This window comes from Chrysemys picta, chromosome 7, assembly GCF_011386835.1.
Source record: "Chrysemys picta bellii isolate R12L10 chromosome 7, ASM1138683v2, whole genome shotgun sequence".
Lineage (NCBI taxonomy): Eukaryota > Metazoa > Chordata > Testudines > Emydidae > Chrysemys > Chrysemys picta.
This window is the reverse complement of record NC_088797.1, coordinates 37,895,782-37,967,521: the sequence shown is the minus strand read 5'-3', so window position 1 is coordinate 37,967,521 and position 71,740 is coordinate 37,895,782. Positions and strand designations below refer to the sequence as shown.

General features: G+C 42.4%; 2 protein-coding genes across 6 annotated transcripts; both read left to right on the top strand.

Annotated features, from left to right (window-relative positions):
* The first annotated feature begins 7,453 nt into the window (after positions 1-7,453).
* Positions 7,454-18,889, top strand: CNBP (CCHC-type zinc finger nucleic acid binding protein). 5 transcript variants are annotated; one of them, XM_005309083.5, is made up of 5 exons: positions 7,454-7,472; positions 16,282-16,421; positions 16,824-16,916; positions 17,094-17,295; positions 17,801-18,889. In XM_005309083.5, the coding sequence occupies exons 2-5, from the start codon at positions 16,298-16,300 to the stop codon at positions 17,916-17,918; spliced, it is 537 nt and encodes a 178-aa protein (XP_005309140.1). In that variant the 5' UTR covers positions 7,454-7,472; positions 16,282-16,297; the 3' UTR covers positions 17,919-18,889. The 5 variants fall into 5 exon arrangements, with proteins under 5 accessions (XP_005309140.1, XP_005309141.1, XP_005309139.1 ...); XM_005309084.5 differs by lacking the exon at positions 7,454-7,472 and adding an exon at positions 7,605-7,770 and having other exon boundaries at positions 17,097-17,295; XM_005309082.5 differs by lacking the exon at positions 7,454-7,472 and adding an exon at positions 7,605-7,770.
* Positions 18,890-47,924: 29,035 nt separating this feature from the next.
* On the top strand, positions 47,925-70,738 carry ISY1 (ISY1 splicing factor homolog). The gene is made up of 11 exons (XM_005309088.5): positions 47,925-48,316; positions 49,177-49,199; positions 50,866-50,917; positions 54,109-54,174; positions 54,719-54,761; positions 55,896-56,008; positions 58,606-58,723; positions 60,802-60,924; positions 65,300-65,409; positions 67,385-67,471; positions 69,841-70,738. Exons 1-11 carry the CDS (start codon positions 48,314-48,316, stop codon positions 69,946-69,948), a joined length of 846 nt encoding a protein of 281 aa, XP_005309145.1. The 5' UTR covers positions 47,925-48,313; the 3' UTR covers positions 69,949-70,738.
* The last annotated feature ends 1,002 nt before the right edge of the window (positions 70,739-71,740 follow it).

Below are 71,740 nucleotides of genomic sequence, written 5' to 3'. Positions count from 1 at the left end.
CTTGTTGATGCAGAGCGCACATATGGGGACCTGGTTATTCAAACAGAAGAAGCTCAGTCTTCCTATGTTTGCTTCACAGAACTCCCTGGCTCCTCCCAACCTCCTTTGCTACCTGGTGGAATATCTAGACCTAGGCCTTAATAATAGTCCTGATCACTGATACAAGGCCCATTGAAGTCAATGGAAATATTCCACTGATTTCAATGAGCTTTGGATCAGGCCCTCAGCAGCTAGTTGACTTTGTTTTTACACCTAGGAAATACAAACTCAGCACTGGAGAAGGCTCTTCCCTGTTCCTCCCAGGATCAAATGATGCCGGTTCTTCCTAAGTGAGCTATGTGCGTGTTGCTGAACCACAGGATAGGAGAATTTGGAACAATATGTGCTAGCCTGTAGACCATGATTTAAGATCAAGTGTGTTACAAAGACTCTGAGGAGCATAATGACAGCTAGATAATGTCACTAGTCAATATTTGGACACAAATCCTTTCTCCTTTATTATACTCTTTTTTTCTTTAAAATGGGGATTAAAGTTAGCAATATTTCAGTTACATAAAAGCAGTAGGGTTTTATAATTTTCTGAAGGTCAGCTATAATCCATATTGAATGTTTTTAGGTTCTGCTTGGTTTATTGTATTTGGCAAAAATGTAACTTGCAAGATGGAATAAGATTTATTTTACCATTAACAAAAACATGTTGTATTGAGAAGAAATGTTCTCTAATAGTTAGAGTGCAGGGACTGGGAGTCAAGTCTTCTGGGTTTTGAAAGGCAGTGTTGCCTAGTGGATAGACCACTGGACCCGAGTGTTATTCCTGGCTTGGATACTGGACTGCTAGGTGACTTTGGGCAAGTAACTTCATTGCTCTGTGATTCAGTTTCCTCACCTGTAAAATGGGGTTAATGATACTTTCCTTCTTTATAAAGCACTTTGAGATCACCTGATTAAAAGTACTGTATAAAATCCAGGTATTATTATTTTATTTATTGTTCACAGCTTTGCCACTCTACAAGTCAATGAATCTCTATGTAGCTCAGTCTACCTGTTGGAAAAAGGAGTATATAATTTAGAGGACCTAATTCCTAATGGTGTCATGAGATTATAATTACTGTTTGTAAAAGAATTTTAAGATCTTTGAATTAAAAGCTTTATACTATTATTACTTATTCAGATATCTACATTTTTGATTTCTTATGGCCTCTGCCCCTGAGAAATTGAAGTGTGAATAGTAGGGTGTGTGACAGAATGGGTATATGTCTATGTCAAATTATGAACTCCATTTTGTTTTGTGAATGCCAGATTTGGTTGTTGTATTGCAGTGTTGTAGTATCCATGTTGGTGCCAGGATGCTAGAGACTGGTGACCTGAAGAAGAGCTCTGTATAAGCACGAAAGCTTGTCTCTCTCACCAACAGAATTTGGTCCAGTAAAAGATATTATGTCACCCACCTTGTCTCTCTAAATTTGATGGTAACCTTCATTGTGACCGCCACTTTGTATTGTAACCTTTCAGGTTGGGGTGTGACCCTCATGTTGTATTGCATTCTCCATTGCAAATTAGAGTAACCATTTTGTGTTAGGGGCTTGACACCTGGTGAAATGACTACGTGCTGATCTACACTAGAAAGGTAGGTTGACCCAGCTCTCAGCTCACACCTCTGAGAGATGTAGTTAAGCCCACCTAAGCCCCAGTGTAGACAGTGCAAGGTCAATGGAAAAATACTTCCATTGATCTAACTGCCTCTTCTCAGAGAGGTGGATTTACTACAGTGATGGAAGAACCCTTTCTGTCACTGTAATAAGTGAAGCCCAACAGCAGTTTAGCTACAGTGGTGCAGCTGTGCCTCCGTACTGTTTCTAGTGAAGACATACCCTATGTCTGAGAAACTATGACAGAGCAATCTGCCATCAACTCTGATTGTCTGTCAATGACCAGCCAGCCAACCCCTGGAACAATGAACTCTCTGCACAGCAGCCTGCCTGGGGGGGAGGGGGAAGAGCACATGGCTGGGAGCTCTCCAGTTTCTCCTGTTGGGCATGTGACCAAACAGGTCAGGAACTGTTTTAAAAGGTGGGTGCTTCTCTAAGTGACCAAATCCAGGATTCACAAAAGGGGTAAGATCAGATTCAGGGGAAGTGCATTCAGGACCATTTGTTGTTTTCCAAAGATCTGTAACTCCCAAGTCCTTTTAACTAAGAGTAAAGTGCCTGTGATTAATAAATTCCTTTGCTAAGCCTTTATTCCTTGCTAGTCTACCACATTGTCCCTGACAAGGTTAATCGAGAAGTTCAGTGCCCAGAATAAGATGAGACTCTGAGGGAATGGGTATAAGCAACTGGGGGCTCAGGAAGGCACAGGCACTGGTTCTGGGATTTAAGGTGGCTGGGCCCCACATCCCAAGGAAGGGATGCAGACATAAGGTCTGCAGCTGGGAATGTGGCTTAGAGACCCAGAGCTAGGAATAGTGACATAGTTCTTCCAGGATCTCATTTGGCTTAAATTGAAGCCACTGGGATCCAATAGCTGGGTTCACTCACAACAGACTGGCATGCTTGCAGAGGGAGATTTGGCTAGGTTGTGACAGGGTGCATCTGCAGCAAGGGAGGAAACCACTGTAGGGACATTGATGGCATGAACTGTTTTGTTGAATTGCTTGTCCTTGAAATGGATTCATTCATCTGCACACCAATGCTTTTAGCCCTGTCTGCATTTGGAAACAGAGCTGCTACTATCCTGAGGACAAAACTACTTTCAGCACCATTGCATAAAGTGTTCTTGAGACTTGGTAGAGATGGAATTTTATTAGAACTGGAGCTGAAACAAAACACTGTGGTTTAGGGCCATATCTACTCCCTACTTATAATTAATGAAAATATTTCATACTTCTACTGTGCTTTCTATCTAAAGATTTAAAACCTCTTTACAGAAAAGAATTAAAGTTTGCAACACTCCTAAGCATTATTATGCCCATTTGCAAACCTTGAAATGTAGTCACAAAGAAATTAACTAATTCACTGCAAGGCACATAGGAAGCCACTAGCAGAGCCAGGAAGAGATGTCATGCTTTATGACTCCCAATTTTGTGCTTTAGCTGCAAGACCGTCCTTCCCTAAATGTCATAGAGGAACCAGTGAAACAGGAACTGCAAGCTCTGCTTAGCTGAGCCTGTAACAGGCCAAATTCATCCTTCCTGCACAACTCCAGTGTAGTCAACGGAGTCATGCATAATCTACAAGGGATTAATTTGGTATGTTATAAATATAATATATGGAGATATACCTATCTCATAGAGCTGGCAGGGACCCTGAAAGGTCATTGAGTTCAGCCCCCTGCCTTCACTAGCAGGACCAAGTACTGATTTTGCCCCAGATCCCTAAGTGGCCCCCCCCTCAAGGACTGACCTCACAATCCTGGGTTTAGTAGGCCAATGCTCAAACCACTGAGCTATCCCTCCCCCAAAGTAAGCAGAGCTTAAAATTCCTACATCCTAAATTTGGCCCATGGGTTCACAGGGGATGACCAACACCTTTTCCCACCAATAATGGAAACTTTCTGGGTGACCATATTTGTTTCTCTATTTCCAGTTAAACTAATTGAAAACCTTGTATGACTCCTTTAAACAACTTGAGATTCCCTTCAATAATGCAAACAGTGCTTTTGCACAGGTGATTCACACACGCTGTGAGGAAGGGTGTTGACTGCATCAGTCACAATGCTTCCAGTGCCAACTCATCCATGGAACAGCACCAGAATTAGTTTTGGGAATGTTAAGCACCTCCACCCTAGCCTAAGGAAAAGTATCACAAGTACAACTAAGAAGATAGGACAGAGAATTAGGGAAGAAAAATTGAAATGATTATAGGGGCCACCTTACACTCCCAGCTTGTAGTTAGAGATTTAAGACAGGAGTGGATCACTCCATAATTGCTCTGTTCTGTACACTCCCCCTAAAACTCTGGTATGGGGTACTTCAGAGGAAGGATACTGGGCAAGATGGACCATGGTCTGACCCAGTATCGCAGCTCTTTTGTTCTTGTACTGTGTAACCCCAAAGTTCTAGAGACCTATTATATAGACTCATATGGTCCTTCAGGTTTCAGAAGTCCCTCCAGTTCTCTAAGCATACCCTAACTGATCCCCCTAGAATGGACTATTATCCATTGCTGGTAGACTGCAATTATAATGATTCTAGGGCAGTCAAATACGTGTTCTAAAAGATTTGAAGACAAATGAATGTCTCTCTTCTATATTACTCCTCTGGTCTTTGAGGCATGGGACAGTTTTATTTTTTAATATGTATCTGTAGAGCAATCAGAACAGTGAAAGCCACAATCCTGATTGAAGCCTCTGAGTGCTTCTGTAAAATAAATAACAGTAATTAATTTTCTTGTCTTCTTTATTGCCCAAACTCAGCAGGAGATAAAACTAAAAGTACGAATATTGGTGAATGCTACCAATCATGGCACCTCTTACATGTTTTAATTTCGCAGTGTATCTGAGGCAGCCAAACCAAGGGCATGGAAAATTTTAAGTCTTAGCACAAAACTAAAGATAAAAGAGAAGTTTGTTATTGGGAGCGCAAAGACATAATAGTTTATACAAAGTCTGTTGTCACTGTTGACATTTTTTACATTGCTGGAACAATAGCTAGTGCTCCTAAGGCAATAATGTGACATTTTGAATATCTAGTGGAGCAGGAGTATGGAGTGAAAGATCCTTTCACTAGCAAAGTTTGATGCTCTGAGACTGAGTTCCAACCATTTTAATTTGGTAGGCGGTATGACGCATAGAATTATAAAAATATAAACGAAGGATAAGATTGACAACCAATTTGAAAGAGATCACAATTGTCAATATTAAGAATTGGTTTTTTTATGTTTATGTAAATCATATGTTCAAACAAACACACCATGCCATACTGATATAACACAAAGTAGATTTATATCTAGAGGAAAGGTAAATCAGAAGCTCAATCTCTTTTTAACAATGAGGGTAGAATCATAGAACTGGAAGGGACCTCAAGAGGTCATCTAGTCCAGTTCCCTGCACTCAAGGCATGACTAAGTATTATCTAGACCATCCAGTTCCAGTGGTAATTAACCACAGGAACAATTTATCAAGGGTTGTAGTGGATTTGCCATCACTGGACATTTTATATCAAGATTTGATGCTTTTCTAAAAGATATGCTGTAGTTCAAAGAGAAATTATCTCAGAAAAATCCCTTGTTCTGTGTTATACAAGGTCAGACTAAATAATCACAGTGATTTCTTCTGGCCTTATAAACTATTAATCTCCAAAATCAACTTTGCACTGTCATTTTATTGACTCATGTTTATAAATTTTAAAGACTTGTGGCAGCTTTCTCATTCATGCAACAAACCTATTGCTAGGGAATCACATTGCAATATAGGCTTGAGATGCTGGAATTTTCAGGGTGTTGGTGATGACCAAAGAAAAGGAATAGTTAGGGATGTTATGTGTTCTTTTACACTCCCTGCGGACATCTAAATCCAAAAAGCACTTGGGTATAATATTTAACCAGTGTTTCATTTGTGAAGTACCTAGAAGAAGGGGGATGAGAAGTCACATAAGAGGGTCTTTGCAGCTGAAGATTGAGGTAGATAGTATATTGTAATATATGTATGAGATTATGCAAAATACCAAAAAAATATATAAATAAGGAGACAAATATATTTGGGAATCTAATGACCCATAGCACTAAATAAATTAATCCCCCCCCACAATATTACCTGACCAGTTATTGATAATTCGGTTGATGATGGGGTGATAAGAACCACTGTTGCCAACTCTCATGAGTTGATGGTGACTCTAATGATATTTGGTGGAATTTATTAAGCTTCCCATTACTGGCATTAACTTAAGAATCTTCGCTTATTCACAATGCCCACCAATCACCTATTACTGCTAACAGCACTGAAGCCAGGTTGCCTGTAGTCAAGACGGCCACCATTTCCCGAGACTATTTGCATGTGGAGGTGAATCTGCCCCTAGTACAGTACAGAGGAAATATGGTCCTCAGGATAGAGCTAACCTGGGACTCGGGGTCAAGTCCCTGCTCCACCACATACTTCCTATATGACCTTGGATAAGTAACTTAGGCCTAGTTCTTCAAAGGTAGTTAAGCACTTAAATCCCATTGCAATCAGTTGTATCTCTGTGCCTCAGTTCCCCATTTGTAAAATGGGGATAATAGCACTTCCCTACCTCCCAGTAGTAGTTTAAGGATAAATTCATTAAAGATTGTGAGGTGCTCAGATACTGCACTGATGGGGGCTATACAAACACTTCAGATAAAGGTGACCACTAACTCCTGTTTCTAATGAGACTGGAGGCAGGATGCCTTCAAGGTTAAGAGGCTGGTCAGGAATCCACAAGGAGGCAGGGAAATGGGGAGCAGGAAGGTGTCTGAGGAAGGAAACAGAGGTGCTGTAGAAATGATGTGCAGGGAATATGATGCCCTGATGCAAAAACACAGGTCCTCCAGGATGATCTTGAGTCCATAAAACTGGACAGCTGGCAGTGTGTCCTGAGCACTTTTCCAGACTTTCTAGGATAGCTAGAAGCCTGGACAGGTGACGCCCCCGAGGTGAGGTGTTGGAGGAGACTGAGTCGTGTGCAGGGGAATCACTGCAGGAGGGATGCTGAGGGGGTTCAGTGGAGAGACTGAGGGGGGAGGGGAATGAGAGGTGGAGGGGCATCTGGGGAAAGTGCCCATTGAAGGGGATGAGCATGTGGGGAGCAGAAGGGAACTGGGGGAGGTGCAGTGAATGGAGGGGGACCGAGGGGTGGCAGAAGGAAAACATGAGGCGTAGGTGACTGTAAATGAGACAAACTGTGGGGCAAGGCGGGGAGAGGAGCCTGTAGGGAGCGGAGGGGGGAAAGGGAGGGAACGGGGTAAAAGGTGGAATGGCAGCTCCCCGCAGCCCAGGGCCTAGGCGCTGGGGGACGGGGTTCTGCTGACCATGAGCCATGTGTTTCGGGTCGAATCGCGGCTGCTGCACGTGGCGGGCAGGAAATAACCATCACAGGGGCCGCCAAGTGACTGGCTTTCCTCGCCCACCGTGCGAGTCTCAAGCCCCGTTCAGGATTTGGCGGGAGGCGGGCGCTGACTCCCCTGTTCTGCCGCATCACCTCACAAGGGCGGCCGAGCGTGCACCCCACCCCCACCCCGCGTGACGTGAGACCAACGGGGCCGGGCGGGGACCGAGCACTGCGTTTGGGCTGCCTCCGGGATGGGGGAGGGGAGCCGCAACTGCCTAGCTTGTGAGTCACAACAGAGGAGGGGCAGGGAGGTGCTGCGGAAACCCAGGGGAACCTCCGCGCACTGCAGCACCCTCGGAGTCGTCAATCTCCCCGTGACCTTCGAGCGGCGGTGGCCGCATCGCCTCCCTCCGCCCCTGCTCCCGCACAGTGCAGTAAGGCAAAAAAGAGTCGAGACAAGCCTGACCCGGTAGGCGGGCACCTCCCCCTTTTCGACGGCGCTGATTGGTCCTCCCGTTCCCAGCGCTGATTGGCCGTACGGAGGCAGCGGCGGGTGCCCATTGGTTGTGCGAACGGGATAATGAGCCGTGCGCAGAGTGATAGGGAAGGGCGGGGTGAGAGTGAGTAAGTGCGTGTGTGGGGCCGTGTGCAAACCGCGTGTGGCGCAGGCAGCGGGGCTCTAGTATCAAGCGGGGGAGATCGAAAAAGAACCGGGCCCATCGTCGCCCGGACGCGCTACCTATCGCAGGAGGGTCGGGAGCCTGCAGGTAACCGTCAAGGCGGCTCGCGGAGCAAGCGGGGGCGCGGCCTGGCCCCGGCCTACGTGGGGAAGCGGGGGGTGGTGGCCGTGGCGCACTCCGGCCTAGCGCGCGGGAAACCACCCGAGCCTTGGCCGCGCTTGCCTGCAGCCCTGGAGGGGGGGTGGCCGGCAGTTTGACTGGAGAGGGGCGCGAGTGAGGGGGCCCTTCGGGTGGGCTGGGCGCGCTGGCCGGGCTGAGTCACTGGGCGGCGGTGAGAGGAAGCCATCGCTGCTCGGGAGCCCGGCGGCGGAGAGGGCTGGGGACGGAGCGGCCTCGCCTTCCCCCCCCGGGTCCGAGGCGCGGGTGAACCGCTCGGGCGCCTCTTCCCGGTGCGTGGGGATGGAGGAGGCTGGTGGCTGGGCCGCAGCCTTTCCTGCGGGGCGGGCGGCATGAACACACTCGTCCGGCCGGGCTTAGGGCGAAGGGTCAGCCGCCTGCGTCGGGCCTATTGCTCCTGGGCGCAGGAGCGGGTCTGGGCTGTGCGATCCGGGTGGGGAGGGAGTTTGGGGCTGAACTCGTGCTCTGTGTTCAAGCTGCCGTCTGCTCTGCCGCTCTTCTCTCATTTGTTGCGACCTCGTGCGGGTCGGGAAGGCGGTAATGGCCAGGACGGCGGGTCGTGGTGTGACTGCACCATGTGGCCTCTCCATGTGCTCGGTTCAGGAGGGTTGGGGTGGTCAATCTATTTACATCTGACTGGAGATCTAGGAGGTGTCCCACTCTCTGTGAACCCTGCAACTTAATAGAGTAACTTCGCGATAAAGGTTGCACTTATGATTTGCAATAGTTTTATTTGAATGCCTGTTAAACTTAGTTTTTAAGTCATCCCAGTCTAATATCTTTGCTTGGGATAGTTCTAGTTAATTTTTTTTAGTTCAACTTATATAAAACAAGTCTATCCCAAATTATTTTTTAGGGTGTGTTAATGTAAGTAGTAACTCTTTCAACATAGACTCTTGAATTGTGGTTTGTTTTTTGGTGAGGAGGTGGGGGCTAGAGTGAAATTTACACGTTCTTACACTGGCGATCTTCACCTCCTGGCTGAACTCACTTTAGATGCACTTGGATCAGGAAGGCTAGATTTCCCATGTAGATGAGGTTTCATCCAAGCAAGTGATTTGTAGTCTCTTTCTGCAGAGTACCTTTTCTCATTGACTCCTTTTGTCTCAATCCCCCTACTTTCCCATGTTTCATGTGGTGGGCTATCAGAAGGCCTTATTTACTGGTGATCTGTGGATCACAATTTGAGAACTCCATTGTTAAGGCTAGGCTAGCAATAGCCAATAACTCACTGGCTCAAAGATCCTCTTCCAGTATCATACTTACTGGTCACATGATATACAGACCCATTAATTGGGGACCCATTAGGGTTCCAGTGACAGTCATTGTATCAGCCTGACTGGTATTAAAGAATTTAATTCTTATGGTGGAAGTAAATAGTCCTTTTTAGAAGGCACCTTTCCTCAAATAAGTGGCATATAGGCCATGTTCTAGAACAGGAGTAGTCTGTGGTTTTTTTTTTTTTTGTTTGTTTTTGTTTTTTTCCCTTCCCCTCCTTCTCCCAAGGTCCGAATTTCTTACTTAAGGTCTAGACTCCAGAGAAGAAGAAAATAATAAGCCCCTATAATGATAGTAATAAAAATGTCAGGGTCTGTTCAAAAGCATCTGGTGGTACAGACTGTGGGCTGAATCTGGATATTGACTACCCTGCTAGAACCATGTTAATTAATACTGGCATTTTTTTTTGCCAGTGATCATATTATCCCTACCCTCCTTTCTGGAAGCTCATGGGAGGTAACTGCAGAGATGGTTGGCTGGTATCTTACCACCTTTGTCCCTTGATTAGGTTGTGGCACATAGATGCTAGGCCATGAAGGTTGATATAACAATATAATGTGAAGTATTGTTACTGATTCTCAAGTTTTGCTGCTTTTGTTAGTGTTGACTTGTGTCTGGACCCTGCTTGAGTAGATTATTGTTTGGTGGATCACTTCTGATACTGAAGGTGGCTTTGGGAACAGTAATTTTGCCTGCTGGTTTGCCCTTGGAATTCCACTGCATTTTAAATCTATACTGTGTACTGCTTATGTTTGGGAAGAATAGACTTGGACTTTGTGATCAGTATTCTGGTCTACATCTTTCATTGTAGCTGGGTGTTGCTGTCTACTGGAGCAACCAGCAGAGTGCCTGGTTAGAAGCTGAACTTCTTCTAGTATAAGATGCTGGTAATACTAATAAGTTGAGGGAAATATTTAGTTAGTATGCTGAAGAGAAGTGCCCCCATTGTTGACAAAAGGAGGCTTGTACTTGCCAAAAAAGTTCACTGCCTTGGAAACCAGAAGTGCCCATAGTGCTAACATCTCTCTGCGGACCTCCCAACAGGTCTCGGTTATTATATGACCTGATCAGATATCTTGACACTACTATAGTACAGAATGTATGCCCAAATAAATCTGTTAGTCCTTAAGGTGCCACCAGACTCCTTGTTAACTTCATTCTGTACTAAAAACAACAATCTACTTAGTGAAGTTAGCCCCAGGGATCATTAATGCTTGTATTGCAGTACAATAGGAGGGAAAGAAGGATGGGGCATTGTGTTGGCTCTTGAATATAGCTAGCTTGTCCTTGTATTAAGGCTGGCTGACATTAGTCAGCATTTTAGGTGTAATGTATTTGTTGTTATAAAGCAACTGTGTGTGTGTGTGTGTGTGTGTGTGAGAAAGTCCCTATGAATTGAAGGAGGGGAGCAAGGGGTAAGTTGTGTGTTTTGTCCCTGTCTCTCTTCTCCTTCCCGTGGCCCCCCCCCCCCCCCAATGGAGTCTGTATTTTTCCCTCCCCCTAGACAGACCTGTGTCTTAACTCCTTGAAACTGCTGCTCTGCTCACAAGTAATTCAGCAAGGTAGCTTGTCCTCACTTATTATCTTTGCTCTTGGGGTGTGTGGGGTTTTTTATGTATCTGCTGTTGTAAATATCCAGTGAAGGCAATGGTGCAGGTCAAATTCCATAATTGAGGATTAGATTTATAACTCAGAATGAACTGAAGATACTAAAACATTAGTTGCTTTTTCAGTTATGTTCTAGAAAATAACTTCTAGCTCCATTTTACTCAAAAATAAAAACTTACAATAGACTGAAAAAGACATATCTACTCATTGTCTTCTTCCCCCCCCCCATGCTTAAGCTTTCCATTATGAGCTATCTGCGTTCCTTTTTTGATCTAACTCTGCTTATGACAGAAGTATTCATTTATCTATTACAAAGAATAGTAAAAGCTTGTTAGATCATGTTCTCGGTGTGAAAGGTGAGAGCAGGTGCATTCAGTTTTATGACCATAACAGTGGTTTACAAAACTTGACTTCTAACAAACAATAGTGATACACTGGACTAACAGTTCATAAGGATTTAAGCAGACTGACTGTAAAACCTGTCTAATGCATTAAAAAAAATTGAGCTTTATAGCTCTTCAAACCCATGGGGGGGGGGGGGGGAGAAGTAATTTAAATCTTGTTACTTATGCTTGCTTTTTAGTGGGTTATCAGTAGCTTCTTTCTGTAACTTAACAATTTGACTTCCAGATATTCTAAAGGAAAACCTTTTTGGCCGTAGTGCTACAAGGAAGACAACTTACTCTTATTATTCTGCACTTTAAAACTTAAGTTTGGAAAGTCTGTTTACAGAAGAGTCTAGAACTATGACAAACCAGTAGCTAACACAACACTGAAAGTAAACTTATTGCTAATTTGACCAACTCCTTGTTGCCCCTGGTTACTTCTTTCTATAAACTGTCTAACCTTTGATATGAACAACAAAGTTCTAGAGTTGGTTGTCTGATCTACAAAATTACAAGATGCAAGGTACTGCAGTACTATATTGTGATGTGCAAGCTTAAATATACCGACATTCAAAGATGGGGAAATGAAGATATTCAGATCTTTACAGTTGATAAATCTGTTGTAAAAATCACACTGACACTTGAACATTAAATAATAAAAAAAGCCTTAACTCTGATGCCTTGTAATAGTCCTTCCACTCTGGCTGTGGACTTCAAGTGTTCTGCGAGGTCCTCGCCTTCCTCCCACTGTCTTGTGCTGCAGAAACTTAAATACTGCGTACCCATATTTCCCTAGCTGACATTGTCCTTGAAGCTTTGGGTTCCATTGAGTATATGGCTCATAACATTTGTGCTGTGAAACCTTTGAGCTTTGTATGTTCAAGTCCTTGGCTGTCCTGGCTTCATCTCCCCACTTATTCCCCCACACCAATTGTGCTTTGTTCATATACTCATGGTGTAAAAATCCAGCTCCTCTGAATAGGATGTTAAAAATCAAACTTAAGTAATTGACTATTTAATTCATCCAAAATTCTAGTGCACACTGAAAGTAGTAACTTTTTAAGTTGAGTATAATGAAAATAACTTTTACAGTAAAGGTGTGACTGTAACCTTAAGGTGACTTCCAGAGGTATTGCTTTGAGTTAGTGTATTGTATATTTTTTTGGTCTGCTGCACTGTGAAGGCCTAAATACCTTTTCAGTTTTTCCTTTATTTTTTTTTTCCTTCTGTGCTTTGGCAAAGGGGCTCGTGTTGAGACGGTTATGTCAGATGTGTATAACAAACTGCCTTCTCTGAAGGAGAAAAGGATATCTATTATATTTGAAACATCCTAATGTCAATTTTGTTGGGGTAAATGTCAAAGGTTTAAAGAGCAACTAAAAATCCTTTTCCCCCTTGGGCTCAGCTTGCAGTTTCTTGAAGCTCTGACTTCTCTGGTAATTGAGTCCCTTAAGATTCAGGTCTGCCCTGGAATATTAAGGTTGGTTGGTTGATTTTTATTTTTATTTTTATTTTTTTGATCAGGCCATGATACATCATACAGAAAACACTGTTTTTCATTGCAGGTCACTTTTAACAGACTCTTTGGGTGGATCCAAACAAAAGTAATGCTAATGACTAACATGTAAATTGGTCAATTTTCCCTGATTCTGAAAGTCTGAAGCCTCTCTACAAAGAATTGATTGCTATAGATGAACAAACGCTTGTGCTGTCCAACCTGCGAACAGCCATGAAGGGAAACATGGTTATATATTGTAGCTTAAAATGAATAAAATCATTAACTCTACTGAATTACATTTGTTCAGATATGGTGCATACTTTTTCAAGGGACAGCAATAAGCCATATTTGGACTACTGACCCTAGATGGCTTGTTTGCACATATATATTATATTTTATATTTTTAGAACTCCTTGTTTCTAGCAGTGCAGTTCTCTGAATTCTGTAGCAGCTTCTCCTAAAAGGTGGACAAATTATTTTTATTATAACATTCTTATAATACACTTGTCATCTTCATCAAGTCTCCAGTTACAGGTTATAGATTGTTTTAAGTGTGTAAGCATCACAATGGAGGCCCTGAAACTGACTTAAACTTACATGTGGACATTAGAGTTTTGGTGCAGAGAAATACAGTAGTTTAATTAAAGTGATTTGTCAAGGTAGGTTAACATAAGCTGTAGATGCTGCAATCAGGTACCTTTGAACATACAGAACAGCATGCTCTAAATCAGCAGTGCTCAGACTTTTGCATTTGTGGGCCCCCCCCCCACCAGAAAGATACAGGGGAAAAAAGAGGTACTCAAAACTTAGCTACTGTGTAGTTGTTCTTATAGTTTTAATCCAGTTGCCACATAAAAGCAGGTGGCTTTTAAAAAAATTCATATCAAGTAGTTGATCAGTATTGATGCCATTCTAATACTTAACACAAGTGGCTCATAAGGATTTTGTCAGCTTTCCTTTTTAATTGTTACAGAAAGTTACAATACTGTAAGCCTAAGGGCTGGTCCACACTAACCCCCCAGTTCGAACTAAGATTCTTTGACTTCAGCTACGTTATTCACGTAGCTGAAGTTGCATATGTTAGTTCGAACTACAAGGTACTTACCGCGGGGCCACATGCGGCAGCCAGGCTCCCCCTTGACTCCACGTACTCCTCTCGCAGAGCGGGAGTACTGGTGTCAATGGTGAGCACTTCCAAGATCGATTTATTGCGTCTAGACAAGACGTGATAAATCAATCCCAGAAGATGGATTGCTTACTACCGAACCCAGAGGTAAGTATAGACATACCCTGAGACCCTTCTCGATCCTTTCCCCTCCCTTTCCTGCTTGTTTTGTTACACCAATTTTTGCATGTTAACTTTTGTTGTAAGCCCTTCTGCATTAGGGACTTGATTATATGTCTGCATAGTGATGAGTAAAATTGGGGGGGCTCTGGAGGTTTCAGTACAAAAGACTTCTGGTCAGCAGGTTGTGTAGTTTTTTAGTGTCTGTCTTGCATACAGTACTGTACGAGTTTAGATTAATATTCCCATGCAGCGTGATGCAGCTCAACAAAATGTCAAGAAAGAAACCTCGGTAACAGTGTTAGCAAGCACACAAATCCAGCTGTTTGCTACAATCATGCTAAGTAGTACACCTCTGCCCCGATACAACATGGTTGTGGGGAGTCAAAAATCCCTACCACGTTATAGGTGAAACGTCGTTCTACTGGGGTAGGGGCAGCAGGGCTCCAGCAGTGATTTAAAGGGCCCGGGGCTCCCTGCAGCAGCCAGAGCCCTGGACCCTTTAAAGCACTGCCGGAGCCCTGCTGCTACTGTGCTATATGCACACCTGTGTTATATCGGGTCATGTTACAGTGGGGTAGAGGTGTACATCAATGACTTTGTTAATAGCAAAGTTTCCTTTGTATCCATGTCTCTGTCCTTGGTCAGATCAGCAGTACAACTTCAGTTATGCAAAAATTAAGCTAATGCAAAGGTCATCTAAGTAGAAATGACAATTTTTAGTTAGAAAATCACAAATCTCTAGCTAGTTCTACAGCAAGTTTAATCTTCATAACTAAGTTTTAATTTTCATTTTTTTGTACTTGATTTCCTGTTAAGAGCAGTCTAGCATTATGGCTGAGTATTTGAAGAATTTAATACCTGAATAGTCTAATAATGAGTCTTCAGAAATAGTACATAATTTCGAAGCTAAAAATTTGAAACTGCATAGCTAATGTTATAAAATAGACTTGTGTAATGGCCAACATAAACAGGTGGATAACTGAGTTTTTTTTCCTGTGGGGTTTCTGTCCTGCTAATCAAGCAGACTTCATAAAAGCTGGAGTTACTTGTGCTCTGTATATTTAGTTTATCATAGTTTGAGCCTTTGTGTGGGATTAACTTTGTTATAAATTGCTGTCTGAAGCTTTATACTGGAAAATTTCCCTCAGTCACTGAAAGTAGCACCTGGACAATACTGAACTGCAAAGTACACCTCTACCCGATATAATGCTGTCCGTGGGAGCCAAAATATCTTACTAAGTTATAGGTGAAACCGCATTATATTGAACTTGCTTCGATCCTCTGGAGTGCACAGCCCTGCCCCCCGGGAGCACTGCTTTACTGTGTTATATCCGAATTCATGTTATATCAGGGTAGAAGGTAGCTGAAAATATGCTGTTGGTTTACACATGAATAACTTTTGCAGTAAAGTTATGAAACGTAGCTTATCAGCCCTAGATATTAATGTGCCACAGTTAAGGACACTTGAACAGGGTTCAACACTAACTTTTGGCCTAAGCAAGCTTCTAGAAATTTAAGGCTGTTTCTAGGAATTTTTAATTTCTGAATTAAAGATAATTCCCCTACTGTGTTTACAATCACATCATGCTAGCACTGTGTAGTGCATGAGATTTGAAAGTGAAACCATTCTGTTTTCTAAATTAAAATACAGAAAACTTTCGAAATCTTAAGATCTACATTTCTGTCAGAACTTAATTGATCTCCCTTTAAACACCTATTGTGTTCTGGAAGATTCTCTAATAGCTACTTTATGTAAACCTGGGTGGTTTGGTTTTAATTGGCTCATATTTGTACTTTAATTTTCTACAAGGTTGAAAAGGCTCATTCTTTGGTAGCTATTAAAACATTGATTTGTAATTAAACATTACCTATTGGCAAACAAGCACCATATTTAGTGTAATAAGGATACACTATACCTATACACACTTCAGATTCTTTTTTCTATCTTTTACAATGATAGAAAATGGCAAAATGTGTGGGGTGTGGTTTTTTACACTTGTAACTTTTTTTTACTTGTATCAAGCTCTGTTTGGATGGAAATTTAATTTAAATGCAAAAAAGCATTTTATTTTTTTAATTAGTTTGTTTAATAAAGGTCCTGATGTCATCAAAACATGTTTTGCATTTAAAATAGACTTATAGGAAATATTCTCTGTAGTTAGTGAATAGAACTGTTTCTGGCCACCATGTGCTTAAAGTTTTTTTGACAGCAAGCATGTACATAAATATTTATGTATTTAAATATATTAAGTTTAGACATTCACTGAAGCTGTCAGCTTCAAATTTAATTTTCAGTAGGCTTACTTTTTAAAAAAGCCCATAAGTTAAATATCTGTAAATTTTAAAATTTTCTTTTTACATAGGAAATAAACTGCAGTGATGAGCAGCAACGAGTGCTTCAAGTGTGGACGTACTGGTCATTGGGCTCGGGAATGCCCTACTGGAATTGGCCGTGGCCGTGGGATGCGAAGCCGTGGCAGAGGTGGATTTACCTCCGCAAGAGGTTTCTAACTTACCCGTATCTGAACGAACAGTAAAATCTCACTAATTGCAAATGTTACTAATGATATTTTTACAAGTATTGCTTTAGTGACTGAGCAAACACAGATCAACTTTAGTACACTAAATCTATTCTGGTAACCTTATTTTGTCAAGTGTAGTTCCAGTTTTAATTTGGTAATCTTTCGTACTTGCAGAGTACATTTGCTAAGTCTTAATGAGGGCTTACTGCAACCCTCTGCTACTAAATCTTTGAGAAGAACAGTGAGGTTGCTGTGGGAAGGATTGTAGATTGCAGAGTCTCTTTTTGCTAATGTCCTAACCCTGGTGTCTATACTGTCTAGTTGTTTGATGTATATTTTGATCCCTAAATAACAATGCTTTTCATGTTCCCTATATAAAATAGGCTTCCAGTTCATGTCTTCATCTCTCCCAGACATCTGTTACCGCTGTGGTGAGTCTGGCCATCTTGCCAAGGACTGTGATCTTCAGGAGGATGGTAAATATTACTAAATTTTCTATATTTTATTTACTCATAATGTGGTGGAAGGGCAAAAAAACTGAACACGTTTGTCAGATCATTAAATATAAACTGATCATTGATTTCTGTTAAATGTGTTATGTTGTAACTTTATCAAGGTTTTATAGTCTTGTTTGGCTTGTTTTCTTATTGTGGAAGCCTGCTATAACTGCGGCAGAGGTGGCCATATTGCTAAGGACTGCAAGGAGCCGAAGAGAGAGCGAGAGCAGTGCTGCTACAACTGTGGCAAACCTGGCCATCTGGCTCGTGACTGTGACCATGCAGATGAGCAGAAGTGCTATTCTTGTGGGGAATTTGGACACATTCAAAAAGACTGCACCAAAGTTAAGTGCTATAGGTAAGGCACTAAAGGTATAACAATTATCCTACAGCTATTTAAGGTATATCTTACCCTTAATCTAACTTGCAGTTTATACAAGTTAGCTTGTTTAATCTGTTTTGGGTATATGTCTATTTTCTTGTGATCTTTTTAAAGAAACTAACTTTGACTCACTGCCTGTAATGTTTAGACTGATGTCTGATGCAACTTCTTCCTGTTGCTTTTGACTTAAACAGGGTTCAGCATGTATAGTAGTGGTCAATTTCTAATATCCTGACTGACCTCACGAAATGTGCTGCACATTTCTCTGGTATAGAATTGAGCTTGCCTAATATCTAAGGGTGTATTTCCAAATGTATTAGAACAGTTATACAGCAAAAGCCTCAAATGCATTGTTCATTAGTGGTACATCAGATTGTACTGTGATGGCAGTGTTGAGTAGTTCCTGTTTAGCCTATTGAAGAGGCTAACAAATCCACTTTTAATTTATCAATAATAAAATATTAATATTTCTTTCCTTCAGGTGTGGTGAAACTGGGCATGTAGCCATCAACTGCAGCAAGACAAGTGAAGTCAACTGCTATCGCTGTGGCGAGTCAGGGCACCTTGCACGGGAATGCACAATTGAAGCTACAGCTTAATTATTTCCTTTATCGCCCCTCCTTTTTCTGATTGATGGTTGTATTATTTTTCTCTGAATCCTCTTCACTGGCCAAAGGTTGGCAGATAGAGGCTACTCCCAGGCCAGTGAGCTTTACTTGCCGTGTAAAAGGAGGAAAGGGGTGGAAAAATCGACTTTCTGCATTTAACTACAAAAATGTTTATGTTTAGTTTGGTAGAGGTGTTATGTATAATGCTTTGTTAAAGAACCCCCTTTCCGTGCCACTGGTGAATAGGGATTGAGTGGGAAGAGTTGAGTCAGACCAGCAAACGCTCTCCAGGTTCCATGGGAGTGATCCTTTGCAAGAGGAAGAATAAATCCTGGAAGTGTCCAGACTTCCACAAGTAACTAACATTAATTTTATTACGATGATGGCCTTGGATTGTCTGACCTCAGTAGCTGTTAATAACATCAAGTAATGTCTTTATCAGGCCCTACCTAGAGCATATAGCTGAGTGGGAGTAAACAAAACAAACAGATGTACGTGCCTGTTAGTGGCCATGAGAGCGAGAGAGAGAGGGAAATCAGGAATAATTAAAACAAAGTAACAATAATTCAGTCAATGAATGTTAATATCAGCAATACAGAAGGTAATGGGAAGCTTTTGAATAAGTATTTCAAACTAAATCTAAAACCCAGAACATCAGTTATAACATACACAATTTGGAGCTATTCAGGAGTTGCAAAGAAATGCATTTTCACAGAAATCAAGATGTTATTTTTGTATACTATATCACTTAGACCAACTGAGTTTCATTTGCTTGTAATCAGTTTTTAAAGTAAATGGTAAAAGCAATTGAAGTCCTAGAATATAGAAATGTAATTTTAAACTATCAATAAAGCTGGAGGAGGAAGGGGAGTTTGGCTAAAGTTCCTTTTGTTTAGCTTTTGTTCATGTACATAGTGCAAAACACCATATTAAAGAGGGGAATGTGGAGGTGTTGAAAAGCTTACGGTTTGGACTTTTCTTTTGTATGAAATCTTATCTGGTGTAAAGTTCAGTCCCATAACATTCAGAATCTCATAAAATCACAAAATACAGCACTACTTACAGGCCTTAATTTCTCTGCATACAGTGCCTCTGGCAAACCATTGGTTCCTACTTGCATTATGCTCTCCAACCTTTGCATTGGTTACCCATTAAAACATAAGTTCACATGTCTCTTACAAGCATTGTGATTGGGCAGAGTAAAAGGGCCATGAAGAGACTAGCTTTATGAATCATGCTGCAGTACTAACTCCTGCATGAAGTAGCCGACTCTTCAAAGGCAAGCATGTCCTTACTAAATGTTTTTTAAGAAGAATAGTATTTTGGCCTATCCAAGTGCCCTAGAATATATGGCAGTGCATTAAGATGTAGTTTTAAACTCTCATCTAAATGCCAACCTATTTGACAAAGATAGGAGAACTGTTAGGCCTTGTCTACACTGACTTTTGTCAACAAAAGTGGTGTTGACACTCGAAACACAATACAAATCAGAAGGTCATGTTCACACTTACTTCCCCTCTCAGCAGAGCACAGCCACAGTTGGGGCACTAGCATAGACAGTGTGAGCAATGTACTGTGGGTAGCTATCCCACAGTCCAGCTTGACACCTTTTGCCCTTAGGTGTTGTGGAAAGGCAGAGCAAATCAGTGCATCTTGGGACTGGGCTCAATGCATTGCTTTCTGTCCCAGCACACTATGGGCTTCCAGCTTTCTTTCGTGATGCTTTTCAATGGCTCCCTTGTGCTGTGCACCTCAGCATCTTTGAGAAGAGATGGATCCTGCACTGCTCTCCTGTGCTGCTTCACTGCCATCTGTGATGTCTTCATCACAGTTCAGTTAATCATGAAGTTTCTAACTGAAGACTTCCAGTTGCCTGACATACTGTGCAATATTGATACAAATAACTTTAAATTGCTTTTGGCATTCACAGAACAGCTGCATAGGGTAGACAGTCACTTTTGGGCTTGTGAAACAAGCACTGAATGGTGGGATTGTGTAGTCAGGTAGGTGTAGGATAAGTGGCTATGGAAAACTTGGATGCAGAAAGCCATCTTCCTGGAACTGTATGCAGAGCTTGTCCCAGCATTGCAGTGCAAGGACACCAGAATGAGAGCGGCTCTATTAGTAGAGAAGTGTGTGGCATTCTGTGTGTGGAAGCTGGTGACTCCAGACTGCTACTGGTCACTTGTGAATCAATTTGGAGTCAGGAAGTCAACAGTTGCAGCTGCATTAATGCAAATGTGCAGGGTAGTTAATTGCATCCTGCTACAAAGGACTGTGATTCTGGGAAACGTTTATGATCATGGATGGCTTTGTAGAAATGGATTTCCCTAACTGTGGAGGGGTGATAGATGGGGCACATATGCCAGTTTTGATACCAGACCACCTTGGGGCAGAGTACATCTATAAGAAGGGTTACTTCTCCATGATGTTGCTGGCACTAGCGAAACACCCATGGGTGTTTCACTGACATTGGCGGGTGGTCCAGGAAGATGCATGACACACATCTTCAGGAACACTGGCCTGTATAGAAAGCTACAAACAGGGACTTGAAGATTACAGTGGGGGATGTTGAAATGCCCATAGTGATCCTGGGAGACCCAGCATACCTCTTACAGCTCTGGTTCATGAAACCTTACACAGTAAACCTGGACAGCAGTAATGAGCAGTTCAACAGGCTCAGTAGGTGCTAGATGACAGTGGAATGTGCATTTGGCAGATTAAAGCTGTGCTGGTGATGCCTTTATGACAGGCTAGACCTTCATGAGAATTACCATGGTCATAGCCACATGTTGTACATCACATAATCTTTGTGAAGCTAAGGGTGAAAGGCTTGCTCATGGGTGGAGTGTTGAGGTAGACTACTTGGTGGCTGACTTTTGAGCAGCCAGCTGGGTTAGCAGGAGCCCAGGGGGGACAACTTGAATCAGGGAGACTTTGAGGCAACACTTTGAAAATGAGAACCAGTCATGTATATCTCTGGTGCTGCAATGTTATATTGCATGTAGTTTTCCTAGGAAGTAATGGTGACATTTTGGGGCCTTATATTCCAGCAAGCACATGAATAAACTGCCTGTGTATGTATTGGTAGTGCCTGCTATCTCAATTTGCAGAAAACAAAGATGAATTACAATTCAAAAAGGAATGGCACACACAGATGCTTGGCAGGAGAGGAGGTACCAGGGAAGGGCAGACTTTCAGAGCTATGTGTAGGTCCAGCTATCATGAAAGTAGTTTGGGGGGGAAGAATGAAGGGCAAACAAGTTGTGGACAGGGCATGGAAAAGAGTTCTGAATGTGCTGCAGGGGAGAGCAGGCACAGATCTGCTCCCTCTGCAGCATTATTAAGGACTTCAGCATCTGCTCCTCTATTACTTTAATCATATGCTCAGTATCTTTAAACTGATTTTCTTTTCTATCCTGCCCTTCGGCTTCCCAGCACTCATTGCATTCCCTTTTCTCTGCATTGGAGCAGTGCCCTACCTCCTGAAACATGTTTTTGCTCTGTCTCAGGTGCTTGTTTATCTGAGCAGTTTCACAGTGGTCCAAGCCAGGTGAGTGTTTGCTGTGGTAACCTGCCATGGTCACCTGGGAAGAAGAGATGAGACCTCTCCACCGCTAAGGGAGAGGGGCAAATAGTTGTTTAGCTGGCTCCAGGGCAGGGGAGTTCAAACTGCTGACCAGAGCTGTCACCCTGGGCATTGTGTTGGACCCCTGCAGGCCAATTAAGGCAACTTAAAATCAAGTGTCTACACTGGTGCTTTGAAAAAAAACTTAAAGGAAAAAGATTTACCTCTCATTAGGGTGATTGTATTTTGTCACCAAAATGGCATTTTTGCCAAAAAGTCACATTGCAGTTGTCATACAGTTACAGGTTAATGCCTCTTTTACCTGTAAAGGATTAAGAAGTTCACCTAGCCTAGCTGACACCTGACCAGAGGAACCAATGGGAGGACAAGATGGTTCAAAGGGAAGGAAAAAAGTTCCCTTTGTCTGAGTTTCACTTTGGACAGGAGTGGGAAAGCTCTAGAATTCAGCCTCTTAAGTAGTGAGTATTAGTGAAGGAAATGAATGGGTTTATGTTTATTTCTTTGTAACCTGTCTTGTGCAATTAGAGGAATAGTCAAATTGGGTATCTGGGTATTTTTTGTGTGTGTAACTAAGGGTTTGCCCAGGGGAACATCCTCTGTGTTTGGAATCTGTTGTCTGTGAGAGTAGCTGGTATGCTAATCTCTCCCAGAGGGTTTTCTTTTACCTTTCTTTTCTTTAATAAGCCTTTTTCTTAATACCTGATTTTCCCCCTTGTTTTTAGTTCTGAAGGGGTTGGATCTGGATCCACCAGGAGTTGGTGGGAGGAAGGAAGGGGGATGGTTATCTTCTCCTTGTTTTAAGATCCAAGGGGTTTGGATCTGTATTCACCAGGGAATTGGTGAAGTCTCCCAAGGCTACCCAGGGAAGGGGATTAGCACATTGGGAGTGGTGGCAGCCGACCAGATCTAAACTGGTATTAAGCTTAGAAGTTTTCATGCAGGCCCCTACATCTGTACCCTAAAGTTCAGAGTGGGGAAGGAGCCTTGACAGCAGTATGTAAGCATTCAATGTTTTGTCAAAACTTTTTAGTGTAGACAAGGCCTTGGTATCTGATGATTGCAATCAAAGTAACTCAAGTTTATTGACATCTAGTTTCTTAATTCTAATCTCACAGCAAATAAATACATTATAGCTTCTATTTTAAGGGAAGATAAACTTTATATAAGTGTGATCCTTTTTTCCATTAGATAAGGTTAGCCAAAATAACTCATGGAAAATCATAACCTCAGCTGAGATGCATAAAACAAACCATTCTTAAATTACAAACCTGACAGTTATTTCTTTAATGCCAGCCTTACTATGTTTATGTGGTGACTTACAGGTGACTGTGAAGCTTTCTACCTCACAGAAGCTGCCAGGGGGTGGTATTTAACATACTTATTTTCATGCTAAAATGTAATTGGAACAGTAAACGTGCCATCTCAGAAGAAACTAAAAGCTGCAAATTGGTGCATTTTTTTCACTTTGGCAAACACAGTCCCTTTGCATGGAGGGGAGCATTTTCAAAAATTCAGGGCTGGTTAGTCTAATACTAAAGACTGGAACTTAAATGGCCTGTGCTATTACCTAAATTTCCATGGTAGCTTTAATATGGTCATCACTAAATCAAGTCTGCAAAAAATCCTTTCTGCTCTTGGGTGTACTCATTTTTTCACTTCATGTTCCATTTTGGGGATGCAATCAAACAGCTTCAGTTGAAGCAGCAGCTGAAGCAGCAGCTGAGCTCCTAATTAGTTTATAGAAATCTGAATGTCTTTTAATTCATAGATGGCTCCTCTTGTCTGACTAGTTAACTGCTTTTTATGCATCTTAAAGGTGACATTACGTTCTTGGATGTTTATATAGCAGCAGCCAGACATGCCGGTCATAGTCTTGCTCCCTATGGTATAACTGTTCATACAGTGCCTTTGAGCACTCATCTTGATTGAACAGGGGAGGGTGTTGAATCTAAATGATTTTTAACCTGCTTTTTCTAAATAGACTAGAGCAACAGTTTATATCTAAAAATTCTTAACTCAGCCAAGCTCTCTCATGGGTCAGTATTGCCATTTCACTAGTTATCAAGTCTGTCTTAACAGACTGGAGCTTAATTTCTAATGTTGGAAAGCTTTTCAATGTGGTTTTTCACAGTTTGTAACTCAGTCTTGCACCCTATCTGGCTCCTTACTGGGACAGAAAAAACTAGTCTTAATGGCATCTAAGGTTTTGGGAGTGGAGCTGTTCTAGCTTGAGGCAAGGTCACATCTTTGTATTACCATAGCACATAGGAGCCCTTGTCACAAACTAAGACCCCATTAGATGGTCCTTACCACAAGATGTCAGTACATTTCACCCTGACTCACCAATAAACCGTAATACCTAAATCCTCTAGGACTAACTTTCTGGTTAGAATAGTTCTTTGAACTATCAACAGCGGGTCCCTTTTCCCCCCTAGCCAGGTCATTAAGCTCCTTAAAGCAACTGATTTAGGCTCTCTGTTCATGTTCGTGCTCCTTGCACAAATACAAGTGGGAGGATACCCTCTGCAGAGAAGCTTGGTCCTACTTGACAGCATTCTGACCATGTTGTCCTCAAGGGTATTTCCCATTTGGTCGCCCCCAAACTAATTCCCCTGAGGGGTGGGAGAAGGAAGCTTTCAACTCAGCTGTATAGAATTTCTTGAATAGTAGGTTGTTTCTCCTGTCCCCAACCTCAGATTCTCTGGTGTATTCTATATTATTCCCCATCTTGAACAAAATGGGGCAGGAGTGTCATTGCTGTGGAACTTAAAGGCTGCACTGTCTCATTAGTAGCTCAAAAGAGAGTGCTTCAAGTTGATAGCAGCTGCTGTCACCTTTAGGAGACTTATCTGACCTTTGAAAATTGCCTATGTTGTATTTCATCCCTTATTTCCCCCTTTATAGATTTATAAAAATCCAAAAAGTGGGTAGAATAAAGCTCTAGTCTTCAAGTTTGGCCACAGCCCTAAAAACCTTTAAGAAAATTTATGGTGGTACTGGCTGCTGCCTGTGTTTGGTATGGCTTGCTGTGGTTGGGTAGCTAGACAACTAGCTAATTTTAGGGTACTTAAACTTGGGCAGCTAGGCTTGGGACTAGCTCAAAGCTGCTGTTTTGCCTTTGGGACTGATCAAGAAGGTAAATGCCCTTGTGAGCACCAAAAGGTATACCTAGACCCATAAGTGGTGTAATCTGGAGGGCTTTTATGCTGGGTCACTGTGGTTCAATTGCCTGACACATAGCCTGCCCACAAGGTCTCAGCCTGGTTTCCACTGGCCTAGTTGCTCTTCATAGGGAGATGCTATCAGCCTTTCCAGTCCAAAGCCTCCCGAGATGTGTCCTTCCCAAATTCTTTAAGACCACTCAGACTGGCTGGGGTTTATCACCCTTCCCCAAAGGTTTAAAGGTGTGAAATGAGCCTTCTGAGCTGCCAACTTATAGTAACCATACACACTCAACACAGCTTGCATGCTTAGAGCTGCTACTGAGAAAAACCAGCTTGAAATTGATACATTTGCTTTCCCTTAATATTTCACAAGTTACATAAGATTAAAAAAAGCTGCAACCTCAGGTTTTATACTTTCCTATTAGGTATTCCTCTACTAATAAGTAACTTATTACCTTTTAGTTTCCCCCTGTTCCTGCTCATTGTATGAGGGAATCCAATGTTCAGCCAGCCTCACGTCTGTCCCTCCATTTCTGAATAAAAGCCCACGGGCCCAAGCCTGCTTTTAAGAAGTTTTTTTTCCTTCTCTTCCTGCCTCCCACCAAATCTCTCTCCATGGTGACTCTCAGTTATTTAGAGTGAGTAAATTCCCTCTTGACTTGATAGCCAAGGTGTCTCACTGTCTTCCCGTTAACTGTAATGGTCCATTATTGTCTTTTCTTGAGCTGGACAGTGGGTGGTTATTTGGAACTGGTTTTTGTGGTTTGTGAGGTGTAGTTGAAGATGATGTATGGGTTATGAGCACAATTCTCTATATACATAAATTCATAAGTCTGTATACAGCTCATAATGATCAAGTTCAGAACATTACAAACTTTCATAAGAGCTTATTCAATGTGCTTTTATAGTACAATAACACAGCATTCAATCAGTTCAACTGCTCATTTTTGGGTTTTAAACCATGTGGACTGTGATTGTCACATTCTCCTAGAAATCTGTTAGGAGACCATTCATCCTAATAGACATTAAACTATCAAAGTAGTGCTATTGGGTCAGCTTCACCTAAGGAGCAGACTGCATGGTTTCTCTTCAGGAAAGATCCACCCAGTTACGTTCTTGAACTGGAAGTGATAGTATCAGATCAGCTCAAGGTGTGTTGCTTAGCTGACCACTGGAAAACCATGAAGGGGACGCCACATCATCCATGAAAGCCTTCATGTAATGAGAGACTCCAATCTCCTTGTTTGGGGAGCTTAATGAAACTTCATCTGGTTCAAAGAAAATAGTCTTTTGTCAGAGGCATTTCTCCACACACGTGTTCTAGAGTTCAGGAAAGTCCTAAATAGCTCTGGTTAAGCAACAGTTTTGCTAGAATCAGCACATTGTTTGCAGGTTAGACAAAGCTGTTGTAATGACTTAAGTCATCAAGGTGGAGCAAGTTGAAAACCCTAATCAAGGCAGTAAAGCTACCATCTGTAGTTTTGAGTTCTTTATATTCCAGGGAAATAAAACCTGATGTGAAACTGCTTCAGCCCCAAGAAAATCCATCTGAGTATGCGCTTCCCAAACAGTAGTGGATTTTTCTAGGCAATCTAGCCATAGACTTATATATACTACAGAAGAAACTTGCAAATAACAAAGGTTCTACAGCAGACACAGGCAAAGGGAGGCCACCTGGAAGCTGTCATAACTTGGCCTTTTTCCTCTTGTGTATATGCCCTTCTGTTCTTATTAGGATGGTGCAAAAATTCTCTTCCTAATGGATACTGCATATCTGAGCTGCACATTAAGGAAGAGCCCATCTCATCTGCACCAGCACCAGTTCAGCCATCCCCAAAAAAGGATGATCAGGTAAGAGCCACTTTTGGGAAGCCAGATGCTTAAAACAAACCACAGGAACATGATTAATAAATTGTGGTATAATTGAAAAGATAGTGGCAAAAAATTGCCACTTGAAGTGAATGTCTTCCCATTCATAGCACAGGAGGACTAATCATAGCTCACCTTGCAGAATGAAGCTTCAAAAAACAAACGGTCTGTTTCAATGAATTTAGAGCTTTTGGACAAAAATGTTCTAGGACTGAAAATGCAATAGCTTCTATTAAAGGAACTTAAAAAGCTGCTGCTACCAATCTCTGAAGGTCAGCAGGACTTGCCAGGTCTTATATGGTCCACGGATACCATCTGCCACTATACGGCACTTGCCTACTGCTATGGAATTTACAAGATTGGCACATTGTAAACTTCATTTTGATCGTTGACACCTCATATTTCTTACAAGATGAGGCCAGTGAATACTGTAAGCGCCTGGCTGTGCCTACAGGCCTTGTGAGTTCCCTAGGCAACACTTGTAGATCCTGATAGCTTTGCCAAACCAATAGCTATGGCTTAAGGAACAAAGTTTTGCAGTCATAGTCGGTGGAGCCTTAATAACACCTCCTCAAGAAGTCACCACGCTGGGCTCAAAAATTTGATAAATTCCACGGTAGTAATGGGGCAATATTCTAATCTGCGCCCCTTGGACGGAACAGGAGTGTCTTAGCTTGAAGAGAGAAGCTGCTGCTAATGATCTTTGGATCTCTCAAAATTAGGTGTAGTCCAGCTGTTCTGGCTTTACTGACACTCCTGCTTCATTTTTTTGTCTGAAAACTAATACAACTTTCTTTTCTGAAAATTATTTTACAAGAAAAGCAGCACTGTAAGCAGTGTAAGAAAGAAAGAGACACCTAAGAAGTTTGGTTTTATTTAAGAAGGAACAAAAACAAACAAAAATCCCAGTAAGTAAACAATGTATTTCTAGACCAAAAACTTTAGGAAGAGTGAGTCAAGGCTGGAATTACAGAAAATCTCACTGGAATTTTGTAGTTCATAAAAAATATTTCCAAGTCAAGGATTTTGCAATTAAGGTTCCATAAACCTAGAACTGGCTCCATATTATTTGCCACCAAAGTGGTATAATAGCTTTAGAAGCTCTTCACATCATAGATTGTAAATTCTAATGTAATATATTCTTTACATGCATTGAGAGAATGATGTCTCTTTTCCATATAGAAGTAATAAGGTCTTAGTTTTAGTGAATGTGGTACTTTTGCATGAGGCTCTTTCTAAAGTATGTTGATTGTATCATTGTTTTCATATTTAATTCAGTAAATCCTCCCGTTTTGAATTTTGCTGTCTGCTGCAGAATTTCTAGTCTGCTGCACCAGTGCCACAGAAACCAAGGAGTCTTGCAGCAAGAGACCACATGTGGTGATGACTCTATTCTTTCTATCCCCCTTGTGGCTTTAGTGTTTTTTGGGGGGATAGGAGGGGAAGGCGAGTGGCTTGTACTACTTCCCCCAACCTCGCATCCAGCTGCTCCACTGTCCCAGCCTCAATATTTGCCACTGCAATCAACGATGAAGGATAAGGACAGTACTGTAACTGGACACCTCTGATAAAATGATCAGAAGTGAAATAGTCAACAATGTTGACATTTAAAATTTCATCATTTATGTTTGTTTTAATACACCCCATTTAGAGGAATGAGGAAATTTCATATCCCTCTCAGATATTGTGTCAAGGTGTCTGCAAACTCAGGAAGACAACTGCATTGGCTTGCACTTTGTTCATGTTTGGAAGGTTTTTCTTTCAGGAAAAAATAAAAGCCTTAGATTCTGAGGCACAGTTCTACAGCATAAAAGTATAAAGGCATAAAAAAGGCAAAAAGGTTACATTCCAAGCTATTACTAAATATTAACATGAAGAATATTTTCCATTTTATCTGAGAGCTAAAAAAAATTTAGATCACAGTGTAATCTAACCATTGGTATATAGACCTTAAAATGATGTCCCTGAGAGTTAGAATTTGTAAGTGCTTTGGTCACAGAGTTCATGGAGCATATCAAACTTGTATGTGTAAGATGGGTGAGCTAGATAGAGTGGGCTGGATTCTCTAGTCTACTGCAGTGGCAGATCCTCTGCCTCATGTGCCAGCTGCTGCCTCTCATCTAGCTACAGAGTAGAAGGGAAAGGGGCATGGTGAAGTGGAGTTCTTTAGGTGCTCCTGTGCAAGTCTCACTTGCTCTGGGGTTGGAGGATGTGAGATCAGGCAGCCATAACCAGGTTCTCAAAGGCCTCTCCTCATTGCATCTGAATCTACCCCAATGTGGTTTCTAAGCTATATACAGAGGATGGAAGGGATGGATTGGAGTCTTCAGCATGTAGTGAAATCTGTGGACCCTATGTGAAGGGTAAGATGCAGGATGTTTTGATCCGTGGACTATAGCAGGAGGTTGGTCAGTAGGAGGGTCTGTGGGTTGGATGGTTCACAAACCATTATGTAGAGTTTAGGTGCTGGTGTGTATGTCTGTAGATAATATGAGAAACTACAGACTGGGTAAGATTGATTGGATGGGCTCAGGAATACAGGATCACAGTTAAATGTAAAATGCAAAGGTTAACAAAATAGTGCCTTTTACTGCTTCTTTATGAGGTATAAAGACACCCTGGTTTAGGTTTAGGGGGAGGAGGAGGGAATTTTGCTCCCTCCTTGTTTGGCCTATCAGGTCCTCGCTTGCTTTTTGCTGTATTTGGAAAATTACTTGGAGGATCAAATATGAGTTGCAGCTGCATCTCCCCCTACTGTGACCTCATTATTCATTTCTTCCAAAGATGTTGCCAAATTCTTCCAGCAAAGAGAAAAAGAGCAGAGAGAGAGAATGCTTAGACAATAGGAAAATATTTCCCCAGTTTTATAACAAACCATATCTAATAAAATGGCAAAGCCACACAACTGTAGAGACTGATACAATACTGTATATATAGCTTTAGGTTGTCTGGCATCCAGAGTATTCAGCATTAAAAAAACAAAAAGGTTACATTCCAAGCTAATACTAAATATTAACATGAAGAATATTTTCCATTTTATCTGTGAGAGCTTAAAAAAAAAAAGACGTAGATCACAGTGTAATTCAATCATTGGTATATTGACCTCAAAATGATGTCCCTGGGAGTTAAAATTTGAATGTTGATCTCTGATTTAGATGATAAATGTTTTAAAATGCATGTAGCCAGACAACTCCATTTCAATTATATATCTAAGGAGACTCCAGGGTGTAAATTACTCCAGTAATGGTCTGAAATGAATTATGTTCCATAAATTGGTTCCAGATCATCTTGTTACCAAGAGCACCAGATGAAGAATTTATGCATTTTTGCTAAGTCCACTTTCACCCCATTTTAGAGCTCTGCCATCATATCTGTAAATGAGATTCAGATCTGAAGTCTCTTAGTTTTGGGAGGACAATACAATAGCTGTAAATCCAACTGTTTAGCAGGAAAGCTGCTGGCAATCTAACTAAGACATGTAATTGCAAACTCCAGAGATTCGCAGTATAGGTCTGAAGAGAGTTCTGAGCTAAGATATTATTTTTATTTTAGCTGAGAAGAAGAATACTTTAGATATTATAGGTGGTGCATGTGCTCTTTTGGGGCCTTCAAGAACAGTGTCTTCACCTTTATCAGGTCCTTCTTCACAATTCCACTTGATCCAGTCTATCTTGGCAACATCAGCATTGATGGATGAAAGCTTATCTGTTTTGGTCCCCTTTGCTCCTCAAGCTTTCTTGTCTGCAAGAGATCTTCTGTACGTCTTCCTACAGGACTCTCCCTTGCTACAACCAACTCCAGTCAGGGTAACTTGGGTATCTTAGCCTGCATGAGCAGTGCCTTCGGCACAACAGGCACTGCTGACACACTTAACACCGCCAGCCCCTTCAATGTTGTCTGCACAGAGAGCACCGTCTCTCCACACCATCATGCTGGCACTGCCAGCGCCAATCATCTCATTGCTATTCCAATGACCTTGACCCTTCCTTTCTTTGGATCCCCAGGTTTCTCCCTTACCCAGACCACCTCGGATCCTGTCACGGACTGCTCCCTTTTCAGAAGAAAGCTACATTTCTTCTCCTGAATCGGAAAGGAAGGAGCCCATAATTCAAAATGATCTGGACAAACTGGAGAAATGGTCTGAAGTAAATAGGCTGAAATTCAATAAGGACAAATGCAAAGTACTCCACTTAGGAAGGAACAATCAGTTGCACACATTCAAAATGGGAAATGACTGCCTAGAAAGGAGTACTGCAGAAAGGGATCTGGGGGTCATAGTGGACCACAAGTTAAATAGGAGTTAACAGTGTAACATCATTGCAAAAAAAGCAATAATTCTGGGATATATTAGCAGGAGTGTTGTAAGCAAGACATGAGAAGTAATTCTGCTCTACACCGTGCTGATTAGGCCTGGAGTATTGTGTCCAGTTCTGGGTGTCACATTTCAGGATTGGGGTATGCAAGATAAATCAGACTCCTGAAAGGAGTACAGTAGTCAGGAAAGATTGAAAGCCACTGTTTTAGATCATCTTATAGACTTCATAGCAGGGTTATGGGTCCTAAAGAACTGCTTGGCAGGGGTAGTGGTCCCCTGCACCATTTAGGCATTCAAATATTTCCTTACTTGGATGATTGAATAGTTCACAGAACATCAAGCAACCAAGTCCAAAACAGCATATATATGTCATCAAGCAGTTATTGTCTGGGCTGGATGATAAATTTGGAGAAATGAGAGTTACAACGAACACAACGCATAAGCTTTATCAGGGTGGACCTTGATGCCTCACCTGCCATGGTTTTCGTTCTGATGGAAGGATTTCTGGTGATAGCCAGTCTGTCCAGAAGCCCCATGTCCAACCCAACAACAACAGTGCATTCCTGCCTACAGCTCCTGGGTCCCAAGATCTCATGCACATACATAACTCCACATGCCAGACTTCACTTTCACTGTCTGCAGGCCTGGCTTCAATTGGAATATTGTCCTACCAGGCATTCTCTGGACTTGTGGATTTGCATACTTGCATGAGCGCTTCAGTCTCTGGATTGGTGGTTGGATTTGCGGAATACATGCAAAGGAGTTCCATTCTGTCCCCAGAACCTACTAGAACTCTGGTAACAGATGCATCTACCAAAGGCTGGGGGGGCCTACCTCCGTCAACTTCAGACTCAAGCTCTTTGGTCACCCCAATAAGTTTTGCTCTATATAAGTGTGTGGGAGTGCGAAGCTATTCACTAGGCCTGTGAGACATTTATGTCCATCATCAAGAACCAGGCCTGAATGGACATTCTGCTATGTTTTATCTGAACATGCAGGGGAAGTGTAAGGTTGTCTCAGCAATGCCAGGAAGCTATCGACCTGTGGAATCTATGCATAAGAAACAGTCTCCCTGAAGGCGTTCCACCTTCCAGGAATAAGAAAAACAAGTGCAGATGCCCTCAGCAGGGATTTCATAGATCTGTATGAGTGGTTAATCAGCAAGGACATTCTCCTCCAGATTTTCCACCAATGGGACTACCCAGTAATAGATTTGTTCACAACCAATCTGAACAACAAATGCAGGAGATTTTGTTCCATCGTAGTTGCCTTTCTTCTCCCTTGATCCAGTCATGTCATATATGCATTCGCTCCAGTTCCTCTCATTCCAAGGGTAGCCAGGACAATGAAAACAGACAAAGGATGATTTTTAGTGACAGCAGTTTGGCCAATGGAATATTGTTTCATGGACCTACATCAACTCTCTGCCTGGCCACGGGATAACTTTAATTCTAGTTGAGGATCGCCTGTCTCAGAACCAGGGCAATTGCATCCCAACCTCCAAACTCTCCACCTCATGAATCAGCTTTGGTTGAATACTGATGAGAGATCATGCTCCTAATATGTGCAGACCATCTTGGTAAGAAGAAAAGAATCCACTAGAACCAGGTGCACAGAAAAGTGGAAGCAATTTTCAACTTGGGCACAATTTCAAAACTTATTGTCCCAATCTTACAGGATTTAGACATGCATTGGACTCTCTTTTGCACTTGAAGTCACCTGGCCTGTCAGTCCATCTGTCTTCCATATCTGCACAATGTTGACTAGAGGGCTTTTCCATTATCTCTCACCCTCCGCTTTCCAGATTTCTACTCAACATATATTTTCCTTTGTCTGATCCAGTACTTTCATGGGATCCTCTCCCGACTCATGGGATCCCCCCTTTGAATCTAGGGCAACAATCTCCCTACCTCTATTGTCTAAAAAGATGGTGTTTCCAGTGTCAATCACTTCCTCAAGGAGGGTTTCAGAACTTCAAGCTCTTCTGACTGACACTCCTTTCACGGTGTTCCATAAAGACAAGGTTTCCATTAAGCCACGCCCTAAGTTTATGTCAAAGGTACTGTCACCTTTGCGTTTGAACCAAATTGTCCATTTCCTGGTGTTTTCCCCAAAGCCCCATTCTTCTAAAGCTGCAGAAAAACTTCACACGTCAGACATTCACAGAGCTTTGGCATTCCACCTGCACTGTACTAGGACCTTCACAGCCTCTCCGAGGCTTTCTTCTTGCCTACACTGAGAGCATTAAGGGTCAATCAGTGTCCACTCAGCAACTCTCACATTGGATTTCTGACTGCATGAAGCTCTGCTACAACCTTGCTAAAGTCTCTCCTCCCCTGAGAGGAGAAGGCTCAGTCTGCTTCATCAGCCTTTCTGAGCAATATACCAATATCAGATATGTGCAAAACAGCATGTAGTCATCTGTACATACTTTTCCCAGACATTACGCCATCACTCAAGACGCTTATGATGATGCAAACTTCTGCAAATTGGGGTAACAATCTGTTCAGATGATCCGAAGTCCCTCTACCTGTCAGGGAACTGCTGATGAGTTACTTGCAGTGGGATGTGTATGTGCATAATCACTCAAAGGAGAAAAAACAGTTACTTACCTCTACAGTCTGTTGTTCTTCAAGATGTGTTGTGCACGTGTACCCTAATCCTCCCACCTTCCCCACTGCTTTGGACATTAGATACACAGCAGTGCGAAGGAATGGAGAGGCAGGCGGTGGATATTCCCCTTTTATGTCCTTGGATGAGTGCACGAGGAGAGTAGGAGCAAATGCGCCTTCTCCTGGTTCTGCTGGCAAAAGTCTCCGACTTGAGTGCATTGGGCTCACGATATACCTGCAGTGGAATGTAGATGTGCACAACAGATTTTGAAGAACAGCAGTTACTGTACAGGTAAGTAAGCATTTTTTCTTTTAAAGTAGCACTGTTGTTGTTTTTTGTATAGGATGATAATACTTTGCACTTCTATAACATGCTTAATCAAAGAACTTCACTAAGATGAGCTAGTATTATCTCTACTTTACAAATGGGGATACTGAGGCACAGAGAGGGAGATTTTCAAAGCACAGATGGCAGATAGGCACCTAACTCCTATTGACTTTCAATGAGAATTCGGCACCTACCTGCCATTTGTACCTTTGAGAATTTCCCCCAGAAATGTTGCCTGACATGTCCAAGGTCACCCAGTAAAGGATAAAATCTACAACATCCCTCTCTCAGCCTGTGCTGAATTCATTAGACATGGAGGTAGCACAATATCATCACTTACGTTGGAATTTTGCTAGAAGCTAAACTGTTTCAAAAAGTACTATGGAACCTGTAATGACCACAGATGGTCAGAACCTCAGATTTCCATCTCATCTGAAGACAGCACCTTCAGCAACAGATTGCCTCTGACACCATGCTGGGAAATTGGTTCAATGCTGACTCTCTGATGTATTTTTGCTGAATAGGAATGGACTTAAACATGTGCTTAAGGGTAAGCACATACTTTGCTGAACTGGAGCCTTAGACATAATGCTGAAAGAAAATATAACCAGTCGTGGTAGATCAGCATGTCAGTGGATTTATTACAGCATTGTGGATTGTTGCTCTTGTTGTAGTGACAGCAAACATCCATCAGGTGGCACAAGTATATAAATCATGATTCAACTGAGCATTCTCTTCCATTCCTGCAATGCTTAGTATACTGAGGTACTGTTTTCAAAATTTGCTTCCACTGCTGCTGACTCAGGTGCTGCATTTAGCATGTTGACGTGACTGGGCATGTGTTTTGGGTTATACTCACCACAGAATTCAGCAGCAGTACAGAACTGTGTACAAGTCACACTTCACATTTTAGAAAGCTCTTCCAAAGAAAGCTTAAGTGTACAATAGTATTCCTAGAGCAAAAAATGTTAAGGTTGTCAGTACCGGTACCAGTGTAATAAAATCAGTATATTATTATTACTATTTATTTTATTTGTATTGTGGTAGTACCTAAGTCTCCAGTCAGGATTGGGCCCCCTGTGTGCTAGGTGCTATACAAACATAAGAAGACACAATCCTTGCTTTGAAGATTGTGGTTGAAGAGCTTGAAATCTAATTGTAGTCTGAAAAAACATGAGGATCTCAGAGCCAGGAAATTCATTGTTATGGTTACATTTAAAAATGCAAAAGCAAATGCAGTGTTACAGTACCTTGGCATACACATAGCCATCTATCGAGGTGGGTACATGGTCCTCACCACCATAGACTCTGGATACCCCCCTATTAGCTTTGTCTTAGTTTCCTGACTCCATGGAAGGTAATAATGTGTCTAAAACAGTAATTCTCAAATTTCATTGCACCACGATCCCATTCTGACAACAAAAATGGCTATATGACCCTAAGATGGACCAAAGCCTGAGCTCGCCTGAGCCCCGCCACTCCAGGTGGAGGGACCAAAGTCAAAGCCTGAGCCCCACTGCCCTGGGTGGGGGGAGGAGCCAAAGTTGAAGCCCAAGGGCTTCAGCCCCAGGCGGAGGACCTATAACCTGAGCCTCGCTGCCCAGGGCTGAAGCCATTGGGCTTCAGCTTTGGCCCTGGGCCATCTGGCTCGGGCTTTGGCCATGAGCCCCAGCAAGTCTAACGCCTCCCTGGCAACCCCCTTAAAACAGGGTCAAGACTCACTTTGGGGTCCCGACCCGCAGTTTGAGAACCGCTGGTCTAAAACCAGGTATCAAAGTATAGCTAAATTATGGACCAGATCTTCAGCTGGCGTAAGTTGGCATAGGTCTGCACCAATTTTAGCTGAAGTCAAGTTTTGCTGATTTAGCGGAGAATCGGCTGTGACATCTTAAAATCTTGATACTGGATTTGTCCCAGCATCTGGGAATATTAATTCCATGCACTGCCCATGACTTTCACCTGTGAACATCTTAAACCATGCTCAACATGGTTTACTTAGCAGGGTATATTTAGCCTAACTGTAGGCATTTGCCAGGCTTCAGATGTCTGCATCTGCAGGGTGCTCAACCACTGTGAAAAATAAACGTTTTAAAGCTCTGTGGCAGCTCCAGGGTTTGATATTAGAGGATTTTATTAGGAAGGAGGAATGGCTGTTTTATAGGTCATGGATATAGGTGCAGTATACTGGTACTGTCAAAACCTTTCAGCTTGAGGGACAAACACTTCATTACAAAAAGGGAAAGGGATTGCACCCAATATCTGAAAGCAGGTTCTGTGTCCTGCTCTGCTCCCTTTGCACCTTCAGGCAGAAAGGGAGCAGAAACCACACACAAGTCCCCTGCTTGGGATTTCCCCAAAAATCCCTGTGGAGTCACCTGTGGCAAAAAGCCACCATAGGCAGCTGTCCCACTGCCCTCTCTGCAGCCATTGGTGTAGCAGGCATGTTGAGGGTAGACGGGATTGGCTGGAGCAGCCCGTATATTACTTGTTCTAACTTGGCCTGGGGAAGAGAATCAAGGAGCCAGAACTTACTGTTGGTTCTTCTAGCTTCTCTTGTTTATTCCCATCTCCTGGGGTGCCCTATGACACCAATGTGGGAAAGGGAAAGGAGCACTCTGCTAAGTGCTCCTCTGGGCAAACTCCTGTTTTGCTTTTTGGGGCTACATGGCAGGTGAGATTCCTATTTCCTCCTGGAACCATGGGGCTAACTCTCAAACACTTTCACTAAAAATTGCAGGGGCAGATCAGGAAATGTATTTTCATTCATATTAAAGGCACGTTTTCTTAATACTGTCAGCCTTGAGGTTGGACACTACTGAAATATGCTAATAATACACAGTATAACTAGGTTCAAAAAAGAATTAGATAAGTTCATGGGGGAATAGGTCCATCAATGGCTATTAGCCAAGATGGTCAGGGATGCAACCCCCACACCGGGTGTTCCTAGGCCTCTGACTGCCAGATGCTGGGAGCAGATCACAGGGGATGGATCACTTGATTTGTACTGTTTATTCCTTCTGAAGCATCTGATATTGGCCACTGTCAGAAGACCGAATACCAGGATGGATGGACAATTGGTCTGATCCAATATGGCTGTTCTTATGGCTCTATATTAATTTCTTACTGATTTACATTTGCGAAGTTTGCAAGAATTAAGATATTTTGGGTTTTTTTACTGCTGTCCCTGCAAACTCGCTCTGAGCGTCAAAACAGATTATTTCCATCCATCATGCTCACACTGACATTAAATTTAAATAGATTTGCACAGGTATCACTTGGCTTAATCTCCATGTACAGTGGGACACCAATTCTGGTGTCATCAGATGGCACCGATGTGGTGCTCTGCTCTATCCAATGTTGATAACAGTCAGCTGTGTGCATGCGTGTTCTCCCGGTGTGCTGTCACAGCTCTGCACAGATAGCTGGCACAGCAGATCTCGAGCAAATCACCCAATGACCACAGACTCCGATAAGGTACGAAAGCACCCAGCCAGGTTTATTGCCAACCAAAACACAGTCTGTAGCTCCCCGGATCAGATGTCTACAGTTCTGCTAGTACATATGTGCTCCCTGACAATGGACCGGCTCAGTCAGTGGTGGGATTTACCACTGCCCCCTAGGCCAGACAAAGACATCCACGCAGGGGTGCATTTTTATACAGAGGTACAAACAAGTTACACATCACTCCTGATGCATTGAGGTACAACCCCTCTATGCGTTAGAGTGCTGCCTCCCTCCTGGTACATGTTGGTTCGAACAAACAACTCTATCCATCGTATTATCCTTTTGACCCTGTCTCTGGGATGGGTCAGCATGTTCCTTATCTGCGTGGAATGTACTGGCACCTATTTATATCTCTAGTGTCCAGTACCTTTTAGGTATGTGTGTTTTTGCAACATCAGCCCTCTCCTTGCCAGACTAGGAGCAGGGCCTACCTCTTGCGCACAGCTTAACTTTGCTTTATGTTAACAAAGTCTTGACCATTACTTTAGTTCAGGCCTCAGGCCTCATACCAGGCCTCTGATACAAGGTTTTATGTTTCAGGGACTCATCTTACTACATCTGGTTGGGGCCTCTGGGCACCAATGTAATAGTAAATTAATGTGGTTGCATAATAACAATATTGGTTTTATAGATGAAGGCATAATTTGGCCTATAGACAAGTATTACTGGAGAAGATGTGCAAGATGAATAGAACCCTATTTGACCACCAGAGTTCATGGGGCTGGCAATTAACGAAAGAGTTTGTTTACATGCAAATAAAGGACATGTGCTATGGAATCAGACAGATTCAATGAACACAGGTTTCAGAGTAGCAGCCGTGTTAGTCTGTATCCGCAAAAAGAACAGGAGTACTTGTGGCACCTTAGAGACTAACAAATTTTTATTAGAGCATAAGCTTTCGTGGGCTACCCCATGAAAGCTTATGCTCTAATAAAAAATTTTTAGTCTCTAAGGTGCCACAAGTACTCCTGTTCTTTTTTCAATGAACACAGAAACCCACAATACTAGTTTCTTAGTCATTTTAAAAAATATGATATAAAATTATTCTACTTAACTGCCAGGGGGCAAATTTGTCACGTACACATGGGAGAAAGAAGAAAGACAAAATGCAGGGTCAGCTATAGGTAGTCAGGAAGTTCCTTCAAGAGGAAATGTAGCCAAACTCCAAACCTGGAGACAATGGACCTTTCTGTGCCTGCATCCTGTAGATAGCTAACCACTTAGTTTGCAAAATAAGCAAGGAGAAGGGAGCAAGTAGATAGACAATAAGGGGTCATAAGAGGGGCAGATACATGTAGCTTGCTAATTATGTATGGTAATGATGGCAAATTTTGGCCAATCATAGAGCGATAAATTATCATAAGCAACTGCATATAGTGCTTTGGTGTAAGTGTTTTCTTTGTTCTTGCTGACTTATGAGTTCGAACCCAATTGCAATTGAAATAAACGATCGCCCCTCCCGGGGCTCCTTGCTTGGTTAGCTGTGTCCGTCTCTCCTTATTCCTCAGCTGGAACGGACAGAAATGTCTATGACAGTTTTGGCGACCACGAAGGGACTTCTCCAGCTCGGAACCGCTCCGGGGCCCCTCCCTCAAGAAGGACCAGCGTGCGCCGAGGTGAGTTTACCTTGGGTTGTATTGTCTTGGGAGTTGGCCCCCGGCGGCGACGATAAGGAGGATTCTGAGAGACGGACCACAAGCAACGAGACAGATCGCGTTGGAAGAGGCCTCATCAGGAGACGGGTAAATTGTCTCTGTTTTATGTTATGTGTACACGGGGGTCTTAGACCCGACGGTTTCCTTGGGACAGCCTCGGTGAAGTTACTGGGACATCCGTCTGGCAGTTAAATACTTTTAGAGTGCCAGCCCAGTATAAAAACAAGTTTCGGATGACAGGAGATTACCCAGGCAGGAACAGAGGCTGACTGGATAGGCTGGGTGGTCTCCCCGGGACATAAAGGAAACAGTCACTGACTCCAGGGCTTTGTTCTCGGTAACACTGCGGATGGTGGAGAACTGAAGCAGGGAATTTAGGAGTCAGTTAGACCTGACATGGGAAATTGTCAGGGGAAATTCGATGCTGGCACGCTTCTGGGATGTGTTCTCAGGAATTGGGGAAGACTTCGCCTCAAAACCTTGAGAACCATCCTGAAAGATTTAAGACCAGAACGAATGAATTATTTGTATTTGTTTTATAGCGCTGCTCCAATTTGCAAAGATAAAGAGTGCACTCTTATGTTACAACAAACTAAACCTCCTCCTTACCAGCAGTGTAGAGTAGAGGAAGATGATTATAGGCCTGTTCCCCCACCAGCTGCGTCCCCTCAACCCCTTCCCATTCAGGTATAGCGGGTGATCCCAGGAACCGCCTCTGCACCGGTGTAGGATCTGCCTCTAACCCTATCCCGACCCCAAACCACACGGTATCCTGATCTGCCAGTGGCCTATAATACCCGAAGCCACGTTCGCAGGCAAAGTCTGCCCGACTCCTCGACCGCCTCATGGAGTTAAGTCTCCCGAGTGTGTTCCTGGAGATGTCAATTTCAAGTTAATTAAACAAGAAGGACAGGACTCTCTGGTACTCCAATCGCCCTTAAAACAGTACCCTGTTCCTACCGGAGAGGGTCAGGTTGTTAACCGCTATGTCCACACTCCTTTCTCTATCAGTGACCTATTGAATTGAAAGATTACCACCCCAAAGGTCAGGGACAACCCAGAATCTGTACATAGGACATTGAAAGAAAGGAAACAAGTGCTCAGTCGAGCTCAGGAGTCTATAGGTGATTTACCCCCACCGCCACCAGGACGGAATGCCCTGACAACAGGAGATGTAACTGGGGGTGATCCTAACTGAGATTACAACAATGCTGGAGAACAATATAAATTAACCTCTTTAAAGACTGTAATTTTAGATGGAATTAAGAAGGCTGGGCAGAGAACTGCTAATTGGAGTAAAGTAACTTCTGTCCCTCAAGGCCCAGATGAACACCCCTCAGACTATTATGAAAGACTGATAAAAGCTGCTAGGTTGTTTGGGGGTCTAGATCCTGAAGCAGAGGCAAATATGCCAGTGATAAGAGGATTGTTTAGAGACCAGGCTGCAGAAGATATAAGGTGGAGATTAAATGATGTGGAAGGATTTGCAGGGATGCCTCTCTCTCTCAGATAGTGGCTATTGCCACCAGAGTGTTTAACAGGTGAGAAGCCTGACGAAAGGCTGAGAGGGTGAAGGAAGAAAAAAGGGAAATATAAGAATGTTGGTGGCTGTATTGAAGGGAGCAGAGCCTGGTGTCGGCAGAGGCCGACGAAGAGGACAAAGGTTCTTTGGTAGAGTGGGACCTAGTAAAAGGGGGGTCCAGAGGACTTTTAATTGGTTATTACTGTCATCAAGAAGGGCACATGAAGAAAGATTGTAAACTGAGAGCCCAGGGACAACTTAAACCTCCTCAAGGTGTTAATAAGGGCCAAGGTCCAGCTTGGACACCGCCTAATCAACCCTTCCAGGGGGTAATGCAGAATGGGGGACTTTATGACTGATGGGATGAAGGGGGTTCCACGTTATGTTGCCCAGTGTTTTCCTTATCCCGCAATGATCCCCTAGTTCCTTTGAGGATTGGAGGAAAACAGTATGATTGCTTATTAGACACAGGAGCCACCCTTTCCACCTTTACTGATTTGGATCTTCCTAAAAGTGGCAAAATTGAACGTGTTATGGGAATTGAAGGAAATCCTTTTCGTTGTCAGATTTCCAAACCTTTAAGCATACACATAGGGCCCCTGTCTGAGGAACACGCTTTCCTACTTACCCAAGGACCAACCAGTTTATTGGGACACGATTTGCTGTGCAAACTCCGGGCTACTATTCACTGCTCTGACCAAGGCATTCTTTTGAGCCTGCCAGATGACTCTGTCAACCACTTGATGGCTCTAATGAATCCCGAAACTCCTTCATATTTAGCAATGCTCCCCAGGGATTTGGAAAATGCTGTCCCACCTTGGGTATGGGGAACAAAAACCACTGACGTGGGATTACTAAAGTCAGCTGAGCCAGTTCGGATATGTGTTAGGACAGACATGGACCCCCTCGCATGCCTCAATACCCTCTCCCACGAGAGACAATAGAGGGACTGACTCTTTTAATTGTATCATTTTTAGGGGGTCATCCCAGATATCACGGGGGCATCTCCCTCAGGGGTATATGGAATCCCCCACTATATTTTCAGCTGTGTTGCATAAAGATTTACAAGATGTAATTCTCCCAGGACAGTCTATGTTGCTTTTGTATGTGGATGATCTTTTATTATGCTCAAAAACACAAGAGCCTAATGAGCAGGACTTGATAGAGTTTTTATGTGCCTTAGCAATGAAAGGACACAAGGTGTCACCCTCAAAGATTCAATCTTGCTCACAGGAGGTGAAATATTTAGGGCACATATAAAACCAGGAAAGAGAAGCCTTGCTCAGGAAAGAATAAGTGCCATTTTAAATGTACCCCAGCCCAAGACAAAGAGACAGTTAAGGGGGTTCCTCGGCATGGCAGGATTCTGTAAGTCCTGGATTCCTAAGTATGGGGAAATGTCAAAACCACTAGTGCAGATGACGACTAAGGATGAACTTGACCCAGTGAAATGGACTAAAGATGCTACCAAATCCTTTGAGAGCATTAAGACAGCCCTTGCATTGGCACCTGCCCTGGGATTCCCGGATTATAGGAAATATTTTACCTTATTTGTTCATGAAAGGGCGGGAGTGGCCTCTGGTGTTCTTATGCAAGCTTTAGGATCACAGCAATGGCCTGTGACCTATTTTTTCAGCACTACTGAATCCTGTTGCAAGAAAAGCAGTAGAATGTCTTAAAGCCCTAGCTGCTGCAGCTTTGTTAGTTGAGAAAGCTCAAGAGTTGGTACAGGGACATCACCTAGTGGTAGAAATTCCACATGCTGTTACTCTCCTTCTAAATTAACGAAATACCCAACCTTTCACTAATGAAAGCTTGATTAAAGAATCAGTGGATGGTGTAGACCTTGCCTGGACTGAAACTTAAATTCACTCGAAAGGGAACCCCTAAATAAGGTCCCCAGCGAGGGAGCGACGCTTGTTGGCCGACCGGCAAGGCCAACCCGAAGTAGATGACTACAGGACAGCCGAGGCCCTAAACGACTGATATCAGTTTTCGATGGATATAGAAGATTGGACTGTGTTATTTGGATTAACGTTTATTGCTCTTTTTTTCTTTTATTTGTTGGTATTTTAATCTATTGTGAAAATGTTTCCTCTGTTGATTTTGTTGTTTTTCCCTTCCCTTTCTTATGGCCAAATAATTTCATTAAATTTAGCCATGTGGCGAGGAATAGAATCCCAAAATGGGGGAATGACTCATGCTGGGTGTGCACCTTGGTGCCTCCCGATGCGGAATGAGGACTTTCTTTCCTTCCTATCCCTTTGATGGCTGCAAATATTACTCATTCATAGGTGTATGTTACTCCCCATCAGGCTATGACTCATACCTAGCAACAAGAAGGTATAAGCCCTAACTCCAGGTATTTGTTAACCTTCAAGGCGCAGGGTGAGTAGTGTCTCCTGGGAAATGGGCTAGGCCTGTTTTTAGGGAACAGTACTTGCAAATACTATGTGGGCCCAAATGGTGATGGAGAGTGGGTCACTGCCCTTGTTTATTGTTTTGACACCACTGACGACATTAACCACAAGGGTGTCTGCGCCAATAGTGTCTGCTATGAAAGCTGCACTATGGTATGGGAAAACTCCGATGGACAATGTCTGTATGCAGGCAAAAATGTAGAGACGGAGACATCTCCTTGAAGCACGGGCCTATTGGGTTTATGGGACATTATACATCCCTGTTACAAAAAGCGTTGGGAGTGACATGGAATACTCCTCCCGGCCCTGTTCCAGCAGGGTTTGGTTCTTACTGGGTGTGTGGAAATAAAGCCTATCATACCCTTCCAGTACACTTCTCAGGTTCTTGTTATCTTGCCCAGGGCCGGCTCCAGGCACCAGCTTCTCAAGCAGGTGCTTGGGGCGGCCACTCCGGAGAGGGGCGGCAGGTCCAGGTATTCGGCGGCAATTCGGTGGACGGTCCCTCACTCCGCCTGGGAGTGAAGGACCTCCCGTCAAATTGCCGCTGCAGATCGCGATCGCGGCTTTTTTTTGGTTTTGGCTGCTTGGGGCGGCCAAAACCCTGGAGCCGGCCCTGATCTTGCCTGGTTGTTACCCCCACTCGTATTGTAAAGCAATTACATAAAGGCAAGATTAGAAATGTAAGGGACACTAGCAAACCTCAAGCTGAAGAGGATGCAGCCCTTGAACCAATGACATGAACAACATTCCCTAATAATCGCAGACTTAGGAGAGGGGTTATAAAACTCCAGGGTATTTTATAAATTATGCCTAATGAAACTGCTACAATAGTTACAAGTCAAGCCACTGAGCTTAAGCAACTTAGACAGTTAGCTTTACAAAATCATATGACTTTAGATATTTTTTTGGCGGCTCAAGGAGGAACTTGTGCCCTCATAGGCCAAGAGTGTTGTGTATTTGTGAATGACACCTATAAAGATACCTTTGACAGAGCAGCCAACTTAAAAGACATCGCCCGAGACAGGTCTGCTGAAGGTAGCTGGATAAATAACACTGCTCTACAGCCAAAATGCTTCGGAAATAAATGTAGTCAAACTTTACTAATTCTGGGTCACTGAGAATGAAAATGATGCTTAAAATTGTTGATTGGCTCTAGTTTTCAAGATATGCTATTGGGTCAGTATATATGACCCCTGACTTGGGAATGGCGGAGGATAAGTGAGTTATAAAGGGAAGGGATCTCAATTTAAACCAGAAATGACTAAAATACATCTTTGACTGGATCTATGAATAAATCTATGACTGGGTTTGGACAGTACTTGCTTTTTAGGCAAAACAATGAATGATGCAATCTGAAACTGGTATTGCGTCATACATGATATGAATTGCATCATGTTATTCCTAGAAGTCATGGATGATGCAATCATAACGAAGCTTACATCACTCTGCTGAACAAATTGCCCTACATCAGCTCTAGAAATCATACCGTGTCGTGCTCTCTTATTTGTCAGTGTTTGATTTTGCAAAGGGACACATTTCTGTTTAGCCAAAGTGAGCAGAGATGCCTCATACTTGTGTGAACAGTGCAGATAACTTCTGCTATGTTTGTGGTGAAGTGACTTTTGCATCACAAAAGCGCAGTATAACCACTATGGTTAAGAAAGTCTATCACCTTTATTTTGGCTGCAAAATTGGAGATCAGGACAAGAGGTGGGTCCCACACATATGCTGCAACACTTGTGCAACAAATCTTCACCAGTGGTTGAACAGGAAAAGGAAATCTATGCCTTTTGCAGTGCCAATGATTTGGAGAGAGTCAACAGATCATACCAGCAATTGTTACTTCTGCATGGTGCCTCCAGTTGGGAAAGGTGTGTCAAAGAAGAAAAAGTGGACTGTGCATTATCCAAACATTCCATCAGCTATATGCCCAGTACCCCACGGAGAAGGACTGCCGGTTCCTGATGCACCAGAATCATTCTTACTTGAGTCGGATGAGGAAGAGGAAGAGGATGAAACTTCTGTCCTGAACCATCAGTGTCACAGGACCCACATTTTCTCCCATCCTCCTCCTCTGAACCACACCTCATAACACAAGGTGAACTGAATGACCTTGTCAGGGATTTGGAACTACCCAAGAATAAGACAGAGCTGTTGGGCTCCAGACTACAGCAGTGGAATCTCCTGGCAGGTGATGTTAGGGTTTCCATGTTCCGTGACCATCAAAAGGATCTTGTCCCATTCTTCTTCATGGAAGGTGATCTTGTAGCCTGCAACAACATCGATGGTGTGATGGCAGCCCTCAACATCGTTCACGATCCAGATGAGTGGAGACTGTTCATTGATTCATCGAAGACAAGTCTTAAAGCCGTTTTACTGCATAATGGCAATGTTTTGCCATCAATTCCAGTTGGTCATGCAGTCCATATGAAGGAAACCTATGACAACATGAAACAACTTTTGAGGTGCATAAACTATGACCAACATCAGCGGCAGCTTTGTGGTGATTTGAAGGTTGTTGCTCTCTTGCTTGGTCTGCAGACTGGATACACAAAGTACTGCTGTTTTCTCTGCGAATGGGATAGTCGTGCAAGAGATTCCCACTTCATCAAGAAAGATTGGCCACTCTGACAGTCATTGGAGCCTGGGAGGAAAAGTGTTCAGCATCCGCCACTTGATGAATCAAGGAAGATTTTGTTACCACCCTTACACATCAAGCTGGGTCTGATGAAGAACTTTGTCAAGGCCATTGACAAAACACAAGCAGCTTTCAAGTACCTCTGTGGAAAATTTCCAAGGTTAAGTGAAACTAAGATAAAGGAAGGTGTCTTTGTTGGTCCTCAGATTCGTGAACTTCTTTGTGATGATGCATTTGACCATGCACTGCGTGGCAAGGAAAAGACAGCATGGAAAGCCTTCCAGTTAGTGGCAATACATTTTCTCGGAAACAACAAGGCAGACAACTACAGGTTGTTGGTGGAAAACCTCCTCAAGGCATACAAAAGCCTTGGTTGCAACATGTCACTAAAGATACATTTTTTGCACTCTCATCTAGATTGTTTTTCCACCGAGCTGCGGAGCAGTGAGCGACAAGCACGGCGAGCGATTTCACCAGGACATTGCAACAATGGAGAAAGGCTATCAGGGCAAATGGAGCCCATCAATGCTTGCAGACTATTGCTGGACAGTGACAAGAGATGCTCCATTTAATGAATACAAGAGACAAGCCAAGAAGCGCCGAGTAGACACTGAATAGGACTAAACTATGTACATAATAGTTTTTTGCCTTTTGTTTCATAATAAATTTTATTTATATAACCCTTTTGCTGATTTTTAAAGTGTTACATAAACAGGACAGGGGAAATATTATCATGTAAAGCAACCATAAACACATGAAAAGACCTAGGTTTACAATTTATGATTAAAACTCTATCTACACAATATACATAGACATAAAATGTAAAAACTTAAATATCTTAGAAACAGTAGCCAATCGGTTGTTTTAATTGTCATATTTGAATTCAGCACATCAAAATACATAATAAATAGCACATTTTATCTCTGAACCAGACAACTTCTCAAAAATTGTAGACCAGTGTAATTGGTTTGATGGTTTATTTTCCTGGTTCCCTTCCTTAACAGGCTGGTTAAAGAGACTCCTGAAAGGTGTTATGATTTTACTGATGATTGTGTTTATTTTGTGTGTGTGTGTTTAAACTGTCCATGTGAATAATGTCTAAATGTGCTAGGGCAACTAGCAAATTGAAGGGAATATTTGTCTTTTTACAAGAAAGACGGGTTTTGGCAAAGGCCGAAACCATGCCAAATGCTAATATTCTGACCCCTACATATTTGCTGTAACACTCCTACTGCTGTAAAAAGTGTGATCATGAGCCCATTATATGGGTCATGATCAAAGGGGGGGAATTGATATACAATTATTCTACTTAACTGCCAGGGGGCAAATTTGTCACGTACACATGGGAGAAAGAAGAAGGACAAAATGCAGGGTCAGCTATAGGTAGTCAGGAAGTTCCTTCAGGAGGAAATGTAGCCAAACTCCAAACCTGGAGACAATGGACCTTTCTGTGCCTGTGTCCTGTAGATAGCTAACCACTTAGTTTGCAAAATAAGCAAGGAGAAGGGAACAAGTAGATGCAGGGCCGGCTCTAGGGTTTTGGCCGCCCCAAGCAGCCAAAACAAAACAAACAAAAAAGCCGCGATCGCGATCTGTGGTGGCAATTCGGCGGGAGGTCCTTCACTCCCAGGCGGAGTGAGGGACCGTCCGCCGAATTGCCACCGAATACCTGGATGTGCCGCCCCTCTCTGAAGTGGCTGCCCCAAGCACCTGCTTGAGAAGCTGGTGCCTGGAGCCGGCCCTGAGTAGATGGACAATAAGGGGTCATAAGGGGCAGATACATGTAGCTTGCTAATTATGTATGGTAATGATGGCAAATTTTGGCCAATCATAGAGTGATAAATTATCATAAGCAACTGCATATCATGCTTTGGTGTAAGTGTTTTCTTTGTTCTTGCTGACTTATGAGCTCGAACCCAATTGCAATTGAAATAAATGGATTGCCCCTCCCGGGGCTCCTTCCTTGGTTAGCTGTGGCCGTCTCTCCTTATTCCTCAGCTGGAACGGACAGAAATTTCTATGACAAATAGAACTCTCTAAGTATTTATGAGATTATGAGAAACTGTTCTGGTGCGAAGGGTTTTGCACTCCTCTACTCCGGAGAAGGCCGGATAACAAAGTTAATGTGCGGGGGCCCGACAAAGAATATTTGTAATTGCCTGTGCCTAGTGGAGGATTTAGACCCAGATCCTCAATAGGCATTAGGCACCTAAATCCCTCTGAGGACCTGGGCCTTAGTGCTGGGGAAAGGTAGCAGGTGGCTGCGCTGCAGCCTGAAGCCATCTGGCCCTAAAGCGGGTGCAGCACAAGTCCCTCCGCCGGCGTGGGAAAGGCTAAAGCTTAACGCACCGTAGAGCCCACCCCCATTCCGCAGATTTACTGCGCCTGCGCCTTCACGCAGCCCGCAAGGGAGGTGAGCGCTTCATGCGCATACTCCTCTGAGAACCACACACTACACTTGCGCGAAGACAGCTTGCGCAAGCGCCAAAGTATGAGCACGGGGGGGGGCAGAGCCGGAAGTGTCGCTACAGCACGATCCAGCGAGCGGCTGGGACTAGGTTGGAGGGGAAGTTCCGTTTCCAATGTGGCTCACTTTACGCTCCGTAGCCAACTTCCTGCTTCTGCCGCCTCCTCAATCTTCTTCCGGGGCATTGGCGGCTTGCGCTGACCTCTGATCTGTCCCGTCGAGGCGTCGCTTCCTGTTGCCCGCGCGTGGGAAGCGGCCGGAGAAGAAGGTGCCACTTTCGGGGCCCGTGAGGCAGCGGGGATCATGGTGAGTGACAGGCTGCGTTAGTGCCGCGGGCCCCGCAGCCAGCTCCGCCCACGGTCTTGCTGGGACCCCCTCCCGCACCCTGGGGATCCCCGCGGCCACCTCTCCACACTGGCCGCCCCCGCCCGGCTCCCCTCCACCAGGCAGGCCTTGGCCTTCTCTAGAGACGGCTCCGCCCCGCTTCCCCGGTTGTGTTGCGCCGGCCCCGCGCGCCCACGTTCCTCTCAGCTGTGTCTGGGGCGATGGGTTCGCACAGTGACTAGCTCCGGCTCGCAAGGAGGAGGGGCCGGGGCTGCTGCTGTGATTTGTGTTGTGGTAGAGCCTTGGACCCTAGGCATGGGCCCAGACCCTTGTACTTGGCGCAGTACAAACGTTCTTTCCCGGCAGCATGGAGTTCATATAGGCTGTGTGCCCTCTCACGGTCCCACTGTGTTCACTGCCTGCCCTTTGCCAGCAGCTCCCAGGACACGTGTGGGCTTCCCGGAAAATCGGGTTTGTTCACCCTCTTCTTGAAGCAGCGTCACATTATTTCCCTGTGCTCCTTTGCCTGTCTGGCTGGCCATCTGTTCTCTGGTCTTACACTTAGATTGTAACATCTTTTGGAGAGGGACTGTGTTTTCTGAGTTTGTACAGTGCACAGTGAGGTCCTGGGCCATCCTAGGTGCAACAATAATATACATAAGCGTTAAGGCCTGAGATGGGGACTGGGGGAGGTGTTACTTTGAGATTTTGAACAAATCTGGGCACTTTGTTCCTATTTTCATTATTTGTAAGCGTTTACTAGTTCTAGTCATTTTTGTGCCAGACTGACTGAATTTTGAAGTATTAGTTAGCATGTTAATCTGTTTCTCTTTTTTCTTTAGGCTCGAAATGCAGAAAAGGCTATGTAAGTACAGCTCTGAACTTGGTTATGTTGATTGTCATTCAAAGTGTCTGTCACGGTGCACCTCCTATTGGTATTTGTTGCTTATCATCTTGGTAACTGAACACTTAGATGTGTTCTTTAGCTAATAAATTCTGTCAGCATCTACAGCGCTTCCAGCTCCTGCTTACAGTCTAAATTAAGCACTTGTTTTTATTTCAAAGTAATAGTATATATATGCAAATAACTCTTTCATATATGTATTTTGATGCACGAACAGGACTGATGATCTGCTCCATGCTTGAAAGGCAGTGGTATTCCATCCACACTGACTTAAATTCAAGGAGCCCTGGTTAATACACAGTCATATTACATGTTCAACGTACCTGTAAAGTATAATTTGTGATGGCATTCCAAGTATCAGGACTTCTGTAATGCTCCCCCACTACTTAATCAATTGCGTGTTATGGCGATTATGGAATTACAAGATGAGAAATCATAAACCAGTGGTGCTGTTTAGCCTCTGGATTCTGGAAGTGTTACTAAAGTTAGATGTCAGATGCAGGTGCGGTAGCGCTTTTAGTGGTCCTTACTGGAACAGCTATGTTGTCGTTTTGGCTGGGCAGAGGTGAACATGCAAGATTAATATTGAGCATTCAGGAGGTGAGCCCTTGGTTTGAAGTATTTGCTTGCATTATCATGGCACCTGTCTCTTATCTGTCAAGTTGTCTTCAGCATTGTAAATGTGAATTTATTACAGAATTGCAAACCCCCATTGGAGATGTGTGCTAAAATATTATGAATCAATGTGGTATGTCAGCCCAAGATTAGAAACTTTAATCTACTGAATATTGGATGATCGGCATTTCATAGTGCATACAACAGAGATGTTGCGCAAAGTACTTTGTCCTGTGAGAGTTTCTTAGCTCATTGCAAAGCGAGGAAAGCGTTTTGTTCTTGGGTTTTTAATTTACCAGAAACTAACGTAGAAGTAGCCTGAAGTTTCACTGCCATGCAACCAAGGCTTGATTCAGTCCCTCACTCCCATAATGGGAGGACTGCAGCATTATTATGCCCTGTACCCTTAGGAGCTGTTTCATCTGTCTCAAGCAACTGTGTCCTCTTTAGCTCACTAGAGGAGCACAGTCTGAAGTACCTTGCAGTTCTCTTGGCTAGAGTCAGGGGTGCTGTAACTTTGGTTATTGGGGACAATGGAGGGATGGGTTTTTGAAGAACCCCTTGGCAGTGGTGGTAGAGATACTTGCAGAAATTTTTGACATACCTATTTTTAAAATAAACAAGCTATGTATATTAATCAGCCACAGAATGTAAATGGAGTCTACCTGAGCTGTTGAGAAATGTTTCTTTAAAATTAACAAGCTTGATATCGTTGTCTCCCTGCCCCCCTAGCAGGCTGTTGATACTTCTACTAGTAAGCGCCACAGAATTCATGGCTGGGTGACTGCACTGGTAACTGGTGTTGACTACTTTGACTGGTGGCTTCTTCAGTGTTGGAATGTTCTTAATGGAAACAGTAGCTATCATTTTCTTTTTTGAAAGCCTATATATAATATAGGTGAATCCATGCAAAACTTAACCAGTTAAGTTCTTTGAAAACCTTGGTTTAGAAGATCACTGCTGTTAGAATGAAGAGGTTTAAAAGTAAACTAATTTCCTTTCTTCCTTTCAGGACAGCCTTGGCGAGATTTCGCCAAGCTCAGCTTGAGGAAGGAAAAGTTAAGGTAGGCTGGAGAAAAATAGGTCTTCTATGTTATTTTTAAATGAATCACCAAGAAATTAGTCCTCACCTATCGGCGCATAATGCAAAGCCACATGCAGTGCTGCTTCAACAACTGCGAGCAGAGGGAATGTGACACATGTAATTGCTGCACAAGGGCTAGGTGTTGGTCACCGGGAAAGGGGCTTAAATTGAGAGAAGCTCTGGAAAGCAGTCTGGCAACAAAACTCACAAGTAACAGTTATTGCCGGGGAAGGGCTGAAAAAACTGTGCTGGAGAGGCATACAGTGGACCATGCTTAAATAGTCCATATGGCCAAGCCAAGTTGGCATTTCACAGTATAAGCAATATGCCTTGATATTGGAAGAATAACAAGGAGATACAAGCAAGGTAATTCAGAAGGCAATTCTAAAAATATAAATGTAGTGATAAGAGATTTCCTTCTGCTAACTGGCTGTACATTCATTGTCATTGGTTTTGATCATGGGCTTTGTTTGGCTTCTTTCCCAACTAGCTCAGGAGAGCTAGAAAAGCCCTTTTATAATCTTTTCACTTCCCTAGTATTGTACTACCAAAGTAGCGACCACTAAGCATTCCACTTCCAGGGCTATTCTGAACTCGGGGCTTGCACATGACACAGCATGCTGTGCCATTATTCAGCCATGTGGTGTCTCCTATCACATCTATGCTTAAATTTAACCATGCACCCTAGGAGAAACTTTTAACCCTCAAATCAAGTTAGATTCGCACATGACTTGAAAAATAGTTGATGCCAGTGGCTTTATATTGTGTAAAACCACTGGTCAAAAGGTTGGATTCTGAAACTAAAATCCCCATAATCTTAGGCCCTGATTCTTAACTGACTCCACAGGTGAAGCCATGCATTGACTCCACTGGAGCTCTGTGTGGGTGCAGGAGTCCACCCTCTTCAGGTGAATTGCAGGATCAGGTCAATGGAAGGATTTGGAGTAAGTTTTTTAGACGGACACACACAACCTACTCTAAAGGGCTTTGTTCTGAGTTATAATTTTGCATCTTTTCCCTAGAGCTGACACATTTATAAACTCTATGGGGACAATATAGAGCAGTGATTCTCAAACTGTGAGTTGCAACCCCATTTTAATGGGGTCGCCAGGGCTGGCTTAGACTTGCTGGGAACCAGGGCCAAAGCCCAAGCCCTAGGGCTTCAGCCCTGGGTGTCGGGGCTAAGGTTACAGGCGCTTGGGGCTGAAGCCCTTGGGCTTCGGCCCTCTGGCCTGGGGCAGTAGGGCTTTGGGTTTGCTCCCCACCCCCGGGGTGGTGGGGCTTGGGTGGGCTCAGACTTCAGTCCCCCCTCCTGGGATCCTGTAGTAATTTTTGTTGTCAGAAGAGAGTTGCGGTGCAATGAAGTTTGAGAACCCCTGATATAGAGTAATGTAGTAGGAAACAGTGGCTATTGCAGGTAAAACTTCGAACAGGTGGCTTTTCAGGAGTTTCCCAGAGGAAGGGATGATGTGTGTTTGGGGGATCGGAACACGCACTAATTGGGAGGCTGTTCCAAACATAAGGGGAGACATAAATTATGTGAAAGTAAGGCCTGGAAGGAGCATAAGAAGTGGGAGTAAGAGGAGCTGTAGGGGCAAATATGTAAGTAGGGAGACTTAAAGGTGAGGAATACTATGAACGTATGTATGGAATAACAACTTAATGGAAGGATGCAAACAAAGGTGGTGAAGTGGCTAGTGGCAGGAAAGGAATGATTTTTGTAGCAGCTTTTTGAATGAACTAGAAGGGTCAGAGGCCATGGAGTTGGAAGCTGTAGTTGTTAATGCAAACTAGAGCATGGACTGGAATATTAGCAGCAGCAATAGAAAGGAAGGGATAGACTTTATAGATGTACAGAGAAGCAATGGAATCTACCTGTGGACTAGATGTGGGCAGAGGAGTCAAAAGTGATACTACGCTTGAGCCACACTGACTGGAGCATTGCTGGTGATGAAGAATGGAGAGAATAGGGTTTGGAGAATGGAGGGAAAAGGGTTTGAATGGAAGATGACAGGCTCTATTTTGTACATGCTGGGCTTGAATTGGTGGCTGTGTTCAGTGGTTAAATAGAATTTCTTTCATCAGGGCTGTTATATGAAATCTTTAAAAATGGGATGGGAACAGAGGAAATTCGAGTAAGGAGGCATGAGTGGCTGATTTGCCTGGGACTAATCCAGGAACAAGTAGGCCATGTTACACTCAGAGCATGAAATATCAGTTGCTTTGGGAACAGGTCAAGCTTCAGTATTAGGTGGTTTGAAGCTTTATCCTCACTTAAAGTCGTCCCGGTTAACATTGTTTCGTTCTTATGTTGCTGATCAATTAGGGAACATGCTCGTTTAAAGTTGTGTAATGCTCCCTTTTAACATCATTTGGCAGCCGCCTGCTTTGTCTACTGCTTGCAGGAAGAGCAGCTTGTTGCAGCTAGCTGGTGGGGGCTTGGAACCAGAGTGGACCGGCAGCCCCCATATCCGCTCCCCGCTCCCCTAAGTTCCCTGTGCAGCAGCTGCCTGCAGTTCAGCTGTGTCCCTCCCCGCACTGCCATGTGCTGCTCCTGCCCTCTGCCTTGGAGCTGCTCCCCGAGACTCCTGCTTGCTGTGGGGGGGGCAGGGAAGGTAGAGGGGGGCTAATGTCAGGGTGTTCCACTCTCCCCTGCTCCTGCACCCTGTTTACCCCATCTTCCATAGAGCAGGGGGGACACACCAGGGAGCTTGCAGCATCTAAGGTCTCAGCAAGCTGATCTAATTAACAAAGCAGTGTACTTAAAAGGGAAATGCGCCTATCTCCTTCCATTCCTGCTGTCTTGTAAAGTGAGAGAGTTAACCCTTGAGTGCTCAGCCAATTGCTAGTTCATCGTTTAGCAGTAAGGGAAATATCCCACCCTCTGACTCCTCCACCTCAACCAAGCTTCACAATCATCATCACTGTGTACCAGTATTAAATTGTTTGTTTAAAACTTATAGTGTGTGTGTGTGTGTTTATAAAAAAAAATAAAAAATAGTCTTTTTGTCTGATGAAAAAAATTTCCCTGGAACCTAACCCCTTCATTTACATTAATTCTTATGAGGAAATTGGATTCGCTTAACATCATTTCGCTTAAAGTTGTATTTTCCAGGAACATAACTACAATGTTAAGTGAGGAGTTACTATACATGTCTTTCTCCCAAACAGGAACGAAGACCTTTTCTTGCATCAGAATGTAATGAGTTGCCTAAAGCTGAGAAATGGAGACGTCAGGTATGCATCGCATATATAGTCAGTGAACATCAGGCTTTTCTAATTCTGTAGAGGATGAACTGATAAATAATCAAATTAGGAAATATGCATAATTTTAACAAAATATTTATACAATTAAAATTAATGAGGTAATTGTACTGAACACTGAACTAAGTCTAATATTTCTTTGCTGCTAGAATTGTTCTCCTTAGCTTGTGTGTAAACAGTTAAATTAAGAATTGACCGAGGTCTGAGCTAAAATAGTGTGTGTCATGTTTTAACCAAAATGACCAGAAAGTTAAAGGATAGACTGCAGGTTATTGTTAGCACAAAGGTGCAAATGCCTGAACAAAAAGGAGTCATGGATTATGCGTTTCCCAGTATGGATACTTCTTCATTCATTATAAGTAGTATTTGTGCCCAAATTAAACTTTTATTAACATCTTACTGATATTTCAAATATGAGTTCTCTTAAGCATGTAGAATGGTTTAACAGTTGAAACTACCCTGACTTCTGACTCATCAAGAAAAACTAATTTCTGCATAATTGTTTTTATTTAAATAGATTATTGGAGAAATTTCCAAGAAAGTGGCACAGATTCAAAATGGTGAGCATCTTTTAATTGCAGTTGACTTGTGTGAAACTTTGGTTCCAGTGTCAGTTAACTCACTGCTGCAATTTACCTGGCTATAAAGTCATATTGGCTGCTGTTTTTAAGTTGTGGATTGGTCTCAAAATAGCGCTGCTGGATAGTGGTCCTGGTGACTATTTTAATGCTCAATATCTGCCACTAGAGCTAGAAGGAACTCCACCTCTTCAGTGGGGCATAGCAATTGTTTCTAGCAATAATGATTTGATGTTAAAACTGCATCATTCTGTTTGCCCTCTTACCTCCTTCCCTCACATCAATTCTGATCTGCTTTTAGTGGATGCTTTTAATGCTATCTATGGCTAGACCTAATTTTTAAAGTGTTGTTGTTTTGCTTAACTCTTACACTTTTTTCAATATTTGTTGGTAAATATTTACCTTTAAAAATTCACAAATTAAAAATCTTTATTGCCACTGGGATTATCTGCACTAGGAAACCTGAGAGGCTATGTGAACTGCTGTTAGGAACAGTTCTTGTTTCTGCTTTCATGAAGAGCTACAATAGCCCAATTAAATAAGGGAGAAAAGTCCAATATTTTATCCTAACTGTGCTGTTGAAGCTTGTCTTAAGGTTTCATTAATTTAGTTTTGTGAAACTATTGACGTTTAGGTGTCAGTATTCAACTACAAATATTGAAGAAAATTAAGTTAAATGACACCCGGGCATTATACACTTCATGACATGCCAGGACTAAAAATGGATAGGCCAGTGCTTTTAGGAATAATGTACTCTTAAGTACTGGTCATGGACCAGTGAGCCGTCACTTTTCATCCCCATTTAAGATTTTGCTTCCTGGCAAAGTGGATAAAAATGAGTTTCCTATAGAAAAAAATATAGGAGGGTCAGTACCTGATCCAAGGAGGAGCACTGTGTCTTTCTCTCCAAGCAGGAGCAGCGTGCTCAAGTTAAGTCTTTTGAGCCCCCAAACTGCTCGTTATGAGGCAAGACCTCTGGTTAAAGCAAGAAAAGTGCTGGGCCTTCAACAAGAGTTTGGGGAGCATTCCCCATAGAGGAACAGAGAGAAATGAGTCTTTCTGAAGTGGTTAATATACAGTCTCTATAAGAACTTCTTGATTTGTTTTATCTTGAAGCTGGTTTAGGTGAATTCAGAATTCGAGACTTGAATGATGAAATTAACAAACTCCTAAGAGAGAAGGGGCACTGGGAGGTCCGGATAAAGGAGCTGGGAGGTCCTGATTATGCAGTAAGTATAAAACAACTGTGTTGGCAAACAGCATCTCTGCAGTTAACTGTGAATGGCTAGCAAAGTGAAAGCCCATCGACCCAAGACTAGAAACTTTAATCTACTGAATACTGCATGATCGGTGTTTCATCGTGCATACAACAGAGATGTATTAAACACACTTGGTTATTTTTTTCCTAGTGGCTGGTATTTCAATGATCAACAAATCTTGTTCAATCTCTAAACATGCTGAATGGCATGTTAGATCAAATAGTGATGTCTTATCTTTCTCTCCCTCTCCTGGTTCTGAAAATGACTATTTGATGACTTTCTTTCAGCCTTAGGGTCTTGTTAAGATAAGGCTATTAGTACTTTTTGTTCAGAATCCGAAGAGAGACACAAACTCTACCTGCCACTTTCTGTGGTTCCACTGTCCTGTATTACATGTCAGTGTGTAAAGGTGTTTAGCAGAGAGTAAATGGCTCTGACTGATCATGAAATAATGAAATACTTGACTTTTGACATTCAGGTCTCTGACACAAAACATCTCATGATGAAAAATCAAAATGTAATTTGTAGGGCTGTCAATTAATAGCAGTTAACTCACGCGACTTTAAATGTGATTAATCGCAGTTTAGTCGCACTGTTTAACAATAGAATACCAGTTGAAATTTATTAAATATTTTGGATGTTTTTCTACATTTTTAAATATATTGATTTCAATTACAACACAGTATATGAAGTTGACACTGTTCATTTTATATTAATATTTTTGATTACAAATATTTGCACTGTAAAAATGATAAACAAAAGAAATAGTATTTTTCAAGTCACCTCATTCAAGTACTGTAGTGCATTCTCTTTATTGTGAAAGTGCAACTTACAAATGTAGGGTTTTTTTTGTTACATAACTGAACTCAAAAACAAAGCAATGTAAAACTTTAGTGCCTACAAGGCCACTCAGTCCTACACTCTTATTCAGCCAATCACTAAGAGACACAAGTTTGTTTACATTTACAGGAAATAATGCTGCCCACTTCTTATTTACAATGTCACCAGAAAGTGAGAACAGGCATTCACATGGCACTTTTGTAGCTGGCATTGCAAGGTATTTACATGCCAGATATGCTAAACATTCATATGCCCATTCATGCTTCGGCCACCGTTCCAGAGGACATGCTTCTATGCTGATGATGCTCATTTAAAAAAAAAAAAGTGTTAATTAAATTAGTGACTGAACTCCTTGGGGGAAAATTGTATGTCTCCTGCTGTTTTACCTGCATTCTGCCATATATTTCATGTTATAGCAGTCTCGGATGATGATCCAGCACACGTTTTTCCTTTTAAGAACAGTTTCACAGCAGATTTGACAAAACAAAAGGAAGGTACCAATGTGAGATTTCTGAAGATAGCTACAGCACTCAAACCAAGGTTTAAGAATCTGAAATGCCTTCCAGAATCTGAGCGGGTCAAGGTGTGGAACATGCTTCCAAAAGTCTTAAAAGACCAACATTCTGATGCAGAAACTACAGAACCTGAACCACCAAAAAGAAAATCAACTTTCTGCAGGCGGCATCTGACTGAAATGATGAAAATGAAGATACGTCAGTCCGCACTGCTTTGGATCATTATCGAGCAGAACCGTCATCAGCATGGATGCATGTCCTCTGGAATGGTGGTTGAAACAAGAAGGGACATATGAATCTTTAGCGCATCTGTCACTAAATATCTTGCAACGCCGGCTATAACAGTGCCATGCAAACACCTGTTCTCACTTTCAGGTGACATTGTAAACAAGAAGCAGGCAGCATTATCTCCTGCAAATGTAAACAAACTTGTTTGCCTGAGCAATTGGATGAACAAGAAATAGGACTGAGTGGACTTATAGGCTCTAAAGTTTTACATTGATTTTTTTTTTTTTAACGCAATTATTTTTTGTACATAATTCTATGTTTGTAAGTTGAACTTTCATGATGAGATTGTATTACAGTACTTGTATTAGGTGAATTAAAAATACTATTTATGTTGTTTTTTACAGTGCAAATATTTGTAATATAAAGTGAGCACGGTACACTTTGTATTCTGTGTTGTAAGTAAAATCAATATATTTGGAAATGTAGAAAACATCAAAAAATATTTAAATAAATGATATTCTATTATGGTTTAACAGTGCCGTTAATCACAATTAATTTTTTTAATTGCTTGACAGTTCTAGTAATTTTGTGCTGATTTATCAGGGCCGTCTATTAAAAGTTGGACTGATAAGGATCACATAGGGAGCCAGATAGTAAACTTCTGTGTATGGCATTTTAATCCCACCTTGTTCCTCTACTGTAGAATCCAGCATGTGGGGTAACAAGGTGGGTCTGCCGTGGGTCAGAGTACTCTATGCTTTGCATAGTCCTTCTAACTGCTTGGCACTCAGTAAAAGGACATTTTCTCTTTTGAAAAATAAAAAGATTGTCTGAGTGGGCTGCTACTCCTGAATCATCTGACATAGATTGAGAGCAGTTTTTTAGCCTAGTAAACCAGAGCATGGGTAATGCTAATTAACATGGGGAAAGAAAAATGACCGTGGTCAGGAGCAATGATTTTTTTTATCTGCTTTATTTTTAAAGAGAGTTGGTCCTAAAATGCTAGATCATGAAGGAAAGGAAGTTCCAGGAAACAGGGGTTACAAATATTTTGGAGCTGCTAAAGATTTACCGGGTGTCAGAGAGCTCTTTGAAAAGGAACGTAAGTAACTTTAGCTACTTTTTAGAATTATTCATTATTTCTGTATTGATGGGTCACTATCACAGATGTGAAGTTTTCCCTTCTTCAGAATTGTGACTTTTTCAGACAGGATAACATCAGAGTAATTTCTTTAGCATCTCTCCTGTCATACAAAATGTGTCATCTGAAATGTAGGGTGAATTCTAGGGAAAGAGGTGGGGAAAAGAATCTTTGTGTACATATCAGTCTAGTCAAACATTTACCACAGTATAACTAAGTCATCATCCATTAAAAGCTCTTTACTTGACTGAGAAGAAACCCATTTATTTACATGCCTATTCTTTCACAGCCATGATTATCTTGAATGGAATTAGATAAAATTGTTTTTCTGCACTCCCAAAGCTCAAATATTTTATATTAATTCAGTGACTGTTTCAAACAAGGGCAGGATGATAAAAGGGGAAATTGTGTGTCTTCTCTTCCCTTCCTTGTTTTAAATTCATGCTCCACCTCCTGTATTTAGTATGAAGTAGGGACCACACTACTTTTCTAAGAGAGGATGACATGCCTGTAAGCTCATAAAACTAACCTTTGGTTAAAACTATTTGATGCTGTCCTGTTAAAATGACTCTGCCTGTGTTCAGCCCTCCACTACAAGTTTCATATTGACTAAGAACGCTAACTAATTTTGTAGTCAAAGGAAAAGGTAAATATCCTATAGAAATTTTTTTTTCTTTATTTGTATGAGTTGGATTTAATCTATCTTGTGAACTAGATAGGCCATTAATCAGAAACTATATATAGACTGCTATACTGTTACTGATCAATGGCTTATCTAATCTTCTATCTCAGTCATTTATTTTTCTTAAGAGGCAGGTGATCAATGGTATCTCCTGTAATGTGGACCTATTGACCCTTTGGCTGGTCCTAGCCAATCTTATGTATAAATATTGCATAATTTGGTCAAGAGGCACTTGGGCCTAAAAGCCCAACTGGAACCATTTTAAACTTTTTCCTCAGGAAGCCTTGCTCCAGAATCTCATTGGGTATGTCTACGCTGCAATAAAACATCCACAGCTGGCCTGTCTCAGCTGACTTGGGCTCGCAGCATTCAAGCTACAGGGCTATAGTGTAGAGGTTTGAGCTTGGGCTGAAGCACAGGCTCTGGGATCCTCCCCCATGCAGGGTCCCAGAGTGTGCTCTCCAGCCTGAGCCTCTACACTGCAATTTTATAGCCCCACAGCCCGAGCCTGTGTATCTGAGTCAGCTGACATGGGCCAGCTGCAGTTCATAGACTCATAGACTTTAAGGTCAGAAGGGACCATTATGATCATCTGGTCTGACCCCCTGCATGCTGCAGGCCATAAAACCGTCCCTACCCCTTCCCTGGACTCTGCTGTTGAAGTCCCCAATCCTGTTTTTAGTGACTTCAATCAGCAGAGACCCTCCTGCTAGAGATCCCTGCCCCATGCTGCGGAGGAAGGCGAAAAACCTCCAGAGGCTCAGCCAATCTGCCCTGGAGGAAAATTCCTTCCCGACCCCAAATATGGTGATCAGTAAGACCCCGAGCATATAGGCAAGAGTCTCCAGCCCGACCCCTGTTAGCCATCATACTATTTACCTACCATTGCTTGGCTTTCCTTGACTACTATGTTTTACCATTAAACCATTCCCTCCATAAACTTATCTAACTTAATCTTAAAACCAGACAGGTCCGTCGAGTTGTTTCATTGCAGTCTAGACATAGCCACAGAGGGCCAGGTGGGATTTCCCTATCCACTTTTAGATATTGTCATCCACAGCTGAAGTAGGGTTTGTAGAATTCAAAGAAAAACTACTTTCTAGGAGCACTGGTTGGCAGCATGAAGCTGGCATCAACCTAAAGAAAATTCCAGAAAGTGGAAACTGATGGGAATGTGAGGGGTTAGGATGATGGTCAGAAATCACACAATCTGAATGCAAATTAATCTGCCTTGCTAGACAAATGGTACAGGGTTGATGTGATCCATGAGGGCAGGACCAGCTGTTAAATTTAGTAGAATGTCACTTTTTTGGGGGGAGGGGATGGTTGAAAGTGTGATGGTCACTTGTTCCTTCAGCCCTCCCTCCTCCAAGGAAGACTCGAGCTGAGCTTATGAAGGCTATTGATGCGGAGTATTACGGCTACAGGGATGAAGATGATGGTGTCTTGGAGCCATTGGAACAGGAACATGAAAAGAAAGGTATGTGAGATCAAAAAGTCCTATATAAATGGGGTGCAGTTTCATTTAAGGCTGTTTCTGGTGTCCCCAGCTTGTTACATGTAACCATCTCCAAGTTGCATGTTACTAGAGCAGAAGGGTTTTTTTTTTTTTTTTTTGCCTTTACTCTTTAAAATGGTGCTTCACTGCCTTTTCTTCTGGTTTGTAGATCTTCATTGTACATAGTTCTAACTACAGTGAGTAAGCAGTACTCCTACCTTTGATAGTTTAACTTAGTGTACTGTACAGCTCTTTGATGGGAATATTTTTGTTGTCCCATTTAACTACTATGCTTCCATTTAAAATAAAAGGATAGGCAAGGGAAGTGGGCATCTTCCTGTCACTCTTTCTGGATGTCTCTTGCTGAAATCTCAATGTAAAACTTTATTCAGCAACCTTTGACTTAGTTATATAAAAATCAAATTCAGGAAAACTAGCATATTTTCATTTAAAGAGGGGATGCAATCTCTCTCATTCCTCTATCTGCTTCCAAACAAAAGTATAAAGCTGCAAGGACTAATTTTTGTTGGAAGCCAGCTGGTTTACACCTTTCCACTGAAGCCAGTGGGTATTGGATATCTAGGTACTAACCCAGGTACTGCCACGAACAGGCTTTGGGCACGTTAGCCTCTCTGTACCTCTGTTCCTTGCCTGTAAAATGAAGATACCAGTTTTCCTGCTTTTGTGTAGCACTTTAAGGTCCACCGGAAAAGGTCTATACTTAGCCCTGATTGCTAGTATTGCTATGGTGGGGCATACATGAATTCAGTAGAACATCTTGCACACAAAAAAAAGTCCATTGGAATGTAACCTCAACTTAGCATTTAGAAATGTGCATTGGTAAAACTGGTTAAGTTATTTATTGATCCTAAATGGTTTCCTGTATAAAGGAGTAGAAACCATTTGTGTGATTTACCATCTGACTCCAGTTAGCCTAAGCATACTCCAAACTGTTATGTTTGTAATCACAAGGATACAGGGGAAACTAATTCATATAGTATGGAAGGAATGAGTCTAAAGGGAATTAGATGAGCCACAGAGGAAATAGCCGAGCTGCTGTAATTGATTATAGGGGGAAGCTCTATAAATAGTTATGAAATACTGCCTTTCACCTGGTTTCTCTCCCCAGTATAACATAAATATTTATGGGGAAAACATTAGATTGACTTGAGTTAGCTCATCTGCATAGCAACCAGTAAAAGTCTCAGGTTCTACCTTCTTGAATTTAATACCTGTGTCATTCTAGTTGTAGACTTGATATTATTCCATTGACTTCGTCCCTTTCTGGTTTAGTTCAGTCTCTTTTGAATACATAGAGACAAATCTGCATTATATACTTCAGGTGAGTCAGATGATGATGTCAGATCCACAGGTAATGCACTCAACCTTTTTTCAAGCCCCTTACAACAGACTTTTCTTTCATGGCTTTTCCCCCCTTGTTTTTCCTGCAGAGTTGTTCTTTTTGGCTAGCCACTCTGTGACCTGATCTTACCATAAATGCTAATCCAGGCTGTGTACTCATCAACTTGCATATATTTTGCTGCAGCTAGAAGGAGCAAACATTCAGCTGTAATATGTTTGAGCAGGCCCCATGTGTTGCACAGTACACAGCACCTGAATTCAGCTGCAAAGCCAGGTCCCCTTTCACTACCTGCAATTTCAGTAGCACAGGAATGCTGAAAGCTGTGCAGTAAGGGGAGGTATATAGGAAACCATGTTAAGAGAGCCTCTAAAGACTGCAGGCTGCTGCCTAGCTTCCTACTTACTACAGGATCTAGTGCTAGTGCCTCAAATCAGAGTCTTGCTGCAAACCTGGAGTCGGAGCACAATTTGGCTTCCTTCTGGGTAGAATGTGGAGGGACAGAAGTAGGTAAGAATAGATCAAGCTGATCTAAGTGAGAGGGTGAGGATCCAGCAGTGGTTGGAGCGGTGAGAGGAGCAGGGTGCTGGGCGCACAAGAGGGGTGGGTAAAGGCAGCAGTAATGGCATGGGACTGGGCTGCCATTGACCATGGGATAGAAGCATTTGGCAGGAATGGGATTGGATCCTTTGTGGAGGGAATAGTGGGAGAGCACAGTGGAAGGAGTGGGTCAGACTCTTGTAGGGATATGAGAGTAGCAACAGTTCGAGTGTTGTGGGATGGAGCCTAAAGTGGGGGGAAGGTAGCAATAGGTGGGAACAGGGAGGGTCTGGGAGCTCAAATACATAGGAAGGAGTGAAGCATTAAAGTGAAAACAAGATCTGAGCATATAGGGGCTACTGCAAACATTAAAAACTTCTAGTGTTTTATCTTGGCATCATTGGTTACAGACAGGAGTGGCAGTATACTAGATTCACGTGACTGCCTAAGAAACTTTCTCCCCAAGTGACACTGTGCCATTTGTAATAAATGGAGATGCTCAAGCCCTTTGGTTTGAATGCGGGGAGGCAGGGAATTTAATTGGTTCATGTAAGGTGGAATTTGTTGGCCTCTGGAGCATGCTGTAAGAGTATATGTTTTCTTTAGCATCCTTTGATTGGGTGGAGGTTCAGGGTTATGGGGTCCCATGAAGAAGGTGGTTATTTTGGTGGGCAATTCATTGGAGTTTGGGAAAATAATATTTTGGATTTTTAACCTGTGTGTGCGTGTTTCAAAAGCTTGTGTAAGCTCCTAGAATTGTTGGGATGGGTGCTTCAGATATACTGGGAGAAAAAAAAATGTGACTGACTGCCCCAAAGTAATAGCACATGACATCTTTATTTTTTTATTCAAAAATATTAAAGGTCACCAGTTATGTGAGACATCATCCAGGCTCTTTTATGGTCTGCTCATGTGAGATATAGAATTAAAAGGTTATACACTACTTGAACTTTCCTAATTAGCAATAGCTTTCTTTTTCATTACTGATGCTATCACATAGCAGAACAACTATATGATTGTGGTCAGTTTTTCCTCCTGTAGTTTTGTTTCTTTACATGAATAAAGAGGGGCTAGTAATTCCCCAGTTGCTGTCAAAGATGAAAAATTGCTGCTTTCTGGGTATTGTAACTCTAACTGCATGATAAGAAAGCTATTAGCAAATCTCTATGGGCTTTTTAGAGACATTGCTGTCTTCTTTGCTAGGAGACTGACTAACCTTGAATGGTTGAGATGGGCTGTCATTGCATACGTTGGTAGTCCTTGCAGGATATTTGCAGGCTCATTTGAGATAGATGTGGACCCTAACGTGAAGGCTGCAATATCAGGTAAAGGCATGAAGAAAAGAGGAGTGAAGCAATGTTCACACTACTTATAACTTGAAGTAGCACTGCTACTGTTATAGTTAAGGGTGTATTAGCATTTGCAGTACCCCAGGTATAGTAGCCCAACAGCGGTTATCCACATCATAAAGTCTCTACAACCAATTCCAGTTACCTTAATAATAATAATAATAATAATAATAAAAAAAAAAGTACACTTCATTTGGCATGGATTATAAAATGGAGAAAATAAAAATGAGTCAAAGAGAACATGGTTAAACCATGTAGAAATTATTCAAGTAAGAGAAATTTTGTATTTGACAGTCTTATGATACAATAACTGCCATCAAGCAGCCTGTTTTCTTGTGCCTGCTTGCACTATAAATATAGCTGTGGTATGGAATCCATTTAGAACAATGTTCCCTGGACCTGGTTACAACACAATTATAGTGTGGAGTTTGGGCCATTAACCATGTTCTGTAACCAGTCTAACAACTTGATCACGTCCAAGGTTTAGCCTGGTTACAGTGCAGTTCACACTAAGGCTAGGTCTACACTACGGGGGGGGGGGGGGGTCGACCTAAGATACGCAACTTCAGCTATGTGAATAGCGTAGCTGAAGTTGCGTATTTTAGGTCGACTTACCTGGCTGTGAGGACGGCGGCGAGTTGACCGCTGCCGCATCGCCGTCGACTCCGCTTCCGCCTCTTGCCGTGGTGGATTTCCGGAGTCGACGGCAGAGCCATCGGGGATCGATTTTATCGCGTCCACTAGACGCGATAAGTCGATCCCCAATAGATCGATTGCTACCCGCCAATCCGGCGGGTAGTGAAGACGTGCCCTAAGTGTGACTTTGTCTCCCTCTGGTGGATAGCTACCTTTACTTGTTTTGGGTCTTCCTCTGCCTTTGAACTAATGGACCTAATCCTTTGCTCAATCAGCAGAAGCTCATGCTTTTTAGATGGAGGTCCCAAGTTCAATCCCTGTGGATCTAACCAGGAGCATTGTTACAAGTGCGTGGTAAAAGTCTGTATACAAGCGCTCAGAAGAATTAGCGTCAGCTCTAGAACTGACTTTCTTGTCTGACATTGCTTTTAAACCTAGTTATATAGTATCCTCACTTTATTTTTCCAACCAGTCATAGCAGAAGCAGTGGAAAAATGGAAAGTAGAGAGAGAGGCACGACTTGCGGGAGGTGACAAGGAGGAGGAAGAGGAGGAAATAAACATCTATGCCGTCGATGATGAGGTACCCCAGTGAATAAGAGACTGAAGTCTTGATAGCAATTAATGTTAGCCTGGATAGCATGAGTATCCTTTAGATGTCTTCAGCATTAATTACTTGGAAGCAGAGTGGCAGCTTTGTTCTGAGGAGAATTTTGCTACCTTCCCTATTCTCTGCATGAGTAGGGCCCTACCAAATTCATGGTCCATTTCGATCAATTTCACTGTCACAGGATTTAAAAAATCATAATTTTTGATTATCTGAAATCTGAAATTTCACTGTGTTGTAATTGTAGGGGTTCTGCCCCAAAAAGGAGTTGGGGTGGTGGTGTCGCACGGTTATTGTAGGGGCGATGTGGTACTGCTACCCTTATTTTTGCGCTGCTGCTTGCAGTGGCACAGCTTTCAGAGCTGGAGAGCCACTGCCAGCAGCACAGAAGTAAGGGTGGCATGATATTGTATTGCCACCCTTACTTCTGCTCTGTTGCCTGCAAAGCTGGGCCCTTAGTTAGCAGCTGCTACTCTCTAGCCACCTAGCTCTGAAGGAAGCAGTGCAGAAATAAGAGTGGCATGGTATGATATTGCCACCCTTACTTCTGCACTGCTGCTGGCAGGGCACTGCCCTCAGAGCTGGGCACCCGGCCAACAGCTGCCACTCTCTGGATGCCCAGCTCTGAAGCAGCGAAGAAGTAAGGGTGGCAATACAGCAACCTGCCTAAAATAACCTTATGATCCCCCTGCAACTCCCTTTTGGGTCAGAACCCGCAATTTGAGAAACAGTCTCCCCCATGAAATCTGTATAGTATAGGGTAAAAGCACACAAGACCAGATTTCACAGTGCATTTTTCATGGCTGTGAATTTGTTAGGGCCCTATGCATAAATGTTTGTGGTTGATAAAAATTAACACTAGAATGGGGCTTTTGATTCCAAGTCATGCTTAGAGTGAGACCAAAGTCAGCAGCCTGGGAAGGCTTTTTCCTGTGGTTGGAATGATGAAAACCAAGTAAGGAGACTAATTTTGAGTTTTTATTGTGGGGGATATTGATGTAGATGACATTTGAGACTCTGAATCTCTCAAAAGGTTTTACTTATCAGTACAGATACAACAGTGTGCAATATGTAGAATATTTAGTGTCTGTAGTTGAACTCGAGTTGTTTTGTGTACAGTAGAACTTCACTTATTCACACTTTGATGTACTACAAAACTATCCTCCAGCTTTGCTCTTCTGTGAAGCACAGATTAGCAAGTTTCTGCTGGTGTTAACGAGCAGGGGTACTGCTGTGACATCATGCTTCCTGCAGAGCAATGGGGGGGAGTGCATGTCACTCCTAACCCTATCCCACTCTCACTGAGACCCTGAGATAGGAGACAGAAGTAGCCCTATTCCTGGGAGGTCAGCAGCATTGCAGAAGCATGTTCTTATTGCTTGCATGCAGCTCTTCTGGGCCTGTCATAGGAACTAATCTAGCTGACAAAGTTTGCCTTGCTGTTTCCCCACCACCTTGCTCTATCTATATCTATGCTATCTCCCATGGCTACATTGAGCCCAGCTGTGGGGAGGGAGGAGGGTGGTGGTGCCAGCTCTTGAGCAACCACTCAACAGAAAAATGGCATGTCTGTCTCTGTAAAGGCCCCAATCCCCTGCCTGAGTTAACTAGTTTCTCTGCACTGCCCCAGCTGAGAAATGTGGGAAAAGTAAGAAAGTGGCCCCACATCCATACATCAGCAGCACAAGGGATGGCACCTGGTACAGAGGAAAGTAAGCAACTCTGTTTTAGGACTTTAAGAAGCAGGGTCAGGGTGGTGTGATGCTTCCCTGTTGCTGCATGGAGTGCAGTGTCTCCTGCAGTGGTCATGCCCCCAGCACTTGGTGGTTCGCAAGCCTCATTAATTTGCCTTGGGTTTGCCTCCACTACTGCAGATCAGTGAGGTTTAGCTGTAGTGACCTGTTGATGGAAACTGCAAAATAAGCTTGTGTAAACTTCTTTAATTTTGTAGTCTGATGAGGAAAGCGGCAAAGAAAAAGAAGGCGAAGAAGGCCAGCAGAAATTTATTGCCCATGTTCCAGTGCCATCACAACAAGAGGTAAGAAATAACGGGGAGACAAAGGCACATGGGACATTCACAGGCTATTACAATTCAGGACCTAAATAATGGCAGGCATCCTATAGAAAGTGTTTCCTACTAGGGGGCAGATCTCCTGGGTTCTTTTCCTGAATATTCTCGCTGTGGAAATCACTTACATTCTTCACTTCCATTTACCCATCTTTGAAATGGGGATGTTTACCTTCCAGGAGTGTTATGAGACATAACGTTTGTAGTTTCAAATGCTTTCATCTGAATGTCTCAAACATTTTGTAAAGTAGTATGCAAATAAGAATATACATTATGATGTGTTACTCGAAAGATAGCCCTGGTTTGCTACCAATAACTTTCTAAGTTTTTGTGTTTGGAGTTCTAGCATCTGGCTTTTTTCTTGTTCACTTTTAATGCCTCTATTTTTGATTGCTTTGTTTGTTTGTTTGTTTAGGGAATCAAGTGACCATTCTTAAAAATGGGCCTGGTTAGATGAGCCTGAAATCAGTCACTCTTTTTCTGTTCACTTTTGAAACTGTTCTAGGGTACAACTTAGCTTAATTTTATCAATTTGCCTGAAACAACTCTTGAGACTTCTCACCCAGTTTGTTTACCTAGCACTACATGTGCCTCTGCCTCACACAGATACCCCATAATGCTTGGCACCGGAGCTGCAGAGGAAAGAAAGGACAGCAGTAATGTATCCATATGAAGCGGTTGATGCATACAGTATTAATCTATGCTAAAATGAGATGGCAAAATTATAGGGGAGAGAAATGCTGCAGACTGAATAGCAGTACTGTTGATTCAGTGAGCACAGCACTGTGAGGAACAGTCAGAACAGGGTATCTGATGCTGAACTACTGTTGATGTAGGCAAGGGGAATTCTAGGGGGATTCCAGTTGTAAAGCAGAAAAGTTGTCTCTTGGGTAAATATATGCAAGTGTTAATGGACCAGACCCTTTTCCGTTGTCAGTGTTACTCACTGGAATATAATAATCTGTTTCTAATGACTAAATCATCCATTTCTTATTTTAATGAGGTTTGCCTATTGCAGCCTAGAGCTGAAGAGAGTGTTATTTTTAATCAAAATCAGTGTGGATATCATTTATAATGGTGTTCATCCTCTGGAATTTGAATGAACTTTTTAAAGGTCATGTACTAGGTACAGTCTCATTTAGATAAATATGTAATATTTTTTAGTAGGAATAACGTTTATTTTGCAGTGTACTGTGAATAAGAATTATGTGGATTTGAAAAGGAATGAGGAGCGTATTTTAATTTATCTTGTGATGTTTGTATAGAAATGCCGTTTTACATTAACTAAGCTTTGAACTTCTTATGATGTAAAGTTTCCTGAAAAAGGCATGATCAATAACAAGGCCTTATCCTAAAGATTTAAATCAGTGTAGCTGCAATTCCACTTCTTATTTTGTACTCATTGTGGTCATATTTGACTTTCAGAGAGAACAATTAAAGAGAGGGGGGAAAATAAATAACACTGATTGTAAAAATAAGTGGAATTGCACCTATTGATTTATATCCTTAGGACAAATGTAGAACTTCTTGATCATTTTCTCCTTGGCAACCTCTTAAATAACGGAAAATCCATATTTTTTACATGCACTTGGAATTTCTGCACAAAACTTTTGAAATACTAGAGTTTGGTTCAGACCAAAACCCAGGATCTGAACTTTCTCATGTGCTGGAAGTTCAGATCCAGACTTTGTGGCTAAGGGCTGTCTCTTTCTTAAAAAAAAATTGTTGCATGTATTTGAGCATATAGAGTTCAAGTGAGGATGTTTAATCCTGTAATTGTGTTGGGAACATAGTGGTGATTTTATTAAGACTGCAACATATGCAGGCAGTTTTCTTTGATTAAAAAAAAAACTAGTCTTGTTTTCAAGACTTTGAAATGAAGAGTAAACAGTGCAAATTAATTAACCTATTGTGGTATGGATTTAGCCTATTTTTAGAGCGGTCATGTTTGTGCATCCAAATCTCATTGCAAAGCCCTGTAGCGGGAAAATGACTCACTTGAATTATTTTATCCAATCGGAGTTCTGAGCGGAACATCATATCCAAAATAATGGAAAATGAGTCAGCCAGGGAAGGTTTTTAAATACTAATGTGCAGTAGCAAAGCTGTAAAGTCCTCAGTCTCTTCCGTTCCAATGATAGCCTTTGCTGACCAACATTATTTTTTAGCTGAACGTTGGGAGCAATATGAATGCTATTGCTGCTTCTGACCCTGTGTAGTACCACTTTCTGATAAAAGGCCAACTTCTTCCAGCCTTCACAGACCTGATCTAGAATCTCTGGGTATTAGTGATTGAATTGTGAATAGTGAATGAATGATTTTATATTTTGTATTTACAGATTGAGGAAGCTCTTGTCCGGAGAAAGAAGATGGAGCTTCTCCAGAAGTATGCCAGTGAAACTCTCATGGCACAAAGTGAAGACGCTAAAAGACTTCTCGGATTGTAGTGTCTCACCACTTAGTGGCATGTTTTTTTTTTTTTTTTTTTTTACAATCCATCCTGACAGCAATTACTTTGATCCCTTAAATATAGACTCATCAGCAACTGTGTTAGTCTTTCCTAATGCTAAGACTAAAAGGTGATCCTCCTGCCTACTCCATATAAGTTTGTCCTCTCCTCTGTCTCCACCCTAAGGAATGTATTTATTGTCCCTCAGTCTCAAAAAATGACCAACAAAAATAAGTTGGCCTCCTTCATGTTTTCAGTACTATTTTTTTTTTCTAGCTTCCATTTATTTCCCCTACTTCCGTGTTTTCCCTTTCTCTAGTGGTCACTTCCATAGCGACCACTCTTGAATAGAAAAGCAAACCAAAGAGTTTCCTTCTGAAGCCAGAGGAGATGCCCTAGGAGTGACATGGCTGGCAAATACTTTTCATTCCTCCACATTCTGACTATTAATTCTACCATCCTATGGTGACCTCTAGATGGAGGTCTGCTAATTCTAAACTATTAGGCTAGCCTATAACCTGTTAGTCTGAGATGGAGTTTGAAGACCGTTTCTATGACTATTTCATAAATTTCAGAAAAATCACTCACTCTGAAAAAGTAAACTCTCATTTATCTGCCCAAGCGATGCAGTTTTCTTGTAGTCTGTCTAAAACTCTTTTCCTGTTCTGATTCATGACTGTTCCCGGATGGATTGCTAGAGTGCTGGATATTTCAGCAATTATTGTAATTACTTTTTCACCTTTGTAATAAGTTACTCAGATCTTTTTAGTAAAGCATTTTATACAAACTATTTTTTTCTATATTGTTTTCAGTCTGACTCAAAATAATGTGTGTTTTCCTTACTATAAACAGAGAAGGAAAGTCATAAGATCCCTTAGCCAGAGGGCTGTTAACTCTCTCATCACCAGCTGCTTTTGCTGCTGTAGCACATGACAAGAGGCAATCTCTGAGGTACCCAAGCTATGTAGTTTTAATCACTTATGAAACCTGAATATCTTGGTGTACAGGCATGAATGGAGACTAACTGGAAGTCACTCCTTTTCACAGAACATAGTCTGTGAGAAATGTAGCGTTCAACAAACAGGCAGATTCTGTGCTAGCTAAAGTTCCCAGCAGTCTTAAAATGTAGACCCTGTGTATCGCATTGTGGTAATCCAGTCTGAAGGTGGCAAAGGTATGGATTCCTGTGATGAGGTCTGTATCTTGTCTAGTATCGATGTTTAAAAAAAATACAAGCACTCAAGGCCACTACCACTATTTCTGGACCTACAAGAATCTGACAACACCTAAATTGGAAACCTGAGTAACAAATACATATCTACCTCAATCAAAGGAGTTGATAATACTACCACAATTTCTTGAGTCTTTTCCCTAGCTAGCCAGCATAAGATCAGTCTTGGGCAGAGCGTTTGCCATCTTGCCCTAATCTGAACTCTGATCTTGGTCAGCCACGGTGGCAAGGGCCATCAGCTGTTACCATAACAGGTCCATTGAAACAAATGTAAAGCTGGGTGTGACCTGCATATTGAAAGCCCCTCATCCTGTACCACTTCACTAACTTTCTTGGCAGCATCTCGTGTTGAACAGGATGATTGACAGAAACCTACTGTATCTGCTTAAGAGAGCCCTTGGAACAGATGAGCAATTGCTCAATGCTGTCCTCTAGATCCTCTGAAAATGGAGCTCTTCAAACAGGGACTTCAGCTTTTCAACACCATCTTGTACTCAGTGACCGTAAAGGCAACATGAACACTTGAGGCTTTTTAATTTTTTTATCTACTTCCACAAAA

Bases quoted from the DNA above. Each gene is read 5' to 3' on its own strand.
- CNBP (XM_005309083.5), top strand. From the start codon at position 16,298: ATGAGCAGCAACGAGTGCTTCAAGTGTGGACGTACTGGTCATTGGGCT. The intron at 16,917-17,093 runs GTAAATATTACT...TTCTTATTGTGG, and splicing joins CTGTGATCTTCAGGAGGATG to AAGCCTGCTATAACTGCGGC. The intron at 17,296-17,800 runs GTAAGGCACTAA...TCTTTCCTTCAG, and splicing joins ACCAAAGTTAAGTGCTATAG to GTGTGGTGAAACTGGGCATG.
- ISY1 (XM_005309088.5), top strand. The intron at 54,762-55,895 runs GTGAGCATCTTT...TTTATCTTGAAG, and splicing joins AGTGGCACAGATTCAAAATG to CTGGTTTAGGTGAATTCAGA. The intron at 58,724-60,801 runs GTAAGTAACTTT...TTGTTCCTTCAG, and splicing joins AGAGCTCTTTGAAAAGGAAC to CCCTCCCTCCTCCAAGGAAG.